General features: G+C 38.9%; 5 protein-coding genes across 5 annotated transcripts in view; 4 read left to right on the top strand and 1 right to left on the bottom strand.

The window, feature by feature from the left end:
• The first annotated feature begins 3,868 nt into the window (after positions 1-3,868).
• LOC140235258 (uncharacterized) lies at positions 3,869-5,805 on the top strand. The gene is made up of 2 exons (XM_072315291.1): positions 3,869-4,233; positions 5,154-5,805. The coding sequence occupies exons 1-2, from the start codon at positions 3,887-3,889 to the stop codon at positions 5,803-5,805; spliced, it is 999 nt and encodes a 332-aa protein (XP_072171392.1). The 5' UTR covers positions 3,869-3,886.
• A 3,322-nt stretch (positions 5,806-9,127) lies between these two features.
• Positions 9,128-10,723, top strand: LOC140235215 (uncharacterized). Its single transcript, XM_072315247.1, has 2 exons — positions 9,128-9,492; positions 10,072-10,723. The coding sequence occupies exons 1-2, from the start codon at positions 9,143-9,145 to the stop codon at positions 10,721-10,723; spliced, it is 1,002 nt and encodes a 333-aa protein (XP_072171348.1). The 5' UTR covers positions 9,128-9,142.
• Positions 10,724-21,418: 10,695 nt separating this feature from the next.
• Positions 21,419-45,259, top strand: LOC140235514 (phosphoribosylformylglycinamidine synthase-like). Its single transcript, XM_072315538.1, has 24 exons — positions 21,419-21,498; positions 22,270-22,430; positions 22,990-23,122; positions 24,102-24,397; positions 24,790-24,898; positions 25,462-25,602; positions 26,334-26,461; positions 27,108-27,236; positions 28,008-28,268; positions 28,810-29,040; positions 29,617-29,840; positions 30,467-30,604; positions 31,243-31,374; positions 32,138-32,368; positions 32,879-33,059; positions 33,904-33,987; positions 34,699-34,854; positions 35,451-35,561; positions 36,626-36,777; positions 37,673-37,883; positions 38,346-38,546; positions 39,735-39,896; positions 42,412-42,561; positions 44,100-45,259. Exons 2-24 carry the CDS (start codon positions 22,283-22,285, stop codon positions 44,405-44,407), a joined length of 4,017 nt encoding a protein of 1,338 aa, XP_072171639.1. The 5' UTR covers positions 21,419-21,498; positions 22,270-22,282; the 3' UTR covers positions 44,408-45,259.
• On the bottom strand, positions 44,101-54,840 carry LOC140235358 (uncharacterized). Its single transcript, XM_072315385.1, has 8 exons — positions 53,431-54,840; positions 51,655-52,400; positions 50,865-51,036; positions 50,210-50,373; positions 49,485-49,568; positions 48,743-48,857; positions 45,039-45,164; positions 44,101-44,395 (listed from the first exon to the last, which is right to left on the bottom strand). Exons 1-7 carry the CDS (start codon positions 54,838-54,840, stop codon positions 45,051-45,053), a joined length of 2,805 nt encoding a protein of 934 aa, XP_072171486.1. The 3' UTR covers positions 44,101-44,395; positions 45,039-45,050.
• Positions 54,841-64,674: 9,834 nt separating this feature from the next.
• LOC140235357 (neuronal acetylcholine receptor subunit alpha-7-like) overlaps positions 64,675-72,089 on the top strand; it is a 7,931-nt gene continuing 516 nt past the window's right edge. Inside the window, exons 1-7 of the mRNA XM_072315384.1 lie at positions 64,675-64,732; positions 65,377-65,528; positions 67,416-67,525; positions 67,969-68,149; positions 69,340-69,498; positions 71,308-71,506; positions 72,088-72,089. The exon at positions 72,088-72,089 is cut by the window's right edge and continues 516 nt beyond it. Coding sequence (XP_072171485.1) covers positions 64,675-64,732; positions 65,377-65,528; positions 67,416-67,525; positions 67,969-68,149; positions 69,340-69,498; positions 71,308-71,506; positions 72,088-72,089 — 861 coding nt within the window. The remainder of the gene's footprint in view (positions 64,733-65,376; positions 65,529-67,415; positions 67,526-67,968; positions 68,150-69,339; positions 69,499-71,307; positions 71,507-72,087) is intronic.

The following is a 72,089-nucleotide window of genomic DNA, read 5'->3' as shown; positions in this document are numbered from 1 at the left end:
GTGTGTGTGTGTGTGTGTGTGTGTGTGTATGTGAATGTTTACTGCAGTGCATGGTACACGAACAAATTAAAGCAAGAGTGACTTGCTGGAAGCAATATTACGAGTACTGTTGACTAGATATCTCCCTCTATCGACAAGGTGTCGACCGTAGTGAATGTTGAAGCATGTTATTTATAGGCTATACACCTAATGTAAAGGGGACGAGTACGAAATTAGTATTCGAGATTAGATTAGATTTTGCTCTCTTATGCACGTTTATGCCCAGTATTGTATATAGCTATATCTGTTGTAAGTTCATACAAGGTGCGATAGCCATTACACATATGATGGTACTTTTCCAAAGTTATCTATGGCAGTTATACGGTTATTAAGTAACCAAACTTCTGACTCTTATTGTGATTTATGTGATATGTTTTACATACATTTAATTATGGAGGCCAAACTGTATGACGAAACCATTTAAGCGTATCATGATAAGAGGGTACATTGTATTAGATAAGAGTTGTCGCATCATTGTGATCGTAGCTGAGCACAGCAACCAGTGTGAACCGCAAGATGTGTGAACGATTGTTGATGTAGGCCTGGGGTATACTTTATTTCTTGTTCTGTAATAAATAATGTTCTCTATCGTAGTATTGTATCTACGACACAAATTGTTGCTATCGTTGCTATGTCTATTTGTAGGCATGATTTGTATGTCAATTTTGGAGACTGTCGAAATGAATTTGGACGTATATCATGATAAAGATAAACATAAGCAGGTCCTAATACTGCAGCATAATATTATCGTGTAAACGTGTATGCACTGTAATCATTATTGGTGAGGAATTTGAAAAAAAAAATATACACTGTAATCGTATTATGGTCACTCGCTCTTCTGGTTGAAATGTATGAATTATGCAAGGATATAATTTTCTCAATCACCCTGTCGGTTTTTTTTTCCTTCATCGTTTCAAACCAACGTTAATCTGATAAGGATTGAATGTAAAAAGAAATGCAGACACCATAATCAACGATGTAGGGCACTTAAGTCATGATCAAGGCACATCATGGAAGAACAGACGCATTGACTAATCAGGGATGGTATATTATTTTGGTTGAGATGGGATTCATGTTTAAAAAAAAATATTTCAAAAACAAAGCAAAACAAAGTGGTCCGAATCAAAGGTGGATCGCACATTCTATTAAAACCACTTTGTTTTCGGATATCTCAGCCATTTCAAAACCGATTTTCATCAAATAAATTTTTAATTCCTTTTAGAATTGTATGCTTCTTAATTATTTCATATACTAGTAAATGGTTTCTAGTTATCTCGCATAAAGTTGAGATCTAAATCCTCACCTCAACCAAAACTATACCATCCCTTTTGAGGGCTACATGTAATTTGGAGAACCCCCTGAGAGGGAAAACGATAAAGAGAAACCTGCTTGGGCATTTCATGAAGCGTTTTGTCAGATTTTTTTCCGACAAACTGTTATAAGCTACTGAAATCCTTGCATCTGATTGGCTGAGAGCAAATTCGTCCGACAAAGTTGCAGGACAAAACACTTTATGAAATGCCCCCTGGTGATGCTCATGTATTTAGGCCGAAATCTCAGTCATCAAAACTAATGATCAAATCCTACAATCTATGGTTGAGTGAATGATTATCGTTTGGGAAAATTAATGGCATACCCACGCATGGCCACACCAACACATTATAGCTTTATATTTTTTCGGTTTGTTTTGTGTTGTTTTGTTTTTATCCGACAGACAACATTGGCTGCCTTCACACTAGTATACTACATTATTACTATGTCGTATCCATCGTACGATATTCTCATACATACAACGTATATTGATGCGTATAATTCTCATAATTATGCCAATGTTTTGTTATTGTTTTATTTTCTAGTGCTGTATTGACAATGGAATTCAGAAATAAAAGTGAACTGAACTGAAGCGAACCGAACTGAACGATGTATCACGAAGCTTACTTTCGTTGTCAAGCTGTATCTCTCATACCGTAGCTATTCAGACATTGTTGTGTATTGTATTTCCTCTTTTTGATCAGATCCTATAGTTACTGTTGGTTTTGTGTCTTCCTCTTTGTCCTCCGAGCCAGACGCCTTTCAAAGTTCGAAAAATACTGAACAGTGTGTCACGTGACAGGAAGCCCCGTTCCAGCGCAGGGCCGGCGCACTGTTTTCAAAAAAAAAAAGGTCCTCAGCTCATCTCTCCCCGTCCACGTCCACTTCCGGGTTTCTTCAGCTAACAAGCAAAAAAAAACAAACAAAAAAACAAGGTCCTCAGCTCATCTCTACCCGTCCACTTCCGGGTTTCTTCAGCTGACAAGCAAAAAAAAAAAAAAAAAAAAAAGGTCCTCAGCTCATTCTCTCCCCTCCCATTGTAGTGCCTCTTACGTACTTCCGGGTTGAAAAGTGTGGGGGCCCAAAGTGATGACACCTTATCTATTCCTTTGTATGGTGCACAAAAAGTGTGGGGGCCCGAGCCCCCACGGCTTCCACGGCTGCGCCGCCCCTGCAGCGAACTATGCTGATAACCACATACTGGTTCCCGTGTACAATCTGATGACAACGTCTTGTCATTGTTGGCTCTGTTGCAAATGTATCGATTTAAAAGAAAGTTTAATATCAAACCTGCACCTAAATATCAAAGGTTAAAGTATAATATTTACACTATTATAGAACAAACTAGCACAGGCATTTGCTATGAGTATTTGAATTGTCATTGAAAGTTTAAAAAGCATGCAGTTGTATTGTCATTTGGCTTTGGCAGGATCTGATGTGACAAAATGTTAATAGCAGCTTAGCGACTTGAAAGGAAATGTCCTGATTGGTCATGCATGCATGCATACATGTGATTAAATATACTGACGAACGTCTCAATGCTTGGATTCACATCTCTCCAGTCCTTGCCTAAGCCAATTATGATTCGTGCAATTACAACGTGTTATTAATTTAGTTGGTGGGGGGGGGGGGGGAAGATATTTCATACAGTTAAACTTCGTCTCACCGCGAAGAAGCACACACACACACACACACACACACACACATCACAAATTCCATAATATGCAGTATCATAATTAGCAAATAAAAAAATACATAACCGATGTAAGAACAAGGGCAAAGACAGAGACAGAGATACATGTATACTGTAGATAGTCAAAAACAGAAATAAAGACAGGGGCATACATATTACGGACACTGACATTGACGGGGACATCAACTTTGACTTACATTAAACTAATAATAGGGACATGGGACCCAAAAAACGTGTAATACCGGGGGATTGTCGAGGGTACAATAGAGAATGGGAAATGGGGCGCAACCGATATTTTTTTTTTTCAAAACAGCAAAACAAAAAAAACAAAAAAAAACGAAAAAAAACCCGACTACAACAACAACAAAACAAAACAAAACAAACCGGTCTACCAACACTCAAAGCGACTGATCACGCTTATACTGTTAAAAGTGTAAACAATATTAAATTTGTGCTAGAACACCCCTTTAAGTATAGAAGTAGGGGCAGTGATCGCTTATATTGACTTAACTGTCTATCATAACCATAATGCTTAAGATGTGGAATTGTTATAAGCGGTGGTAAAGTTCACTATGAGGTGCACTTATCAAATAGACCTCCGCCATTGACAAGTGCAAATATGATTTCATGAAGACGGGCTCGTCTATATAGGGCCTAATAACTCGGGGACCTCTGTCATGATTCGGTCCTCTTGGCGAGTATAATTAATGTCGCAATAACTCTTAGTGATTACGTTGTGTCTTGTGATCACACGCATTCACAATATACAGGGTTTTTTTTTCGTTTTTTTTTTTCAGAGATAGAGCATTGAGAGTTCATTTAAGAGATATTCTACATTTCAATATGGAGTCCTCTGACAAAAGAGTGTCGCCATCACATGTGGCTACACCAACTGCTGGTATGGCGTCTGACCCCAGTGGAACTCTTCCCGAGGCACGGAGCCGTACCATCATGTGGTGCGTTCCGCGCACCATCTCCAGTGCGGTGACGAAGTGTCTTTCGGCCATTGACGGCGTCGAGGTGTGGTTCGAACCTTACTTCTACTGCCTGGCTACGGAGACCGTGATGGCCAGCGACCTCAACGTAACGATCCCGAAGGAATACGAAGGGAACGAAAACATCTTCCAGCAGGCAGCGGACTATCTTCAGGGTCTCTGGAGATGCAACGCCCTCAAGCCTCAACACTTGTCGTAAGTGTGTTGTTGTTGTTATTTTAAAGATCGAAAGAAGAGAGAGAGAGAGAAATGGGGCCCTATACAAATAATTTGCCCCAGACAGCACTTAAAATATAAAACAAACATTATAGATCTTAAATCTATAAGTGTGCCTCATAAGAATGATACACCCAATACACAGACTCCATTCTCACTGCTATACCCCGTCTTCCTTTATGGTGACATGAAAAAAACAATCAATTGATTAGATGGTATCATAATAATGACCTTGACAAGTGGTGGTCTTAATGATGATTGCAAGATGATGCACAAAATTCATAAAGGGATGAATAAATTTCAAACGATCTATTGCAATTTATGTATCTACAAAGATATTCATTTTCTTCGTAGTTTTATAATTTGAACGTCTCCCGATATTACAATAATAATAATAATAATAATGATAACAATAATAATGATAGTAATAATAATAAATGGAGTACAAAATAAAAAGAATAAAAAAGAAGACACCCCAAACAAAAGCAAATCAAACTGATGCATTTGTCACTTCGCAACGTCGATTGACCATACCTACTATCTAGGTCTCAGCTCCTTTACATCTGTTCGAGAGGAATGAGGACTTTCCTCTGTAGGGTAAAATTAACTGTCATTAACAGAATAAAAATCAGATGAGCAGAATGGTCGCAGTTTCAGTAAAATTGAACTTAAGGTAAGAAAACTGGTGCACTTCACGAGACTGACACCCACGAGTCACACAGCCCATTGATATCCATCTATTAAGCTTGTTACTTTGTTTATCTTTCTTGAACGTCTTCTCGAGAGACGAAATTTAGATTATTCACACAATTTCCATGTTACTGTTATAAGCGCTTGAAAAAAACTTCATTATTTCTTGACGTATAATCATGTTGTTTTACCTAAAATTTTCTTCGCAGATACGCGTCCATCAAGAGTTTCCTAGAGCGTTCTACGGGCAAGCATGTTTTTGTCAAGGATATGGGGACCGGTATGAAAATCTGTAATTTTGAATTTCTGCCAAAAGGATACAAGCACACATTTCTGATAAGACATCCTCTTCGAGTGTTCACCTCGCTCCGCAAGGCGACCTACACAACGTTTAGTGAGATGGGAATGCTCCGCGGTGAATCTTCAGAAGAGAAAACTTTTGATGTAGGGCGGGACTATATCTTCATGGATCCCTCCCAGTTGGCTTTCGGTGAGCTCTACGAACTCTGGAAGTACGTTCGCGAGAATCTCGACAGTGACCCGATCGTGATCGATGCCGACGACCTGTTGTCGAATCCGGCCGAACTGTTGCCGAAGTACTGCGAAGCTATCGGACTACCTTACGACGAATCCTTGTTAAAGTGGGATGCGTCCATGGCGTTAACCGAGAAATGGAATGTGGCCGGAGAGGATTTGCTGGGGAGCATCAAGGATTTCTACGGAAGGGCATTAACGACCGGGATATTTGCATCTCCGGGTCCCATGCCCTCTCGGGACCATGTGACTCCTGACGTCATCAGATGCACGGATTCAGTTATGAAATACTATGACGAACTTTATCAATCAAGACTAAAAGTGTAATATATACTATATTTGCTTCTGTTTGCACATTTTTTTTTTCTCTAAGCTATAGAGTAATAAGTATCCCGTAAATGCAAAAAAAAAAAAAAAAAAAAAAAAGATAGAACTCGCTTGTCAATTCCGTAAAATCAGTTACCACAGAATACATTAATGTTAAAAAACTAACATAATATTGCATGGACTATGTAATAATGAGTACAGTTATTCGCACTTTACGCAGTATTAGCTTGATCAGTCACTTTGATAACTTTTTTGTTTTGTGTCTGTCTTGACTATTTTCTGTTTGGAACCAAGAAAAACACGCTGATTGCGTCTGATATGACTATTGGGTTAAAACACTCATACTATATTCGAGTCTATAACTTTCTAACGTCATGTCCGATTTTAATCAAACTTGTTCCATTTTATTTGTCTGATTTACTCGATCTCTTTGAGTTGAATATAACGCCATTTTGAAGTTGACTTTAATGAATAAAGTATCGGTAGACGAACACAATGAAAGAAGTTTTATCCAATTCAGCACTAACGCAATGAAACTATGAGATTTCAAAGTTTCACACGTTTTCATCGAACAGTAGTGGCATTGATCGCATGCAAAAGCACACACACTATATAATTAGAAGAAACAGTAATGTCATCCGTGCATAGACAATTTCTAAATCCTGTTTTTAAGTCACAATTCATTGACTGCAACCCCTTTACGCCTAAAGAAGCCACCACTGTTGGGTTAGTCCAAAACTACGACACATTTGACGCGACAACAGAAGTCATTTTAATTGATTTCATGTCAAAAAGGGAAATCTTGTGAAATTGATGTGCTGGTCAACAGAAGACTTGAAATTACGTGATTGAAAGTTCCTTTTGATGTTATGTACTCATGTAAGCGTTATGTATATCACGTTGTATTACTTTATATTGAAATAAAATCATTTGACTTGAATTGAATTGAAAGACTAACACGTGAGGTTATGACATCATCAACTATTCCATTTTTTCCATGTGTGTTTGCAACCAATGCCACTCTTATGTGGAAGCTTGTGAATTTATAAAATTCTGTGATTTTTTTTCTTTATACCCCGCATACACGAAGTGTATAGGAATCAGCGGGCGGTGGGGCGGTCGGTCGGTCGGTTGGGGGGGGGGTGGTCGGGCTGTCCGTTGCAAATCTTGCAAATCTTGCAAATCTTCTACAGTTTTGAAGCAATTTAAATGAAAATTAGGGACTTGATGAAATTTAGGTGTAGATGTGCAAGACATGTTTTGTGTGTGTGTGTTTGTCGGAGAAAGCGTTGCCATGGTAACCACAATTTGTCTTAAACCTTAATTGTGGAACGTACTACTTCCACAGTATTTAAGCAATTTATTTCAAATTTGGTATGTACAATGATCTATAGGTATAGTCATACACGACTCTCTTTGTGTTTGTACCCGACAAAGTGCTTCCATGATAATTGCACACAATCTACAAGCAATGCTTTTTAGTGGACAGTCTCAGTTCTCATTTTTTACCCTCTTAACATAATTTTGTAATTCCAGAATGTGTGCATATCTATTCTTTATTAGTTTGTTGATTACCGTTGATTTGTCATACTTTGTAATGTATATGCTTATGATTGAATTTTTGATCTACTTTGTGTTATGTTTTGTTGGAAGAAAAATGAGAATGAAATAAATGAAATGAAATGAAATGAAATGAAATGCATATTTTCTTGAAAATCTTGTGGAGTGAACTCTACTTCCACAATTTTGAAGCAACTGAAATAAAATTTGGGGAACATTATGGCATTGAGGTAATATATATATATATATATATATATATATATATATACACATATATATATATATATATATATATATATATATATATTCATATAATATATATACATACAACATATAATATATATACATACAATATATAATATATAATATATATATGTGTGTGTATATATGTATATATGTATATATGTAATAAATATATGAAAGAAAATATGAAAAGCAGTAAATTACTAAAATATCAATTAAAGTGGACTACAGTCGACTTTGACAAACATGTCGGCTCCGTAACCGTTAACTTTCTTGATATTCAATCTGATGCAAGTTCGACGAATTGCTCTCAAATTTGATATTTTCACGAATAATCAGTTCACTATATACTATGTTAGATGTTAAAAGAAAGTTGGCACATGAAAAACTATAGAGCCGCATGCATAAAGGTTGTTTATTCTGCCCTGAAACAGAGACGATATCTATCTGTTGTCAGTCTAATGATGTTAAAGACGGTGGATCATTTTCATTTCATTTCGGTTATTTTTCTTTTTTAATTTCCGCATTTTACATTCGTAACATGCATCTCCTGATCAACAACAGTAGAAAAAAGAGGAAATCTCGTGCATACAGAAACCTTAATATAATATGTTTAAGTCGCAGAATGCACTTAAATCAGTCTACAATATGTCATATATCTCCTTGAAATATAATGTAACAAACTGTCAATTTTTCTTGAAGATAAAGTTTCAGCAGTCGTTTGTTTGTTTGTTTGTTCATTTTCCATCTGTGAAGATGGCTGGATAGCCCATATTCAGCTATGTTAAGCTGGTCTTCCATGGGGTCCAGTTGGATGTGAGGTGGGACCACTTCACCGGGTTTACGAACACTCTGCTCTTTGCGATGAATGAATGAAGCGGGTTCTTTTACGTGCATGAGGTGTTACTCTCTCATACACGGGACCTCCATTTTATGTCCTATCCGAGGGACAGAGTGTTTTGCCTCTTGCTAGAGGGGACGGTATGCTTACACACAACATTGCTCAGTCCAGACTCGGGTTCGAACCCGGGCCGCGTGATCGTGAGGCAGACGCGCTACCGACTGAGCCAACTCACCGCCCTTTCTAAGGTGGATAATCATAAAATGTAAAAGATTCAACCCATGTACGTAGCTACTCCATAATTCTATTTAGCAGGTCTTTAAAGTAGAGGCAGCGACAACTTTTTTCCCCTCTTAATTGACTTTACTGTTTATCAGAACCCAAATGTTCATGGTGTGGAAATTGCTCTTTAATCGCTATGAGCGGTGCTAAGGTTCACTCTAAGGTACACTTGACAAAGACTTCTCTCATTGATAATGTCTTTGCTGATATGATTTCAATGTAACACGCAATCGTATATACAGTCAGCCCGGGCAAGCAATACTAATCGAGTAACTTCTGCAACGATTCCTCAGCGTGATGCGTAAAAACGCATGTATAGTCTCATGACAATAACGCTGTGTCTTGTGACCGCAGACGCATTCGCGATATTTTCAAGCTTTTTCGAAATACAAAGATAATCTAAATTTCAATATGGAGTCCTCTAATAAACGAGTATCAGCGTCATGTGTGGCTCCATTAACTGCGGATACGGGGTCCGACCACAGCGGTGGAACTCCTCCCGAGGCACAGAACCGTACCATCATGTGGTGCGTTCCGCGCACCATCTCTAGTGCCGTGACGAAGTGTTTTTCCGCCATTGAAGGTATCGAGGTGTGGTTCGAACCTTACTTTTACTGCCTGGTCACGGAGACCACGATGGCCAGGGACCGCAACCTAACGATCCCGAAGGAATACGAAGGGAACGAAGACCTCTATCAGCAAGCAGCGGACCATGTACAGGCGGTCAGGCGATACGACGTCCTCAAGCCTCAACACTTGTCGTAAGTATCTACACCCAATCAACATCCTCCAATCCTTGCTAGGACGGGGTCATTCGAAACCGAAATCCACTAGTCATAGTACAGTCCACGAATTCGACATTGAAGAAAAAGGTCCATGAGTAATACAACCCACGAGGCAAATATGACCCATGAGTCCGACGTTACATCGCGGGGGCTTTATGTCGCGGTCTCGTGGGCCTTGTGTTTGCAGAGTGTCGAACTTGTGGGCCTTGTTTGCTTAATGTCGAAGTCATGGGCTGTATGACTCGTGGACTGTTACTTTCAATTAATATACTATATATATTAATACACTGGCATACAGGGGCCGCGGAACGGGGGGGGGGGAGGGGTATTTGGAAGGCTGCAGACCCCCCCCCCCCCCACACACACACACACACTTTTGGCCCTTCGAAAAATACCCAAAACATTAACGACTTCTCGATAGACAAATTTTTAGTGATTATACACAATTTCTGTATTATTTCAACCTTCATAAACACTTTTAAAATGTACCTTAATTCTTAAAAGTTTGAGGGCGCCACATTGTAATTAATGTGTGAACTGAAATTTTCTTCGCAGATACGCGTCCATCCAGCGATTTCTTGAGCGTTCTACAGGCAAGCATGTTTTCGTCAAGGATATGGGGACCGCGATGAAAAGCTGTAACTTTGAATTTCTACCAAAAGGATACAAGCACACATTTCTGATACGACATCCTCTCCGAGTGTTCAACTCACTACGCAAGGCGACATACACACGGTTAACTGAGCTGGACATGATCAGCGGAGAATCGTCGCACGAGAAAACTTTAGATGTAGGACGGGACTACCCATTCATGGATCCTTCCCAGTTGGCCTTCGGTGAGCTCTACGAACTCTGGAAGTACGTTCGCGAGAATCTCGACAGTGACCCGATCGTGATCGATGCCGACGACCTGTTGTCGAATCCGGCCGAATTGTTGCCGAAATACTGCGAAGCGATCGGGCTACCTTACGACGAATCCTTGTTAAGGTGGGACGCGTCCATGGCGTTGACCGGTAAATGGAATGTGGCCGGAGAGGGTTTGATCGAAAGCATCAAAGGTTTTTACGGCAGGGCATTAACGACCGGGATATTTGCGCCTCCGGGTCCCATGCCTTCTCGGAACCATTTGACTCCTGACGTCATCAGATGCACGGATGCAGTTATGAAATACTATGACGAACTTTATGAATCTAGACTGAGAGTGTAATACTATTTGTAGTTTGTGTATGGTTTGGTTTTATTTTATTTCCTATTGTGGCTGCTTTTCTAGGTAGAATGCACCTAACAAATAGATACAAAATATACGATGCAAAGAAACGGGAATATAAAAATTAATGTAAGAATGACTTACTTCCTAAAAACCGTAACACTGTTCGTCATAACATAAAGCATAATAGCGATATTGCCTGAACTATAAATAGAAGGGGACAAAACAATTTCGTGAAGATCAAAAGCAGAGCTTGACTCTGATTGGAGTCTGGGACCCAGGGTAGAGCTGGTATTCATTTACATGGAATACCTTAATATGTCAAAAATGTAAGGGGAGAAAATGTGTATTGGTACTTTCTTGGGTGTTTATTGTGCGGGTAAATTACATGTTGGTCTGTGTGGTTTAGCATTGATGGAATCAAACAATTTCATTGATAAGGGAATGACATTATCGATAAATGTTTTCAATTACACACTGAAATGGGCTTCCGCTGAGAATGCTGTTGTTTATCATAATTTGAACAATAATCCTATATGATGTTACAGTTTATATTGATTAATTCATGGCACTGTATCGGAAGTACAGCTTATTGAGACAACAAGGGCAGGGAGGAAATGCAACCGAATCCTAATTGTAGAAAAAGTAATTCCTTAAAAAATAGTCAGTGGCAAACAAGCTGAGAGCATTCACATTTAAATGAAAACATGCAGCAATGAATATACATGAAATGTTTGATGTTATAATCATAAGGTTCTGTAGGCCTAGTAAGAAGTCGATATTGTTTTTCTTATCGATATCATTCCCCTGAAGTCACATGTTGTTTATCATTATCATTCTTCAACTGCAAATTAAGACATACAGTTACACGCCGTAATGAACATTCTTTCTATCATGTATATGGGTGTTGTGCTGTATACCGCTCTGTTGTTACCATGCGAAATTGAAAATGAAATTGAAATCATTATCGTTCCTATAAGCCAGTTCGGAGTTAGCTCATGGGCACATTGGTCCGAATGACCTTTCTTTTTTCTCAGTCGGTTAAGGGGCTCTTCACTCGTTTTCAGAGCGACGTAATGCATAAGCTTTACGCAACGATTTATGGTATTCATCAATCCTGCTGAAACACAGAATGAACTCGCATAGACCAGATGGCCAGAATGATCCGTCAATTAACACTTGGGATAACATCCATTTCATTATCTTACATTGAATGTAAGAACAACCTCTTTCTATCGATATTGCCAAATACCACTTTTGCTGTCAGGTGGATGTGCTGGCAAGCAGCATTTATAAGGATTACATGAATAATCATTATACATAATAATACATCACAGACGCTTATCCCAGTGACTTTAAAAACCAACGTGCCTGTTGGTCCGAATGACCTTTTTTCTGCTCATGCGCAGAGTGGAACTCCGAACTGGCTTATTATGTCTCCCGTCTTAAAAATCGTTATACCAGCAGTAGCTAGATTATCATCTTTGTTTCAGAGCAGATAATACCCTTAGTGTACGTGACTCTGATTCTGATATGCGCCAACTTTCCATCTACCATCTATCATACAATGAACAGTTTGAAATTGATTTTGAGCAATTTGAAAGATATTTGTTGAATTTTCTCGTATATAACAGATACTTACATAACCAAGTCATCAAAACATTTGCGCATTCGCTGTAATATTGTGCTTTACGACGTTGGACAAGATGTTTTTACCCACTATGTCCCTCTCGACCCAGGTGTATAAATGGGTACCTGGCAATGCTAGGGTATAATGATAGCAGGGCCCTCTGGTAGAACAGTGGCAACACTGAAGAGGCTACCCTGGGTAAATAAGACCTCATTGTTATTATCATGGCAAATGGTTAAGAATTCCCATTGTTAGTCGATGTCGACCCTCACCCACTTCTGTTGCTTTACTTTATGTCTATATGGTAACTGGCCTCTTCAGTGTGTGGGTCATATTCTGAAGTGTCGTCATACTTTTCTATCGTCATTTGTCTGTCTGTCTGTCTCAACGGCGTAGCCAGGATTTCATCTTAGGGGGGCGGGTAGTCTGCGAGGGAGCGAGCGAGGGGGGGGGGGGGGAGGGTGTGGGAGGGGGGTGTCCCCCCTCCCACGGTAAGAAATTTGTGCATTTTGATGTTGTAAATGGTGCAATTTGATGCATGTTTTTGCGCGTTTTATCGACGTGAAACAGTCCCACTTGTTAAAGGTAGCAGTATATTTCTATGTAGATTATTATTGAACAATTTGCCTATAAAATGGTATCATTTAAATAATCTTCTTGTATTAATTCTTTTCACTGAATATCATGAACGCGACTGAACCCGAGCGAGCGGAGCGAGCGACTGTTGAGGGGAGGGTGTGTCCCCCCTCCCACCGTGAGAACTATTTGCATTTTGATGTTGTAAATGGTGCAATTTGATGCATGTTTTTGCGCGTTTTATCGACGTGAATCAGTCCCACTTGTTTAAGGTAGCAGTATATTTTTATGTAGATTATTATTGAACAATTTGCCTATAAAATGGTATCATTTAAATAATCTTCTTGTATTAATTCTTTTCACTGAATATCATGAACGCGACTGAACCCGAGCGAGCGGAGCGAGCGAGGGGGGAGGGGAGGGTGTGGGAGGGGGGTGTCCCCCCTCCCACAGTAAGAACTTTTTGCATTTTGATGTTGCAAATGGTGCAATTTGATGCATGTTTTTGCGCGTTTTATCGACGTGAAACAGTCCCACTTGTTTAAGGTATAGCAGTATATTTGAGTGTAGATTATTATTGAACAATTTGCCTATAAAATGGTATAATTCAAATACACTTCTTGTATTAATTCTTTTCACTGAATATCATGAACGCGACTGAACCCGAGCGAGCGGAGCGAGCGACGGGGGAGGGGAGGGTGTGGGAGGGGGGTGTCCCCCCTCCCACGATGAGAACTATTTGCATTTTGATGTTGTAAATAGTGCAATTTGATGCATGTTTTTGCGCGTTTTATCGACGTGAAACAGTCCCACTTGTTTAAGGTAGCAGCAGAGAATACACTGGTGGGAGGATAGTGTACTATCCAAATAGTACATGTACTTTCCGTATAGAGCTAGTGCAACATGGCGACATTCATCCAAATCCTGGCCCTGCACTGGAAGAAAATGCAGAGAACAGCACTCGGAGGTTACTACCGGCTAAAGTGTATACCAGTACAGAACTGCATGCCCTTAATTCGATCACCAGAATTAATGCAAAAGCCTGGCATACAATCAACTCTCTGGGGATATCATCTAAACGACGAACCCATCGAGGAGTTAAAGGTGGACGTCGAGTCCAAAAACGACGGGAACTGGTTTCAGCGCAGTCTTCCAAAGCTCAGCAGGATGAACCCGACCTAAAGGAGCATTCTTTTTCATCATTTGCACTATGGAATGCAAGATCAGTAAAAAATAAGACCCACATGATATCTGAGCTTGTCAATACTAGACGCATCGACATACTAGCTCTAACGGAAACCTGGCTGAATGGGGATGCTAGGGATAACCGTTGTCTAGCGGACCTGAGCTCATCTGTACCAAGTCACCAGTTCATCCACTCACCTCGGAAGGATAGAGCTGGTGGCGGCATCGCCGTTTGTCTTCACAAGAACTTACCCATATCACAACGAAAACAGTGTGAACCTGACTCTTTTGAGTATATGGACATCCTTATTTCAAGCAAGGATCAGAATCCTCTCGGGTTGATTGTTATATATCGGCCTCAAAGGAAAAGAGATCATACATCAACAACCCGAAAATTCTTTGAAGAGTTTGCCACTCTCCTTGAGAAACTAATGATAGAGCCCAATAGGCTTGTTATTACAGGAGACTTCAATTTTCATGTCAATGACCCTAATGACCGTGATGCGGCTGCCTTTTCTGACCTGGTATCATCAGTCAATTTGTTTCAGCACATTGATTTTGCAACTCATATCAAAGGACACACACTGGATTTGGTAATAACTCGAGCTTCAGATAACATCATCTCCCAGATCTCACACACTAGTTACTTGCCCTCGGATCATGCAGCAGTTTTGTGTAACCTCTCCGTCAGCAAACCTGATCCTGTGAGGACAAAGATCAGGTTTAGGAAGGTAAAGGATATCAATCCTGACACTTTTAAGCTGGATATTATTAGGTAAAATCTATACACATGTTACACAGAACTTGACTGCAATGACCTGATTGAACAGTATGAGTCAACCCTGCAGGGTTTACTGGATCATCACGCTCCTCTTACCATCAGGACAATTACTGCCAGACCTAGCTCACCTTGGTTCACTGATGACTGTCGGGATGCAAAAAGAAGACTCCGAAGGCTTGAGAGACGTTGGCGGAAATCCAAGCTAGAAATTGATCACCAGATATTTCTTAAGGAGGCATCATTCTATAATGCAGTCTTAATCCGGGCGAGAAGAGTTTTTTATTCAGCGCAATTAGAAGGCTGTGGTCCAAGAGACTTCTTTCGCAGAGTCAGTAACATGTGGGAGAGATCAGATAAAACACTACCGAAGGATAATGTTGATGGCCTATCTCTGGCAGACCGGTTTTGTATCTTCTTTGCTGACAAAACGGATAAGATCGTTTCCTCCCTCGATCCTGCATTTTGTCCTGAAGTTTGTGATGTTATATTCCATACAACTAACCTGAAGTTTGATGAATTTCAAGCTGTGTCTCCACTGCAGGTGAAAACAGTTGTTTCTCGTTCAAAATCTACCACGTGTGAATTGGATCCAATCCCAACCGACTTGCTTAAGAGGTGCATTGATGAGCTAGCTCCTATAATCACAAGGATAGTTAATTTGGTTCTGGTAAGCGGCCGTTTCCCGGATGCATTAAAGAAGGCTCATATCTCACCTATCATCAAGAGGGAGCTGGACTGGATCCGGAGGACTTGAAAAACTACAGGCCGATTGCTCATCTAAAATTCCTTGGCAAGACGATTGAAAGAATCATGGTCCATCAATTGAATGTTTATCTTGAGAAAAACAATTTGTATGTTATGACTCAATCTGCGTATAGACAGTACCATAGTTGTGAAACTGCATTAATTAGAGTTGTTAATGATATCCTTCAGTGCCTCGACAAAGGTGAAGAGGCAATCTTACTCTTACTTGATTATAAGGCAGCATTTGACACGATTGTACATGAAACGTTGTTATCTCGTCTGCATGATAGATATGGTATCGGTGGTATGGCTCTTGAACTCATAACGTCATATTTTGAGAACAGGACACATAGAGTGGTTATAACTGACAATTGTAAATCAGATGCTAAGTTCTCCTCTGTCGGGGTTCCGCAAGGATCAGTTTTTGGCCCAGTTGCCTTCAGCCTTTATATTGCCCCACTATATGACATTATCTGTGCACACAAGCTAAATAGTATGATTTACGCTGATGATACACAAGTATATATTCTGGTAAAGAGGGGTAATCAGTCAGAAGCAATTTTGCAACTCCAAGCCTGTATGGTCGACATAAAACATTGGTCGGTTCACACACTGCAAAAAGTCCGGTGTTAAATAGTGAACACCGAGCTGGTGTTAAATTTTCGGTGCTCATTTGTGGTGTTAAACTAACACCTACGGGTGTCATTTCCAAATTTTAAACTGTTTTTTGAAGAGTTTCTTAGTAACTGCACTTCTTGTTGATTTTTAATTTAAACAAGACGATCAAGAATTTTACATGAAAATACCAGAGTTTTGAAAAAATGTGAAAATAAATTTACACCAAAGTAACACCAGCTGGTGTGGTCCCTTATTGAAGCTGGACGGGTGTTAAACCATTGATATTAACACCAGCAAATATCAAATCAACACCATGTGGTGTCATTTTTGAATTAACACCAGTACAGTGTCAAAATAACACCAGGTACAGTGTCAAATTAACACCACGAAGTGTCAGGTGAACACTTTTCAACACCATCACAGTGCATTTTTAACACCTGTGGGTGTGGTCCTTTATTGAAGTTTGATCGGTGTTAGATTTAACACCCGTGGTGTTAGATTTAACACCCGTGGTGTTAAATCTAACACCGATGTTTTTACAGTGCAATGGTCTTAAACTCAATGAAGATAAGACTGAAATTTTGCATTTTACAAGCAAATTCAGGCAATACGGTAGGATTGAAAGCATTTCATTTGATAGCAATTGTATACAGACAGTTGACTCCGCCAGGAACCTTGGTGTAAGACTGGATAAACATATGACATTGTCAGCCCATGTGAATCAGAATACAGCCTCGTTTGCTTTGCGCAAGATTGGAACAATTCGTCCTTTCCTTTCCAAAAAGTCGACAGAGAAACTTGTTCACGCTCACATAATGTCTCGTCTTGATTTCTGTAACGGCATTTTGTATGGTTTACCAAACAATGAAATCCAAAAGTTGCAGAGAATACAAAACTCTGCTGCTAGGTTGGTTACACGTACTCGACTCAATGAACATATAAGTCCAATCCTAAGACAACTGCATTGGCTGCCAGTAAAGCAACGGATTGACTTCAAGATCTTAATCATGGTATTTATGTGTTTGCAAGAATTAGGTCCTACTTACCTCCAACAGCTCATAACAAAATATCGTCCAGCAAGGAATCTTCGCTCTCAGTCCAAACTTCTGTTGCACATCCCCACAATATCAACACAATTTTATGGCGCAAGATCTTTTCAACTGGCAGCAGCAGAGTTATGGAACAAATTACCCACGTATCTTAAGCAAATTAATACAGTAGATGATTTTAAGCGTTTGTTGAAAACATATCTCTTTAACATGTCCGTGGACCAGGTTTAAAACTAAGCAATGTTTGTCACAGCTCTGTCACTTTTCATCTTGTTATGCCTCCTCTCTCTCTCTCACATGTCTATTTTCCTTATTTCTATTTATTAGTTCCTTTTTCCTTCAATGCGCATAGAGACATTAATCTATTTTTGTGATATGCGCCATATAAATATGGTTTATTATTATTATTATTATTTTGATGTAGATTATTATTGAACAATTTGCCTATAAAATGGTATCATTTAAATAATCTTCTTGTATTGATTCTTTTCACTGAATATCATGAACGCGACTGAACCCGAGCGAGCCGAGCGAGCGAATTGGGGGGAGGGGAGGGTGAGAACTTTTTGCATTTTGATGTCGCAAATGGTGCAATTTGATGCATGTTTTTGCGTGTTTTAACGAGTTGAAACAGTCCCACTTGTTTAAGGTTGCAGTATATTTTAGTGTAGATTATTATTGAACAATTTGCCTATAATGGTATCATTTAAATAATCTTGTATTAATTCTTACACTGAATATCATGAACGCTGTCTGCAGTTCAGCAATCAAACAGAAAAAGCATGCACACGAGGGTGTAGATAGGGGCATATCCCCTCCCACACGAAGGTGATTTTGCGTTTTCAGACCTGAAATTCAGCGATCTGGTCCAAATTTTGTTGCAATACTTTTTCATAAGTGTTAAAATCACGGAATTTAGCTTTTATTCCGAATGTGCACCGTCTGTGTGTATGTATAAAGTTTAGTGAGGTAGAGCTTAGGGGAAGGGGGATTCCCCCTCCCGCTCGCGGAGCTTTTGCGTTTTTAGAATTGAAATAAAGCGATCTGGGTATAGCCACAGTCTACTTCTATGCATGGCGGAAGGGGGGGGGGGGGGAGGGAGGGGCGGGCGAGAAGGGAGAAGGCGTGGGCGAGTGTTATCTCCACCCTTCCCTTCCGATGGAGCTTTTGCCTTTTTAAGGTTGAAATTGAGATATCTCGTTTACGCATATTTGATGGAATCAACATTATTGGGAAATCACCAAAGAAAAAAAAAAACGGATGGGGGGGGGGGGGGACTGCGGGAGGAAAGGGTCGATTAAAAGGGGAAATTCCCCTTATACATGAGGGAACCTTGAGTTTTCGGAATATAAGTGATAAGTCTTGTGCACTCAGAATTATTCATATTTTTTGTTGTGTGTGTAAATCTAAAAAGTGTATTAAGCTAGGGAAAGAGGCACAGAGGGGGAGGGTTTGGGAGGGGGATACCCCCTCCCAAGCACGAGAGATTTTGCATATTTTGAATTGAAATTCAACGATCTGGTGCACACTTTGAGTGAAATATTCAAAAAAATATCTTATTTGATGAAAGGTTGCAAAGGAGACCCGCTTCATGTGCATGCATACGGTATACACGCATTTTTTTTTTTCGCCTCCCAAATCCCCGGTCCAAATCTTAGGGGGGGGGGGGGGGGGGGGCGACCGCCCCCATCGCCCCCCCCCCCCCCCCTGGCTACGCCAGTGGTCTGTCTGTCTGTCTGTCTGTCTGTCTGACTGTCTGTGTATCTTGTATATTTTGTGTCGTTTCACAGACCGTCCTATACGTGGATCATCTTACTGATGTTTATGCAAATAAAGCTACTTGACGTAGTATCATTCAAAGTAGACAGTCTACAAGTTAATGGTTAACAACGGGAAATAAAAAAAAAAAAAGAAGAAATGCATGTAATTGACAAAATGAATGCGTGATGCGTAACGTGGTAGGCTTATTCGGAAAAATGACCACTCGAATTACGTGGGGACCAACGGATAGTTGCGTCGATATTCTTGGGCTAAACCTTCGTTTGTATAGTTTTGACTCTAGAGGTATGTATAAATTATGATTATTACAGATCGTTTCATTGGTTGAAATCTATCGATAGCACAAAACATGATTTTTCAGTAGAAAATGAATAGAATTTATAAAAAATCATTATGATCCACACATGTAATCATACGTGCATTCCTATCTGAATAATACTCGCACACAAGCTAGTAATACATTACCTTAAAAAAGGTTTATTCTTCAATTCCAATTGTTTGCACGATTTCTTTCTTTTTTTTTTTGGGGGGGGGGGCGATTTGAGGTGGAACCTCCCCCACCCCCACCCCACCCCCCTCCCTCATTTATTTCGCTCCAATGATGCGGACTCTTGGTACCCGGTGATCCCCATGATGACGAAATCAACATGAACTTTCCTCTGTTTTCTTTGAAGATAAAAACAATCATCGTGATCCAATGAATCATGTACACACACACACACACACACACACACACACACACACACACACACTCACACACGCACACATACTGTTCATGCATATTCAACCCGTCAATCCCATGAATATCATTTGCCTTTGACTATAGGGCGGTTTTTGCAAAATCTGTATTCTCCTTTTCTGGACCAAAATTCTGGAATTCTCTTGATAATAGTGATATAACAGAAGCCTTAAATTTTAATCCTTTTTGCTTAAAGTTAAAGAATTATTTAAAAACTTCTTATCGCAACACAGTAAGTTACTCTCTCTCTCTTTTTTTTTTTTTTACTTTTGATTTTCAAAATTGTTGTTGCTCCGGTTTGATTTAACTAACTTGTGCCACTTCCGGTGGCAAGCAAACCTTAAGCAAGAATCTTAACTTTTTCCTTTTGTATTATATGCAGTGGAAGTGCACTTCTTTGCTTGCTGGAAATTGAGCTGGAACACAGAGGGGTCGTATGTTATATTTTTTTCCGGCATAATGTGCCCCAAACGAAAATGTCTACACAATGTCTTTGTGTCTCTCCAATGTGACATTTGCCCCGTCAGGGTCGAGGAGAGTAATATTGATAACAACATCATCATAGATACAAGTAAAAAGAAAACACTCTTTTTTTTGAGGGGGGGGGGGGTGGGGAGGAACAGAAGAAAGACAAGCCCACATAAATTTCCATAACTGTACGTCAATACTTACATGTATATGTCGTATATTCCATATGTTATTTCACCTGCTTGTGCCTCCGCCAGCAGGTGAAACCTACGGCTGACTGAGATTATTTTTTTCGGTTCCGTATGTTCGTGTGTTTTTCTTGTCTGTCTGTCTGTTTGTAAATATGATAACTCGAGAACGGAGGAAAAATTTTCACAAAATTTGCAGGATGCGTTCATAATGAAGTAGGAAAGAAACTATCAAGTTTTGGGGTCTTGAGGTCAAAGGTAAAAAGTCATAGCGGGTCACTCAGGACATAAAATAAGCTTAATACCCCAATAATTCAAGAACGAATGATCGGATTGTCACCAAACTTGCAGGGTGTTTTTCTAAGTAAGAAAGTAAAATGATGATGATGATGATAATAATAATAATAATAATAATAATAATAATAATAATAATAATAAAGAATAATAATAAAAGTGTTAATAAAAATTGGAACAGATGATCGCATTTTCACCAAACTTGCAGGATGTGTTCATGATAAAGCAAGAAAGATACAAGTGAATTTGGGAACATGGGGTCAAAAAGGTCACAGGGATTGAAAAGAACAAAAATAATCATAGGCCCTATCTCTCAATAATTCAACATTTTTAAAATCAGATTTTCACCAAATGTATTGTGTTTGTTATGCAATGTTATGTATAAAACATTTGCCAGAGTGTACTAATAAGTTGTATACATGTATTGATCATCGCTATACAGTTCAAAGCACTGTCCCCCAGAGTTTCGCGAATCCACAGATGAGACGCAGAGAAACGTCCAGGGCAAAGACTACCTGTAAAATATTCCCGGGGTTTCTTGCCGGTATTTACGAACAATGAATGAATGAATGGTCGGTCGCGCTCGCTTTCGCTCGCTAAGATTAAACATGCATGCATATGCGATGTGGTTCCACTGGAAGCGGGGTCAGTCTGGGTCATATCAAGGGTTGCTGTTTGGTAGAAAAGTGCAGACAGAGGTTGCTCCCGTTAGTGCCGGACATTGGTAAGAGCGGAAACTGTGTTTGCATCGATGTGTTGGAGTTGTCATTTTTCTTGAGATAACTATCCAGTTAGGTAACAATGACTATATATTATACACGTCCACAGTTTGGAATTTGGAAGTGCACATTGTTGCCGTGTAGTCCCGTACCTTAAAATATGTGTGACTGAGATTTCACTTTGTCAGCTTACTCAGCTCAGCTCATCTAAATTCTAACTCAACAATAAATTTACAGTAGGTCTCCTACATCAGTCTCAAGTAACGTTAGTGCTTTCTGTTAAATGCCCTACTCCAGACATATTCTTTTCTCTAGTCTATTATATCTGAGCTTTGATTTGCAAGTAATGCAACCTCATCGTGAAACTTTCATGGTTTCATTTATATTGTCTTCTAGGGCCTAGGGCCTACATCTAAAATTAGTGTAATTTTTTTTTTCTTTCTTTCTTTTTTTTTTTTGTATTTCGTTCAGCCAAATGCTTTTGCCTATGGTATATAAATGTTTTGTTGTGTTGCACATTTAAGTAAAATAAAGCTTTCAGGCAGCCTACCTAGTTAGCTTCTTCTGAGTCTGAGTCAGAATTTTGATGTAAATTATTAAAGCCCAGCCTATAAAATACAATCTATTATTTCAGTGTTTGTTTGTTTTTTCTCGGTTACATACACATATAATATCAAATGATTAGAGTACATGATAATTATTATATACAAAGTGCATACAGCTGTAAGAAAGTAATTCCAGGATATCAAGCAGCTGCTGTTGAATTCTTTTGGCAGATACCTTTCCGGAATGGCTGTCCTGCACTACTTTACCACCCCAGCTTTGAGTGAAGGGGCTCATCAGACAACACTAGCCAAGGTGAAGAGCATTGTGGGACAGGATGCTGATGTGACCCTTCAAACAGAGGCCTGCTACAACATCCAAGTAGATGATGGTGGTGAGTGTATAATCATTCAATATTGTCTGTGTGATTTCTGCACTTCTTCATCCTACTAAACAGGTAGATAATTCCTCCATCTCTTTTTTTTATTCTTCCTTTTCCTTCTTTTCCCCCTTGAATCTCTTTCATGTTCTCTTTTTTCTTTTGTATTCCTTTTCTTCCTTTCTTGTGAATTCAGTAACTCCTCAAAGTATGACAGTAAGTTTAAAGCCCTTCAGTTTGTCATGTAAACATTACATGATTATCAGTCCTTAAAACCAACAACAAAGTAGCAAATTTGTAAAGGAGGCAAGTTTGATTAGTCTTGATCATTCATGGTACAAAGGTACTTTAGTGTCTAACAAAAAATTACCAGATTCCATTATACATGCAGGTGAACAATTTCAGTTTGACCTAGAAGAATATGTTACTGTCACAAAGGAAAATGATGAATTGATATCATGATAGGTGTTCTTATAAAAAATGTAGTCATATGAGAGGATGGAATGTAATTTTGATTTTCAGAGGCAATTCAATGTGTTTAGTTTGTTTTGTTTTTTGTCTGCTTTTCAAAAAGATCTGTCAGCTGAAGATGTCAAGAAGCTGCTCTTCATCATCGGGATTCCCTTTCAGGAAGATAAGATCTCATCTACGTCTGTGCTTGATGCAGGAAGGACGGATGGATCCCTTCTTATCGAGATAGGACCTAGGTGAGGTGCCATGCTTTCCTGTCTTAGTTGTGGCAGTTAGGAGGAAAGTGTCTGCCAGTGCACTTGAAACATGAAGTGCCTTTGTTTCACAAGAATGTGAAAGTATGTATGGTATAAGTATTTTGTTTTATTTTATCTGTGTATTATGTATTTATCTATTTACCTATTTATTCATTGGCTTTAGGGCTGTTCTTGCCTGTTAGAAAGGAAACTGCAGTTGGCATGTTTGACTTTGAATGATATGAATATGTGTACATAGCTTACAAGTAAAAAGGTTCTTTCTGTGGAGAGTTCTTTTGGAAATTTTTGTTTGTGGGGTGTATGAAGGCAAGTAATGCAGAGCTCTCACATAAACCATTCATGTGAAATTTGATGTCTCACTTCAACCAGTCATACAATTGCATCCTATGATCTGTCCACATGTATACTCAGAGGACTGTTCAGTTGTGTTGGCTTTTAGTTCTGAAGTTAAATTCAACTTGCAATTAAAGCTGTGCATCAAGCTGTGCATTAAGAGATTTGCAGTATTTTTCAAATTTGTTTTTAACTGAATACAGTACATGATCATACTTACCTCTATCATCACAGTGATTATTATTACCTAGGTAGAAAATTCAGTCCTCGCTGTTTTTAATTATGTAGTGTATAGCCAATTGCTTTCTGAGATTGGATCCATTTCAACTGATATCTTCAGAGACACACAATTGAAAGAATAGAAGCCATAACATAATACACTGTGCCATTCTTCAGACATATTTGTGTGTGATTCTCGTATTTGTCCAGGCAAATGTGTGACTTGTGTAATCTTGTGACATCTTTGTCAAACAGCTGTTCTTTTGCATTCACATTATGAGATATATATTGAACTTCACTTGTACTCAACTGAAAAAAAAAAGCTCATCTCTCTGTGATACGCTTTGACAAAGGAAACTTTGAATTCATCTAAGCAAGCCTGACTTCTGTTCTGTTCATTGTGCAGGTTAAACTTCTCCACAGCCTGGTCAACTAATGCAGTCTCCATCTGCCAGTCAGCTGGGCTTGGGAACATTTCGCGCATTGAGCGCTCGCGACGCTTCCTCATCGCAGCGAATGGCTCTGCCACGTTGGCTGACGCTGAGCGTGCCATTTTAGCTGCCCTTCACGATCGCATGACAGAATGCCGTTACTTGGAGCCACTCAAGAGCTTTGCCATCAACGTAAACCCAGAGGAGGTCTACGATGTGGATATCATGGAGCAGGGACAAGCAGCTCTGAGGAAAGCAAACAAAGATCTTGGTGAGTTAAAAACCTCTTGAAAGGCAGCATGATCAGATCCCTGAACACGTAATTCAGCATTCTGTGCAAATCATTGATCATCTTAGCTCATTGTAGCTTCAAATTACACTTCGTAATCCACTCAACCCATTTTTGTTATTTAATTGTTTGTTTTCCATAGGTAAGTGATTACTATTAAGCACCATTCAATAATATTCAAGTTACATTTCCGCTTGTGAAAAGTTTTCATTGCATAATTATCGGAAGTTGCTGTAGCTTTCCAAGGATGAGTGCAAAAATCAATAACATTTTGTGACTTGTGCCAGTAGCCATATGTTTGCAGAGTCATTTGTTTTGAAGTAAAGAGTGCAGAACGTTATTGATGTTTTGTATTGTTTTTTTTTTCCATGCAGGCCTTGCTTTCGATGAGTGGGATCTTGAATACTACACCGACATGTTTGTCAATAAGGTCAAGAGAAATCCAACCAGCGTTGAGTGCTTTGACCTTGCTCAATCAAACAGGTATCATAAACACAGTCTCATACACAACTGTGATACTTGATCACACCAACAGCAAAAATATGACTGAATTTTGCCTGTTTCAAACATTTAACCCTTCTCTTGCAAGTAAGAAATGTTTTCAAGTAGGGAATTGTGATTTGCACTGCAAAGACAAAAACAAGAGTTTCAAAAATCACAGAGAAGGAAAAACATCATACTGGTTATTGAAGGAATATCCAATGTAACAGGCAGAAGGTTATAGTAGGAAAATGTCATCAGCATTAATATACTAAAGAAATTCCGCACAATTTTTGCAAGCGTCTTACTTTGGCAACTGTACATTTGTCATGTGAGAGCAAATATCAGAAAGCTGGACTTAAACAGAAACTCATCTCCCTGCATTTAATACAAAAAACGAGAAAGAGTGCAACATGTTGGTACTGGCACCTTGTGATGTAAAGATGATAGTGTTGATATTGTTGGCACCTTATGACGATAAGTTTATAATTATGATGCTCTCTTTCTTTTTTTTTTTTTTGTCATTACGTTGTATTTAAGAGTTTTGTTTTGATTTTGATTTTCAGCGAGCACAGCCGTCACTGGTTCTTTAAGGGTCGGATGGTGGTGGACGGGGAGGAGAAGGAGGACTCACTCTTCAAGATGGTGATGAAGACCCAAGAGACAAGCAACCCAAACAACATCATCAAATTTTCTGACAACAGCAGGTACCATTTTTGTCACCTTCCCCCCAAAAACACACACACACACACACACACACACACACACACACACACACACACACACATTGTTGCAGTACGAAGAGAGTGAATCTCCCTTTTGGTCCATTGAAAAAGTCCATTTAAAAAGCATTTTCCATACTCGCTGGCCTGAGAATGCTTGGGACTAGTCTTCAAAGGGTTAAGTTTCTATCATGTCAAAGTTCTAGAAATCCTGCAGAGATTGTCACGTTGATCCAATTGCCCATCATTTGCTGTAGCGCCACCTGCCACAGGGAATATACTGTGCAAATGGCACTTTGCATTACAGTAAAGTGGGTTGAAACATTGCACACTACAAGGATTTTTTTTTTTTCAAAAGAAGTGTTTCATCTGTTCAAGTTAAAGTCATGTGCAAATTCAAAATCAAATTTATTCAGCATCTTCTGCATTGATTTAATCACAAATGGAATACAATCATTTTAGAAAACAAAACTTACTATTGGTACATTCAAACATAACTATATTTACGTGTACACTAGACTGATAACAAAATGATAAGATTATGTTGATTTAGAGCTATTCAGGATAGAGGAATAAACGGTGATCCGACTGTTGCATCTATTCAAGGTACAGTCAAGTGCTACTGTAGATAATAGCTGAAAGAAAAGATTTGACGAAACACTCCTTTGAAGATACTGAGAAGGACCTTGATATTTTTTATGTGACTGTCATTGCAGTGCCATCAAGGGATTTACCCTGAGGGCGCTCTATCCAGCCAGCCCCGGTTCTGCGGCCACGCCCATGACGGAGAAGAGTCTTGACCGACATATCATCTTTACCGCTGAGACACATAACTTCCCCACAGGTAAAAATCTTAATTAGAAAAAAAAAAAAACCCACATGGCACTGTTGCAGATGAAATTTTCCCCATTGATGTTGTCTTTGTGATGATGTGCAGCTCTTGTGAGGTGTTTCACATGATTATTAAAGCTAAGATGATTTTTTATACTACATCGTATGCTTATCATGCTTTAGGGATGATTTTGAGATTTTGCTACCCCTGTGAATTCCTGCTGTTAAGTGACTGTGGGATCTTGTGTTGCTGTGGACAAATTTAGATCCTGTTGAGGTTGTCAGTGTCAAGGTGGTTCATTTTTCCCTTATAGCTTCATGATTATATGAATTTGTTCTATTAGTGTTATCAAACATTATGTGCAGACACTTTTTTCTCTCACTTCTTTTTCATCGCCTTCCTCCTTTTCTCCTTTTGATTAGATTTTTCTTCTTGTGGTCTGTTTTCTCCTTCTCCTCTCCCTTTTCTCTTTGTCTTGATCATTTACTTCTACTTCTCCTTTTTTTTCTTCCCTATGTTTTTGTTGTTCTCCTTCTTTGTCTTCTTCTTTTCCCTTTCCTCCTCCTTTCTTCATCTCTCTGCTTCTATCTTTGTCGTGATTACCATTTTAATTTTAAATTGCATGGTGGTGGGTCTTTTTGTACCATTTTGCTGCCAGGTGTTGCGCCCTTCAGTGGAGCCACAACAGGGACTGGTGGGCGAATCAGAGACGTGCAGTCTGCTGGACGAGGCTCTCACGTTGTGGCTGGGACAGCAGGCTACTGCTTTGGCAATCTGCATATACCAGGTCAGAGGTCATGAGCTGTGTTATTTGAGAGCTTGCAGAAAGTTAGTGTAATGCCAGTTTTGTAGGAGTTTAGTAGTTCAGCTAGTTGTTCTAAATAATTCAAGACAGGTTACAGAGAGGTACAGTTTTTTGGTTTTGAATTTGCTCAAACAGATAGTGAAATGCTGTGTTTGTATTATGTGTGTCTATCAAAATTTATTAACATAGTAGTTGACAACAGTCATGAATGAACATATCATTGCAAGAAATGCAAGCAGATTGATTTTAAAGCTAAAATTTGGTGACAGTTATTAGTGAGTTTCAAAGGCAAATGTTCTCCTTCATATAGATCTGCTCATGTAAATGAATGGTAGGCAAGTCCTGGACTACTTTTGATAGTCCAACAAAATGTCTCTGTTTATTAGCTGTATTTGGAATTCTTTAACTGCTTCAGATTTTCTGTTTATGCACAAATACTGTGAAATTCTGATTCTGGCTGATGCTGTCTGTAAAATGATGGACACAACTGAATTGATTAGCAGTGCATGTAGGATCAACATGTCAACGGGCATGTTGTGTGAGTTTAAAAAAGAAAAGAAAAAAAAAAGATAGTGCCCCAGCCCAATGCACTATTCTAGAGTCTGTCCACTGTGATTTTTGTCAGTAATCTGTATGTTGAGCTTAGTTTGGTCTTGTTGAAAGTGGCTTACCTCTGCCATGTATTTTCACATTGAAAGTAGTCAAAAAAAAATTCCTCGTACCTTGTTTTGTGGCATTGCATTCTGATCACAGGCTATGAGCTGCCATGGGAGGACCCCTCATTCGTATATCCCAGCAACATGGCCCGCCCACTGGAAGTTGCCGTCGAAGCGAGCAACGGTGCCTCAGACTACGGCAACAAGTTCGGGGAGCCAGTCCTGACCGGCTTTGCCCGGTCCTTTGGGATGCTCGTCAGTGGAGACGAGAGGAGGGAGTGGGTGAAGCCCATTATGTTCTCGGGGGGTATAGGGTCTCTGGAAGAGGGACACATCAAGAAAGACCAACCAGTGACAGGTGAGTGTTGTGTGCTGACTTCAAGAAAGTACTGTTCTTCATATTGTTTATGAGTATGCCGTATCTGTTTCAGTGCCAATACTTGCCCTGTATGCACAGTATGATTAAGTTTCCGTAATTATGGTCTAGTCAACAACACTCCCATTAGATATCTATTGAATGCCAAATTAAAATTGCCTAGTAAGTCTTCATACAGTCTCAATTGTTCTTCCCAACCTTGTGTAGGGGACTTGGATAAAAATGAACAAGCAGTGTAACCATTTGTTGCAGGAATTAAGATCATAATCAGATGTCTTTGACCAAAGACACAGGGTGCAATATTACATTAAGCTATATGCATGCTGTGAGGAGATTACATGCTAGGTTTCTTTTAGCTTAAGCTAAGAAATTGATTATGTTTATGCTCACAAAATTTTGCAACGTTTGACTAATTTTGAAAAAGAATTAATTTGCAAAGAGCGAATGTTGTATCACATGTCAAAATGTTCTCTTGTTGTCTTCCCCTCTTTGCCCCTCTGCAACTCACGTCACACACCCCTAGGAATGAAGGTGGTGAAACTCGGTGGTCCCGTGTACCGCATTGGAGTTGGAGGGGGAGCAGCCTCTTCCATTCAGGTGCAGGGGGACAACACGGAGGATCTGGACTTTGGGGCTGTGCAGCGGGGGGATGCCGAGATGGAGCAGAAACTGAACCGTGTGGTGAGAGCCTGCATTGAGATGGGGGAGAAGAACCCTATCTGTAGCATCCATGACCAGGGAGCAGGCGGGAATGGTTAGTAAAACTCATCTATTTGGCCCTATTTGTCTGCTACGTTGCATCATATTTGTTCTGCTATCCTGACACTGCAATTTCTCACTTTTCTAGACGGCCCATTTCCTTCCTTCCATGCTGCAGTATTTTGATTTGCTATTATTCACAATGTTTATCACAGATTCCATGCTCATCCCTTCTTAATGCACATCGTCTTAGTTTGATGAAGATTCCTTTGCAAAAAAAGAAAAGAAAAAAAAAATGGATTTAATGTGCTGTATTAAATGCTGTGAGAAGTACATGCATTACTTGTTTGATGTCATTTGAACTTGAAAGATGTACCTTTGTCGTCCTATGTTCCTTGGAATACTTTGGTTCCATAAACAGGATAATATTGTGTTCAAACCGTACCCAGTGCCTACATCTGTGGACTAAAACCCATACCCACAATTTTCCTCTTGGCAGTAGACATAGGTATGTGTAAGTTGTTATCTAGTTGTTTTTGAGAGAATAGTGTGTATACCAAGGAGAATACCTCAAGTAGACACAAATATATATGCCAGTAATGGTGTCGGGATCGCCTTTCTTGTTTCCCAGGCAATGTCCTGAAGGAGATATGTGAGCCAGCGGGAGCCGTGATCAGAACCAAAGCCTTTCAGCTGGGGGACCCCACCCTCACAACCTTGGAGATCTGGGGGGCCGAGTACCAGGAGAGCAACGCCATCCTGGTGAAAGAACAAGATGATGGGTTGCTAAGCGACCTGTGCCAGAGGGAGAGATGCCCTGTCAGCTTTGTGGGAGAGATCACTGGTGATGGAAAGGTGGGTTCTTTTCAATCAATCTCTTTAAAGGGAGACACCCAGAATTTGATTTTAAAAATGATAATGTGACATTGATTCCATATTGCATTAACATTGCCTGTCGCTTCCTCATTAGACATTGTTCAATCTGTCAACATTTGCACGCTAAAGTAGACGTTAAGTAATAAAAGTTGCATTGGGACTGCCATTTTGGTTCATACCTGACATTTTAAGGTGTTGCAGTATGAAGTATCAATAATGCTACTGCTTCAGAGAGTTTCTATCTGGTTATGATTTTTTTTTTTTTTCAGTCATAAGATTCATAAATAAAGATCTATCCTCTCAGTTTCTAGACAAAAGATCTCTGTTTAAAGTGATACAAATGAAAGAATCAGAATATGTGCATCTCTCTTACTGATAATGCAACATCACGTAAGTGTTTTTGCCTTGAAGCAAATCTGTAATGTCTGCATTAAGTGGCTTTACAATGTACCATGTGTATGCCCTGAGACAAGATCATACATCCTCTTGATTTTCACATTGAACTTGTGAGATAGATATGGGAATATTGCAGCTTACAGAACATAACATGTTAAACTGAGCGTGCTTACGATCGACATGTTACCCTCATCTCTCATGCTGCTTAGATCCGTTTGGAGGATGAGAAAAGAGAGCTGATGAATGGATCTGGCGATGGCAGTCAGTCACCCACGAAGAAGAGCAGAGTGGTTCGGTACCCTGTGGACCTGGACTTGGAGTGGGTGCTAGGTTCAATGCCCAGGAAGGTTTGTTTCTGATTCAGTACTTCACACTTGCTGTCATGCAGATTGGTCATAGAGAAATACCCCATTTTCATTGGCAATTTCGAACAGTACCTTCTTAAGATATCCTTCGGTCATCGATATTTATCCATGCATTGTGAAGACGAGCAAAGTGCCCATTTAGCTGATTTACATGAAGACACAAATTTTATCAAAATTTAAAAATCTTTCAGTCTTAAAGCTCTCATACTTGTCATGCAATCAGGATTGATGTCTTCTTTAGCAGATTATATTTCATATTTGCAAGCCAGAGTCCAGCTGAAGATTAGTACACAGAGCTTTTGACTTCTGTTGGAAGTTAGCAGAGTGATAACTTGATGACCTTCGCTGTTGCTGCAAATGCTTCAGGACTCAGTCAGAGAAGGCTATCCAAATTTTACCCTGTTGAGGATGCACTGATTTTGCTATAACATGCATTTCACATAGAAACCTGCCTGAGTATTCTTGGGTCTCGTTTTCAACGCATTAACTTCCTTTGGGGCCAACAGCAAAATTGTTACATATCGTGCTTGTCAGTAGTGTGATCTTGAGATTGGCAACTGTGAGAGTTGGACCTGGACTGTGCAGATGTTGAATATATCGGTCATTGTATGATACAACAGGTTTTCAAGCTGGACCGGATCAAGCCAACGATGGCTGCCCTCAATCTACCCAGCGGACTTACGGTCAGCGATGCCCTGGACCGCGTCCTCAGACTACCCTCAGTGGCAAGCAAGCGATATCTGACCAACAAGGTATTCCATGCAGTAGAAGGACTCTACTAATTTAATATTTGGCTATGTCCATAGTGGTTTTGGATACATGTATTGTCAGCTAAGGTGCTCATTCCCAAAATGAGATGTCTGACGTTCCTCTCTTCAGGACAGCTTTCTTATTTGTGTCATGGAATTTCTTTCTTTTCTTTTTTTTGCCGAAAGTTCCATAAATATATGTATATTTTTTTTAATTTGATGCTTGCCTTGATATCTTTTAAGATAATGTCCTTTCTGAAGTTACATGTGAAAGTTGAGTTAACATATTGTGTGTTGATGTGGACATGTTGATGATAAATAGAGTTGTGAGGCTTTCAGAAAAGAGAAAAAATACTTTCTAGACACATGAGCACTCTATGATAGCTATCAATCCTGTCGTGTTTGTGAAAAATTATCATTGTGATTGCAGTCAAGCAACAAGCAAATCCTTGATGGTTTTACTTGAGTAGATACAACTATCATAACTTGCACTAAGTGCTTGGAAGCTCTGTAACAAAGCGGAACTATGTGGATGCCCAAAGCACTCGATATTTTGATGATAAGAAAGTTCAACAAGCATTCTCCCTCCATGTCCGGCGAAGGAGAAAGTTCATCTCACATGTTGAAGTACTGTTCTGTCACCAATCAATCAAAGATTACAAAATTCTGTGGTAATGAGAAGATAAGATTTTTTGTTTCAATTTTGATTGACATCATCTCTCGATGATGTATTTTATAATTTCCTTTTGGACTGATGGATTTGCAGGTTGATCGCTCTGTGACAGGCCTGGTTGCCCAGCAACAGTGTGTGGGACCGCTCCACACCCCACTGGCTGATGTCGCTGTCACCGCCCTCTCTCACTTTGAGACGGTTGGCTCGGCAACGGCCATAGGTGAGCAGCCCATCAAGGGATTGGTGGACGCAGCGGCGGGCGCCCGTATGGCAGTGGCCGAGTCCCTGACTAATTTGGTCTTTGCTAGAGTCACAGCACTAAAGGTAAGGCCCAGTGGTCAAGCGTTTCATCATCATTACTTTTTTTTTTGTGGTCAATTCATCATTGCAAAGGCAATTCAAATATTGTACATATTGACCCATGGATTATGAGAACCAGAGCTTCATTTCATAAAAGATGTCAGGATGGCAACTCTTGCTGGAATGGCAACTTCCAATAGCAACAGCCAGTCAGGAAGCTGGATTCTTGTTGTTACTATGACAATTGCCATTCCAGCAAGAGTTGCTATTATATCAACTTTTTATGAAATGGGGCCCAGATGTGACATGTATTTATTTATCTATCTATTTATTTTTTTGTGGTATTATTACATGTAGGTACCCTTGCTTGTTCACTTTATCTATATTCCATTAGGCCAGAGGCTGAATGGAACATGACACCAGACCATAACTATTTCCTGTATTTCGTGAGAACAAGCAGGGGGTAGCAATTTTGTCTTTTAGTGTATACAAGCACCAACTTTGACACAATCACTACACTGTCTGTCTGCATAGGATGTAAAGTGCAGTGGGAACTGGATGTGGCCAGCAAAGCTACCAGGCGAGGGCGCTGCCCTCTACGATGCCTGCCAGGCCATGTGTGAGCTGATGGCCAAGCTGGGCATCGCTGTGGACGGAGGCAAGGACTCCCTGAGCATGGCAGCCAGGGTGGAGGGCAAGACTGTGAAGGCCCCAGGTGAGAAAGGGGAAGGGAGGGGAGTGGTAGGGGTGAGGGGTTGGGGCTAGGCTGTTAGGAGGGAGTCGCCTTTTTATGATTAGTAGTCAGAGACCTATCTTGAAATGCACGTCACAGTAGTTGCAACTTCTTATATATGCAGTTAGGCAACAACTGGTCAGATTCAAGCAATTTGAGACATTGCAGTGCAGCAGTAACTGGAATTTTGATATATGCCATTAGGCAGCAGTCAGTCAGGCTCAAGAAATTTGGGTAAATGCAGCAATTTAGTGTAATGTGAGATGATGTTTTCTAAAATGAAATGGGCCTTTGGATGCAGTACCCCATGTGTTTAAGGGATGACCATCTTTTGCATATTAGTAGTGGAAAACTGTGTAGGTCTCATGAAAACTTTACTGGAACAAAGGTTTGAAAAATTGGTTTAATGTTGCTCAAGAGATATCAAATAAATCAAATCTCTAGGAGTCAAAAAATCATATCAATGATCAAACTTTGAAAGTGGTCCGGTCACTTTGATATGTACATCAAAATCCTATCTTTTTTTGTGTGAATGAGAATGTGTGTATGTTGCCTTATCTTTGACCTTTCATAAGGTCACCGTTACTTGAAATGTCAAAGGCCGTACACTTTTGATTGATGATAAACGTTTTATACAGTGGTCAGTGTGAATGTCCCAGGATGTTGACTTTTTTTGTATCTTTGATGCAATAGAAAACTGTATTGTGACAAGACTAGTGGATTAAATGACTGCCTCTTAAATACGATGTTAACCGGAAATGTGGAGTCATCTGTCATACCGTTACCTTTCTTTAATCATTGTGTTTGTTCCTTTCCACTGATACAGGAGCCCTGGTTATATCGACGTATGTTGGCTGCCCTGACATCACTGCCACTGTGACACCAGATCTGAAGTGCCCAGCAGGAAAAGGTGGATTCTTGTTCAGATTAATAGTTTGTAATGAAGGAATGTGTTTAGGAGGTCAAGATTAATACTTCTATATGATATTGATAAAGTTTAGTTGTTAATAGTGATAAAGCTTTGCTGACTGCCCTCATATTTCTCAAATACAACAACAATAACAACAACAACAACAACAACAACAAAAGGTGGGGGAATTCTGAACATTTCCCAAAAGTTGAAACACTGTCATGAAAGAAATTGAACCTTAATCACCTTGAACTCACTTTGTATATAAGTTACTGTGTATGCCATACATTTAGACAGTCTTATTTTTTTTTTTTTTTTGTGAATCAGGACTTACGAACAATTTCGCAAGTGGTTAAATTCACGATCACAGAGTACAATTATGAATTGACAAATTTATGTGTGCATATCACATTCATGATGGGATGAAAGTTAACATTTTTGCATGTTGTTAAATTCATGAGTAGCACCCGACTCGCGAACATAAAAATCTACAAAATGTATGGCATATAGAGTAGTTACCAATCCTCTTTTGAAGCACAAAAAGGTCTACATTGTACATTTTGTTTTGTCAACTAACCTGTGATTCCTTTGTAAGATTTTGTTGATACTCTGTAGTCCAGAAGGATGTAGCAATGTTTCATGGATGTTTGCCATTGCAACATGAAATAGACTGGGAGGGACTGAGAGGATGTCTTCTTGTCCTCTATGCAGGCACTCTGCTGTATGTTGACCTGAGCTGTGGTCACAGGCGACTGGGAGGGTCAGCCTTGGGCCAGTGCTACAGCCAGCTTGGTGATGTCGTCCCCGATGTTGACGATGCTGCCCTGCTGGTCAATGCCTTCAATGTGACCCAGGACCTGATTGCAGGTTTGTTCGAAACCTCTGTCCTAGATAGCTTGTCATATGTTGCATTCTAATACCTAGATACTTTTCAAGCCTTTGTAACAGTACTGCACATGTAAAAATTGTATTCATGTTTGCTAGTTGAGGTCTGTTTTAATGTTTGCAAAAACCACCAAATACAGTATTATTCTTGTTGTCACGCACATGAAAACCATGGGACGTAAGCTGGGAAATTTCAGAAAACGACATTACTGTGAGACTAAATTTTGTTGATATAATTTGAAGTAACATTTTTTTTTTTCAGTGCTAGAAAGTTAAAAAAGAATAGTTGCCCTTGGTCTACCTATCTATGTCTTAGTTATTGGATTTTTGTGTATAATTTTGCAGAAGTCAAAGACATTTTCTTTTTTGCACAAAAAGTAAAAGAATGGAAGAGATTTTTCTTTACTCTTGTTCCACTTATCCATGTCCGTGTTAGTAGATTTTTGTGCATATGTATCTGATTGAGCTAAAAAAGTTTTTGGCAAGTCTCTGTCACTGATTACACCACTGAAACCATTCATTGAAGAGTCTAAGTTTGTTATAATCCTCTTCCTTCTCCCCCCCCCCCCACCACTCAGATGGCCTTCTGTGTGCTGGCCATGACATCAGCGATGGTGGACTCATCACCTGTATCCTGGAAATGGCATTTGCTGGAAACTGTGGAATAGATGTCAATCTCTCCTCGGAATGTAAGTTTGCTGTCACTCTCTAGTGGTGTACTAGTGGACAGTGCATAGGAAATGTGAGGATTTCTGAATAATTTAGCCTGCTGAATTTTGCTGGGATTTTTGTTTCACTGAAGTAAAAGCATGCAGAATATATTAAGATACCATGTGGTTGTGCTGTGAAGATAATGTCTGGAACAAACTCCATAGTCCACAAGCAAAAGTGTGCACATACAACTCATGTATATTGAGGCCTGTACAATGTGTTTTGCTTATTAAAAGAGAGAGATCAAGTTCTGTTCTGTTCATGATTTAGTTTTTTCCTTGTGCACACTCAGAAACAGACACAAACTTGTGTAGAACATGTGTTAAAGTCTCAACTGGAGGAGTGCTCTAGCATGTGGAAGTGCCTGGATGGGGTGAATGGGGCAAAGGAAAAAAATTGCATACTTTATGTACGCTTATTTTCTCCTGCAATATTTCTTTTTTTTTTTTTGTATTAAATGTATATATTTTATGTATGTATGGTATAAAACTCATGTTAAGTTATTTCATGATTTATATTCTTCATTGATGCACCTCTATCTTTATGTATGTCCAAAAACAAATTTTATGTATATTTTATACATGACAATAAATTATCTTGAATCTTGAATCTTGAATCTTGAAACTTCACTTTTTAAGTGCCTAGTTGTTTTGAAAACCCTGATGAATATTTTGATTATGAATGTGCTACTGATGTTTGTTTGCTTGTTTGTTTTTTAATAATGGTAAAGATATTGATAAGAAGAAATATTATTGATTGACTGATGATAGTCCTAATATTGGTAACCAATGATCAATGCCAATGATAATGCAGATGACTGCAATGGTGACCATTAAGAAATGGTATTAAATGATATGTAAGTTGGTGATGGCGTCATCAATGCAAAGTGGTAGAGATGTTGAAGAAGATGATGTCGTGTCATAAGGAGAAGTGAGATTGAAAGTGGAGGTAATCACACCGCTAAAAGTCGGTGAAGTCTGTGATTGATATTCTGACAGTGATTTGGAGACGAGTGCTGTACTCAATCTGATTTCATTTTCAGCGTCAGCGCTGGAACACCTCTTCGCAGAGGAGCTGGGATTGGTGCTGGAGGTGGTGCCCGAAAATGCAGCGGTGGTCTGTCAGAAATACTCGGACATGAATGTACCCTGTACCGCCATTGGCTACTCCATGGCAGAAGCATCCTCACCAAAGGTACTTTGTCATCCCTATGAGAGCTTGTATACACCATATATTCAGCGAGATTAATTTGTTTTTTTTTTTAGCAAATCGGGGCTTCCTGAAAATTTTTGTGAGTGGTCAAACTCGCTATCGAGGAGTACAGTAATGAACGAAGAAATGTGCGCATGCTGGTCACATTCATGTCGGGATCAGATTTACTATTTTTGTGTGATACTATTAGGGAAATGTGCTAGTAGCACCCGACTCGCAAAATTTGTGAGAAGTAAACCCTGCGAAATATAAATTACATATGCAGTACAGGGAAACCCTGTTATAACGAGCTCGGATATAGTGAGATACCCCTTATAACGAGGAGATTCTACTGGTCCCATTTTCATGTGCATATATTTATGAAAATAGTAGAAACGTGCATACGTTTATAACGAGGAACCGGTTATAACGAGGAAAAAATGGTGGTCCCACCAACCTCATTATAACGGGGTTTCCCTGTATTTCAGGTATGTTCTTATTTAGTTATTATGCAAGTGCATTGCACAAGAAAGTGTGATGGAGCATTTTGAATGATAAAGGCAGTATTCATATGTATATATCCCATTATAGCATAGAGTTATATATATATATATATATATATATATGTTTTATGTCTGGCTGTAGGTGTCAAAACTATGAAAACTAGTTGGAAATCATGCCCATGAAAACACAGATGTTGTGTAACCAAGGAGCTTATTTTGAAACTGTATAGGACATCATCAAAGGTGATGTACTGACACTTTGTGATACTTATGACAGGAAAATCAACGTTAGCACTGCTCTAAAATATGGTGTATGATTGAAAAAGGATATGCCTTCATCATTACAGATTTTTTGTTTCATGAACTATTACCTGATTACTCCGTATGTTTTTTAGATTGTGATCACAGTCAATGGCGAGTCAGTGGTGGATACAGCTATGACTGGTCTCAGGGATGTGTGGGAAGCCACAAGTTTCCAGTTGGAGAGACTCCAGACCAACCCAGCGTGTGTCGAGGAGGAGGAGGCCCAGCTGAAGCACAGGAAGGCACCCCCGTACAAACTGACTTTTGACCCCCAGCCATCAATACCTCAAGATCAGGACACAAGTGAGTTATAGTGCCATTGATACCAAAGACATTGATCAGTTGGGGAAACAGCAACTCGTAACTTCATTTAAGCTATGAGAACTACGATATTTGAATGGCTAGCATTTGTTCTCTTGTTTGGAATTTGTGAAACTAATTGATTCTTTCACCGTAGTTAAGAAAGTCATGGGACTTGTCTACAGGTAGCCAGCGAGATATGAAAGATGTTTGAGATGGTTAAAGGCTCTAAAAGCAACCAATTATAGAAGAGCATTGATTCTGAAGGGAAGATTGCTGTGTTGATATGAAAATCACAATTGACTTGTAACTGTATTGAAATTACATTATGTTAGGTGTGCTCCATTCTAAAGTAAGGTTGATGACTATGTGAAGCCTCAAAACTTGATGATGGTTTAAATCACATGGGGTGTTGTGTAAATGAGGCTAACTTCATCAAACGTTTGTACCTCTCCTTTGATGCAGGTCGGCCCAAGGTTGCCGTGATTCGCGAGGAGGGTAGCAACGGGGACCGTGAGATGCTGGCCTCCTTCCACATGGCGGGATTCCAGGCCTGGGACGTCAACATGCAAGACCTGGCCAGCGGGAGCGTCTCCCTGCGGGACTTCCGAGGCGTGGCGTTCGTCGGCGGCTTCAGCTTCGCGGACGTTTGTGGATCGGCCAAAGGTCAGTCACGCCCTTGATTGATGTGATATACTTTCTGTGGTGTGTGGACAAGTATTTGTGACAAATAAGGTCTGTTGACCATTCATTTATATCTTGGCCCCCACAAATCTTGCAAGGTACGTGCAATCCACTGCATGACAGAGGAAAAGGGCAAGTTAATGGCAGAACGAGAGCTGTTTGTGCTTTGCCACCAGTGCACCTGTCGGATGTATAGAGCCCTCAGAAACACATGGAGGGGTGTAAGGAGTTCACTGCACTGATGTGTGGGTGTTTGGAAGAGTACCACCTATGCCACTTACACTATAAAACCATGGGTGTTGTGCCTGCACACTCAAAAGTGATACATATTTCATAATCTCCCAATCATGGAGTACCTTCCAGATGGTATTTGACAAAGTATTACACAAAGATATGATTTTGACTTTTGACTCCATTTTACTCCATTGGCTCGCCTTTATTGGATAAGCAGTTTTCAGCAGCTTTTTTTGCTACACAAAGATTTGAGTTAGCAGTTCATTTATCTACTAGCTCTTAAACAGTGGAACCTCATTATATAGTGATGGGGGGGGGGGGGGGAAACATTAGATATTCTTATATGATGCGATTCTGCAGGTCCCAACTCTTTATATTTCTTTGTTTTCGTATCTTGATATCACTAGTAAGAAGCAAGGTAATCGTTGAGGTTTTTAGGTCCTTGTTGTGATGAGATTTGTCAGTATTCCTTGTACAAGTTGGGAAATTACCTGTGTACTTAAGTTGACCCACAAGGAAGTGTGGGCAATATATGTTAAATCAAAAATGGTGAATATGAAAAAAAAAAGCAATGGTATTCATGTATTGATAATGATGATGATGATGATAATGATAATGATAATGATAATGATAATGATAATGATAATGATAATGAAAATGATAATGATAATGATGATAATAATGATAGCATCATCCGGATGCAAAACCTTCACAAGTGCTATAATACACGCTTGCCGCAGCACTTGCACCATGTTGCCAAATGAAGATTAGCAGAATTATCTTGTAGCCAAGACATCATACTTAGTAATCTTCTTGTTTGCCTGCATTGTGAGACAACTAATTAAACTTGACTTGTCTTTATCCACTCATCACAGTGCATAATATCTTCAGTACTGATAATAACATCATGCTTTATTATATGCCTTCTGATGATAGGCTGGGCAGCGGCCATCTTGTACAACCCAGTGGTGCGTGCAGAGTTTGATGCGTTCCGTGCCAGGCCAGACACATTCTCCCTTGGAGTGTGCAACGGCTGCCAGCTGATGGGACTGCTAGGATGGGTGGCACCGGACGGCGCCGATTCAGCGGGCAACAAAGGTGAGGAATAGTTTGCACGAACAGACTGTATGTGTGTGGTATGACAATGCAGTTAGTACGTTATCATGCAGACTCATTTCTCAGTACAGTGCACTCCCGTTATAACGAACAAGGTTATAACGAAATTCCGGTTACAACGAAATAAAATTTAGGGCCGCAACATTATCAACTCTATGTATTTTTATTGTTTATTCATTCGGTTATAACGAAATTTCGTTATAACGAAAGAAAACTGCCGGTCCCGAGGACTTCGTTATAACGGGAGTCCACTGTATCTGATCACATTTCAGCAAAACTGCTGCTTTCTTTTCACTGTTTTTTTTTATCAAAAAATATTGTCTCCTTAGGTACATTTGTAAGTGTAATTTTAAACTGATGTAGATTTTACCCTTTTATTCAAAGCTTGTGACTTCTGTATGTTCACAGGACATGTATTAATTACTATTAAAAATGATGTAAGACTTTCTCTGAAAATTTACAAAAATGTTAAGTTTGCACAAGAAGATAGTAAATATGGTCATGAAGGATGAGGTGGTGAAAATGGAAATAGTGTAGATATAAATAGTGTAAATATTTCCACAAATTAAAGTACTGTTTCCTTCTTTTTTTTTTTGTATGAGAAATAAACTCTGAAATAAAAAAAGTAAACTTTTTAAGCAAAGTTAGAGAAAATTTCAATCTATAACTGTTTAACTCAATTGTGCTCACCCTTTGCCCTTTTTGTCCCCGCCGAACGAGTTCGAGCAGGGGACTATGAAACGGGCTCCGTACGTGTGTATGTCTGTGCGTCCGTCTGTCTGTCCGTCCGTCTGTGTGTGCGTCCGTGTGTGATCAAAATGTACAATTTGCTACTTCTCTGTCATTTATGAGCCAATTTTGATTTTGTTTGCTTTATATGATAGCACTACATGGGAGCTTTGAAACTTCTACACAGAATTTCAGTTGTGACCTTTGACCTTGACCTTTGACCTATATTGTACATTTTGCTACAAAATGCTACTCCTTCACCATTTCTAACCCGATTTCAATTCCGTTTGCTTTATGTGATGACACTAGGTGAGGGCTTCAAAACTTCTACACAGAATTTTGACCTTTGACTTCTTTGACCTTGATTTTTGACCTATATTGTACATTAGCTACAGAATGCTACTCCTTCGCCATTTCTACCCCGATTTCGATTCCGTTTGCTTTATGTGATGACACTAGGTGAGGGCTTCAAAACTTCTACACAGAATTTTGACCTTTGACTTCTTTGACCTTGATTTTTGACCTATATTGTACATTGGCTACAAAATGCTACTTCCGGCGGGGACATATATTACGCACCGCGTAATTTCTACTTTTCCTCGTTACTTTAGTGTTTGGTCATACTTATTCTCTTTTGCCACATTGATAAAGTGATATATTTGTAATAGCAATCATGACTCAAAGACATCTCATTTCACATGAAAATCACAATGGGAAATGCTAATAACTTGTAGATAAGACAGTAGAAAGTGTATGACTTGTTTCTACTTTATTATGCAAAATAAAATTGAAAGACAAAATGACACATATAATTCAAACAATTTATCACAATGCAGCGGTAAGCTTACATAATTCTGCACATACCAGTAATCACTTATAGCATGCATTACTATGGATCAATAGATCATTCAGGAAAGCGCTGTTGTACTTAAAACAGTCAAACATTGTTGTATACACTTAATAAATGGGTACATTCTCATCATACTAGTTAAATATGTGTACATATTACAGTGTCACACAAGCCATTCATGATGGAAATAATAAAATGCCCTAACATGAAGATAACACCTTGAATCATGAAGCGGCAAGACTGTTTTCAAGGGCATCCTGACAAAATCTTGAGACTTATAATGCCGCAAATGTTCAGAATTCACATCGATACTGCAACAAGTGCTCGCAGTTCCAACCGGTATCCTTCTAGCTGCTTGGCTCTTACTGTAAATACATAAAGTACTGTACTAATGTTTATGCAATTGGAAGCAAGCCGTGTTCATGGATCACAATGGTAAATTAACAATGCAAGATAGACAATTAATAACATCATTTAGTATTTATGTTCACAAAGAGCTGGGTAACTTCTAGTTAGCTAACTTTGATGGAAGCAGTGCCCCAAGGACCTCTAATTTCAAGTGAGGGACAATGTGAACAAAACTTGTAATAAAGTTAGAGCGACACTCCCAACCACAAGAAATCTTGTGTCTGTAGTACACACATGTATTGATATGAAGTAAACCCACTTCGAAGTGTTATTAGTGGGCCCATGTGAATGCAGTTGAATAAAGAATGAGCTCATGGTTAGCGTTAACTTTTGTGAAGGCTGAAGATTGCGTGTGGCACACTGACTGCACTTCCAGATCTTATCAGAGTGTAGCTCCCATTATCAAAGATGAGCACCATGTGAACATAACTCACAGTTTGAAGTTAATTTGCCTATCTTCGACGATAACATGACCCTGTGAACGTGTTTTGTTTTGTTTTCTCCTCCTAGCTGCCTGCAAGCAGGGCGTCTTTTTGGACCACAACACCTCCGAGAGGTACGAGTCTCGCTTTGTCACTGTCAAGCTGGAAAAGAGTCCCGCCCTCATGCTACGGGGAATGGAGGACTCGGTTCTAGGTATCTGGGTGGCTCACGGGGAAGGTGAGTACTGGGGAATATTAAGGCGGAGAGGGACCAAGTCCTTTAGAGCAGGCCTACTTTTAGTACAGTCGACTTCCCTTATAACAAAGTTCTCTTGACCGGCAGTTTTGTTTTATTGAAATTTCGTTATAACCGAACAGATAGACAAAATACATAGAGCGGGTGATGTTAAGGCCTGAATTTTTACCTTCTTGTAACCGGAATTTTGTTACAACCGTGTTCGTTATAATGGGAGTGCAGTGTATTCGATTTTGATGCAGTGGAACCTTGTTATCAAGAGATTGGATATAGCAAGATACCGTCTTTTTTTTGTGTCCCTGACTATAGCAAGTAACCTGATATAACAAGAAAAATCCCAAGCAGCCCATTATAATGAGGTTTCCCTATACATGCTTACTTACGAGTGGTACAGTGCTCTCCCGTTATAACAAACACGATTATAACAAAATTCCTGTTACAACATAAGTAAAAAATAGGCCCAACATTATCCCCTCTATGTATTTGTATTGTTCATTTATTTGGTTATAATGAAATTTTGATATTAACGAAAGAAAACTGCCGGTCCCGAGGACTTCATTATAATGGAAGTCCACTGTAATAACCTTCCTAACCTGAATCAGGAACCAGGTAGCAAACCTGCAGCCTGAGGTCACCCTAATGTAATGGGTAATAGAAACTTCTTTGAAATGCCAGAAATAGACCCTGGTTTCTACAGCAATATACTACGCATAATATTCAACTCAATAAACATGGAAAACGCTGAATCATCATCTTTACTCTTCCATACATTATTCTGTAATTCCAGGTTGTTTTGTGTGGCCTAATAAATGTAAGAAAAAAAAAATTGACCTTTTTTCTTATGCAGTTGCCTGTAGAAACATAAGCTACAAAACATACAAACATTACTAACTAAGAATATAAACAAGACTAAGTATATTGATTTGATATTGTTAACTAGTTAGTATAAAGGAAAATTTCAGCCTGGCATGAGGTTTGGACGGACTATTCAAAAAACAAATCACACACATATGTATATAGAGTCTATTACCATTTATATACAAATATATGAAAAGACAAGTTAATTTCTTCCTTTGTTGCAAACTTTTGATACCTATGCAAAATGTCTCTTTTAGCAAACTCTACAAACAAGAACACATAATAATGTACCCCATTACAACTGAAAATGCCCAAAGAGTTGATGTTTTAACCATATGTGTAATACTGTGAACAGTACAAAATCCACAGACCATGCAGCTTCCTATTCACCTTCGTGTTTGTGAGGAGATTATGTATTTGCAGAGTTAACAAGTCTCACAAGAGGCCGTGTTGGAGAGATCAATGTCAGGTAACAGACTTTGCCTGTAATCTCCACGGTCAAACTGCATGTTTGTGAGTTGGATGGCAGATGCTGCCACTTTTTCTGGGAAAGGAGATGACAAGATATCTCAGATGTACGCTACAGTTCAGGGGAAGATTTAACAGAGAAATGTATATGTGGAAGCTGCAAAGCGTGTCATCCACTCTCTTTCACATGGCAGGCAAGATGAAGTTTGCATCGGATGCGATCCAGTCCCAGGTTATTGCGAACCACCTCGCTCCCATGCGCTACGTGGACGACGAGGGCGCCATGACGATGCAGTACCCGTTGAACCCCAACGGTTCTCCGCAGGGCATCGCGGCACTCTGCTCCCCAGACGGCAGGCACCTGGCGATGATGCCCCACCCGGAGCGGTGCACGCTAACTTGGCAGTGGCCATGGATGCCTAAGGGCTGGAGGCGGGACCTCAAGGCATCGCCATGGCTACGCATCTTCCAGAATGCTTACACGTGGTGCCTAGACAATTGAAGCATTACATGTATATCACAGAAATGGCTGAGTTTGAAATAGTTATCTGTATGTGCTACTATATGGAGGAACCTGATGCAATCACTAGCATGTCATACTGAAATCCACTCTAACCTACTTGTCCCTCTTAATATTGTTGATCTATAGAACACTTAGTTTTACATTGACTTCTTGTAACTTGTTTGTGTCTAAAATGTTAAACATGCTTCAAAGGACATCTGAAGCATTTTTTTTTTCTTCATATTTTTGTTAATGTGTTGAGCAAACTAAGTTATCGTGAACATCATTAACCGCGAATATGCGGACTCAACCTGTAACATTCCCAGATCTAACACCAAGACAAAGTAAGACTGGAAATCAATGGCTTTATGCCAAATTCAGGACGCAGATAGTTTTAAAGTGTTCTCAAAATTATTAAGGTTGCTGATACAGAGAGTATCACATGTCATCCTGAAGTGTATTAGGCATTTGCATGAGACATAGACTGAATTTTCACTTATGACATTCCTTCTTTATTTATTGATAACTAGTTATATTTGCAAAATACCGTAAAAATACAAATGAAGATTGAGAGGCAGACCAGAAATTTTATGTAGTGTAGAAGGGGACAATGGTAATGTAATGTTCATACCTCATATCTTCCTCAAAGGACCAGGGTGCTGGGGATGTTGTCGTGCGTCACTTCTTCGCCATAATAGTTCACTATCATCAGGTCTGGCTTGTCATGTACCATCTTCACCAGCATTGTATCTGTTATCTGGAAGGGCAAAGAAAAAAATGTATTAATGATTATAATGAAAATAATGATACAATGATAATAATAAAAATAATGACAATAATAACAGACTTTTCATGTCAGCATAATTATATGCTTGGACATCTCGGGGGGGGGGGGGGGGGGAGGGGGAATAGAAAAAGACTTGAAGTAAATTTGAAGCCATACATGTGAATACTGCCACAGAATGAATGTACATGTATTGACTATTGATGATGTGGGGCTGAATATTCCATCCATTCGCTCACATGTACACTGTAGTTGAATGTAAGACATTCATCATCGACAGGGTTTGAATAAAGAAATTCATTAATAGGTAATACTGAAGATGCTATATTTTTGATGATTGTATAAATTATCATTTCCAGAATAGATCAGTTGTTTTGAGAATTCTCTGAAATCTTCATACAGAACCATTTCTATCTGTATGTCTGTGTGTGTGTGTTTGTCTTACTTGTGCATGGCTCTTTATCAGCACTATGTACAGGTATTTCATGGTTAAAAATTTTCAATATCTCAGACTTTGGTATTAAGCTCTGTATTTATGAATCACTTGATATATGAGGTGCTGTTTCAATGTTTAACAATAAAGTGACATTGAATCTCATCAAATTTGAACCCAGATTTATTTGATGCATTTCTACAGTTTTTTTTTTTCTTCAAAAGTTTGGATGGAATTTCTTCTTCTTCTTTTTTCAATCTGAGACTGAGTTTGTCTTTATGTGTGAATTTTCTTTTTTGTGAGATAAACTCCAAGAACACTCAAGAATATGAAATATAAAATCTGATATGAATTTAAAGTTTTGGTTTATACATACCCTCTGAAAGTACTAGAGCAATTGCCTAATGAGATTACAGCAATAATTTGGTGGCAAAGAGAGTCTGCATTCTTGTTTTTTGTTTCGAGTTGTCTTTTATGTATGTGTAGCTGTAATTTGTCATGATGAAGATAAAGCACAGTTACATTATTGTGAGTTACTGCACTGTTATACAGTCACATAACACAAGTATCCAATCATGATACTTCCTCCTAATTAATGATGTTACAATGCACAACTGGAATAATTACAAACACAAAATCTGGTAAATGGTAGCATTGCACTTGTATTGTGGTGACAATATTCATTTCATACAGAGAGCTGTGAGCTGACTTGAAAAGTTTCAAACTACAGCATTAATAAAAAAAAAAAAAAAAAAATCCTGGCAAATTCATTGAGGAATTTGTTTTCTTTAGAGTTCATGTTGTGAATTACAGGAGTACTCTTGTTTCAACATAAAGAAATAAAAACTTTGTAACAGAAAACTTGATTGTACAGTGTATTATTGGTTTCAGTTTGTACATGTACTCCCTATGCAAATTGTTTCACTAAGCACATACACTAAAGACAGGTCATGAAGTTCCTGAAGCAGTAACTTTGTGTGTTTGTTTGTTTGTTTTTTCTACCCTAAGACTAATATCCTTTGAATGATAAAGAAACTTCTGAGTGAATGCTTTCCTTTGAATTGCACAGAAAACATAAGAGGGATATTTATTGGCAAGTGGCAATGAGTGTCATGAAAAAATTAAACTTCTCTCGTCATTGCTATTTATAGTGATTTTTTATACATCTATTTTGACCAACTTCAAGTTTTTCTGCAATATTCACAGTTGTTATGAACTAAGTATTCAAATCACCCGATATTAGAAGCAAAGATACATCAAGCTGAACAAGAGAAATCTGACTGCACTTATAAGATATACAAATTGTACACTCTGACAAAAAGCATAAAAGCTGCTTGGGCTGTATCTCGTATGCTGGTGATTCAGCAGGAGTTGACCCATGAAAATACGGGGGAAGATTAAAGGCATAATTTACCATTTGCAGATGAAACAAAAACCCAGCATTAGTGCTTTAAAATAGTTGTAAAATGCGAGTCAGGGAACGAAACAACCACTGTAAAATTTTAATCCGTATAATCGATGTTAAGTGTTGTTAAATACACAAAATGTGAACAATAGTTATAATAAGAATGGTTCCACACTAAACCGTATACAGTTACGGTTTATTGAGAAAAACACTGATATCTCCTTATATTTTAGGCTTTATTGCGAAAATTTCATATGGCAGGATGTTTTGTGACACAACAGATCTACACATATGCATCAAATGTGATATCTTGAACACTTTTGAAATCACTGCTCCCAAAGGTAAACAGGACCTTTAACCTTTTCTTCTTTTAATTCTGATGTGACCTCCTGCTAGCAAAGTACCTGTAAAAAGGGCACACAAATGTTATGTGCTTTGTTAAATTTCCCCCTTTGACCCCTTGCGGTCTCTTTATGAAACAATCATTTTGTTACCAGGAATGAAAGTCTGACCTTGATATATGAATGCAAGAATGGGAGTAACTTGCAGTGGGAAATGATTGTTAAAAAATTCACTCGGTGTGGTCAATGTACATTTTATGTTTTTCTTTGCATGTAGTTTTGAGCTTTTAGTGCACATATTGTATTAACAAACTGCCCCCCTACAGAGATAGTCAATGGATCGCAATTGCCATCATTTAGAATTCTTCTTGACTAACATTTCACAAGCTCTTTAGATGCCTGTTAGGCTTAGGAATTGCACCACCCCACCCCCCACACACTTTTTTCTTCTTTTTTTTTAAGGAAACATAGGTACAAAAGGAAAAGGTTCAATGAGCATACACCAAATTGTGAATGACAAAACAGCACTTCAAAAGACACCTCTTTTTAAAGAAATACATGTGTATTTTCTTCACGATGATTGCATGCATGGTTGAATAGGAAGAAGGGAGCCAACTCCATTTGTAGCTGACACACTTTTGGCACAATCACATCATTGTTAAGTCTTTGCAGTGTTGTGGTGAAAACAACCTCTCAGATACGCCTTTGAATGCAAAAACACAGACCTCCATTTAACAGTCCTTCATAAATGCAATTAAAATAGACTCGTTCATTTTGTTTTTTCCTTGTTCCAAGCTCTAAACAACAACATATTAGGTGCACTATATGTGCTGTCTGATACCTATAACTACCGGTATCTCTCTAGATTGTGAGAAAAAAAATGCCTGCTTGCCTTCATGGTTAGAAGAATCATGTTGACAACAGATGGTAGACGTGATACACAAAAAGCACAATATAAAGCTCTAGTCATGGAAATTCATTTTTCTATACATGTATTTCAGTGTTTGCATTATAAAGCACTCTTCTTCTTTTTCCTAGAAACAAGATTTGATATTTTAGTCCAAACTGTTTCATCACAAAGAATTGGTAATTTCCTATGATATGATCAAGTATTCATTTGGTACAAGATCTGATGATAGAAAGATTAAAGAAGGTTATTTTCTACTTATGGGGTTGCCCAGAATATCACTTGAATAAATCATTGAAAATTAAAGAAGTTAATAAAGGTGCTATTATGCATAAAGTCACGCTCTCCAATTATCAACCACTTCTGTGATAGGGAATTTGGAAATTGTGTGCGATGCTCCGCTGTATGGGGTTTTCTGTACCAATCGGCGCTCAAACACACGAAGGGTCATAAAGCCAAGCTTACCCTATTGCACTGTCTGAGATCCAGGTAGGTCAGCTGCGGGAGTTTGGTGGGAATGTCAGCAAGGCAGTGTCCCAGGATAGCATGGAGGCCAAGCAGATCCAGGTGTTCCATGTACCTATGGGGACACAGACCCAAATTTCTCTTCATTCAAAAGAAATATTCTATCCTGATATCATGTTACTTTGTATCAAAACAAACAAACAAAATTAGAGAAACATATCAGCGAAAATTTAGCATGAAAAAAATCAGACACACACAGAAATCATGAACTGCAGAAAGTTTACAGAGTACTGTACGAGCTGAAATTTTCGCGGTGGTTTTATTTTCGCGAATTTCGCGAATCGCCTTTGAACGCCGAAAATAACAACGTGCAAATAGATAAGTACAGTTAGACCTCGCAACCGCGAAATTAATAACACATGAAAATGTCCTCCTAGTAGCAACTCGCGAAAATATCTGTACGCGAAAATTTCAGCTCGTACAGTATCATATTATGACAAATTGACAATTTGTGTGATGTAGGTGTGGAGCAGTTCTTCATTTGTTTGAACAAAAAGTTACCAAATTTGGATTTTTCTCCCTAGAAAAGTTTTCTTCGGGTCTGTTCTTGGTACGTTATAAGATGATAATAGATAATCCATTTTTGCATGTCCTCCCCCAGGGATATGTTCTGTCTGTGCGTAAAGATATGAGAAAGATGAAAATTAAAGGCCAATGCCTGGCTGGCATTACATAGACTTACTTGCAGTTGTCCAAAACTTGTACTAATCCCACGTCGGTGATGAACCAGCACCATTCCACAGCGAGATGTTTCAGATACGGACACCTGTGAAAAATGGAGTCAGCCAACCACTGGTAATACAGAGTTCACACCAAGGGAGAAATACATCCCAAAGCTGTTCCCTTCGACCCTCCCCCCCCCCTCCCCACACACACACACACACACACCTGCCACATTCACAAACACACACACACCATCACAAGAAGATGCATCCTATTGCATTTTTTTTTTTTTTTTTTTGATGATAAGATTTTGCAGAAGACAAATCTATATGACACAGATAATTACCCAAAGATCACATCTTTTGAGACCAGGGAATATATGCTGATATGACACTTTTCAAAAACTTATCTAAGGCTTGTGGACAAACTGGACTTTATAAGAGCATTGCTCCAGGAGAGCCTTTAAATTAAAGGAAACCAAGCCCTTAGTTTGAACCTGCTTCATGGTACATCTGAGAGGAATAAACAAATTAAGAATAAGTTGTGGACTACACTCCACTGATTTTGTACATAAAAATGTCATTAAATTTGATTTTCTTCCAGATCAACTAGTGTTTCACTGTTAAATTTCATTTCAATTTCATTTCCTTTAAACAATTTAGTTTCATGTCCATATTGTAAATGCCCAGTACGGATGAAGAAAGTATCAATCAATGCATCAGGGTAAAGAAGACACACCCTCACCTGTGGGCGATGTTTATGAGCCCCTGATCCTTGAGCTCCGAACACTCGGACAGGTCCAGGAATGTCAGGCTGGACAGGTGGGGGGACAGGAAGAGGCTGGCCAGGGCAGACTCTGTGAACTCCTTACCCTTGTGGAGCCGAAGGTGGACAGGGTTGCCCCAGTCCTGGATGCATTCAGCAAAGGACAAGACAAAAAGGACCAGACATTTGTAACGAGATAGATGGGATACCATTTGATGTGTGTTGCATTGGTACACACGTGTATATTTCTAAATTTGTATGCAAAAAAAAAAAAAAAAAAATGCTAACAAACTAAAAAGAGCAAGATTGACAAGAATGGTTTCAATATAAATGATAGAGGAGGGGGAAAAAAATCATGTTTCTGGGAAGTCCTGTTCCTCTATAATATGTACATACAGTGCATCCCCATTATGGCAAACACAGAGGTAACAAAAATCTTGTTGCAACAAAGTAGAAATTCCTGTCATCAAATTATTGTCTCCAATCTTTGTCTACTTTATTGTTCGGCTGGAGCAAAATTTCGATACAGCAAGAGAAAACTGCCGGCTCCCAGAACTTCGCATTGACAGGAGTCCCCTGTACATGTGTACATGTATTACTGGTTATTCATCAAAGGATGGGTGGATAAACTTACCCGTAAGCTTTGCAGTGTGTCATCGGTCAGCTGTTCGCAAAAGAAGACTTCAAACTCGCTGAGGTTGGGGCACTGCATGGCTTGGTGGACAGACACATCGGTCAACTCGGCACCGTCCAGCCGCAGGCAGCGCAAAGTGGCTTGTCGCTCTTGAGTGAGCATTATCACCGCCCTGAGATGTGTCGAAATGTGGATTTCGAGGACATTGCACCCGAGGCATTTATTTCCTTGACTTAGAGTAAATCATCATGCAGTGAATCAGGATACAAGCAGAATATCAATGAAAATTTGAATGAAATCAGAAATATGCATAAAGCAGTGTAACTATTTTGGAGATTTGTAAGTCATGTCATATGGCATTCCAGTGCTACTTCACATGGCTCTCTAGCTGACTTGATTTTATGGATATGTGATTGGAAGAAATTCCTTCCTACAAAATTACAGAAAATTAAATAGGTCAAAAGGACCAAAGACACAGCATTTCAGAGACTACTAAGAAAAAGAGAAACCAGCATAAAAAGGAATAGGCAGGCTATAATACCTCCTTACAATGAAAAAGGAGCAAAACAGAGGACAAATATAAAAGTTATTGGATATAAGAGGCTATGGACTATATCTTTCAAAAACCCTGCTTAAATAATTCAAGTCTGTGAACACAAAAATCTTCACCATTACATTTCTATCACATTCAAACCATCGTATTACTAGAGGCGACCTGCTTTTACACATTGTCAATGTCATTTTGAGAAGTTAGGCCTGAAAAGGTTAACTCTAAGTAGTTTTCACTCACCTATCACTTATCCATGGAATTCCATTGATGTCCAGCTCCTCCAAATGATTAAAAAATCTGGCAATCTCAAACACAGCTTCGTCCGACAGCTTCGTGCAGTGAGACAGGTTCAGTGTCTTGAGCCTGGGCAGCAGGATGAGCCTTGAGATGAGACTATCGGTGATTTGGTCACAGCCCTCGACGTTGATCGATGTGAGCATGGGACAGCCACTGATAAGGGTGCTGAACATGGCGTCGTGGACGCTGCTGACAAAGCCAAGGTCGATTTCACGGACGCTGGGGCAGTATTCGACGAGCGCCTGTATCTCCGAGGCGCTCACCTCGTCGCGGCCGTGGAAAGTCACGCTCTGCAGGAGCGTGCACCTCCGGAGAACCGCCCGCATCACCTCCGGGTGGATGCTGGTCCTGCTGGAGAAGTCCAGGTGTTGCCACAGCAGCGGGTCCAGGGCCAGGTGGTGCCACGCCTTGCAAACGGGCGCCACCGACGTGCATAGTTCAGTTCGGGACAAGTACTTGAAGATGTGAAGAACAATCTCCTCAGGGATTCGGCTGAAGCAGCAGGCGCTCTCATCTGACTCGCTGTCCTGATCGTCATGCAAAATGTCAGTGAAACCATCCCTGACACACTCCTGATCCTTGAGGAATTGCATACCATCAAAGTCAGCGCATCGATCGGGAAACTCGTGTTTCAGATTCTGAAAATCGCGAATCGCATCATCCAGGTCTACCCGTATCAGATCTATTTCCTGCAAGATTGAAGGGGTCTATGTCTTATTCTTTCTTTCTTTTAATTTCTATCTTAAAGTATTATTTCATTATATAAGATAACATATATTTAGCATAGTTTGATGTAAAAATATTTTATCTAATCTTTACAATGACTGCATGCACAGCTTTACCATGTATGATATTACTGCATCTTAAAACTCTGGCTTCATCTCTAACTATTCCAGTTAATTTCAATGCATACAAATGCTAGGAGCACTCATCATTTATTACTAGCACACCTGACATCATAATGGTATACCATCAGTCTTTATACGTGAACAGTGTACAAGGTAATTAAGAAATATCACATAGACCTTTGAACATGATGTTCACCAGATCTGCCATATTGTGTGCCTACACACCTACGTATCCACTTTGCCCAAAGCAAATCTGTAAATTGTGAAATATGTGCATCATTTATGCACCAAGTTGATGAAAGTTCAGTGTGTACAGATTGGAAAATTAAAATGCTCGCTAAACTTGTGAAAGACAAAAGTCCTTGAAGAATTTCAACAACTGTAACTGGAAATTTGTCGTCATACTTCATTTTAAAACCAAGATTATTAAAATTGTGTGTGTGTTTTTGTCCTGGTTTTTGAGTGATTGAATCGATAATAAATGGGCAGGTGACTCTACCCTATGATGCTTATTGTACTCCTTGTTAAGAAATGGGAATATTACCATCATAGACAAGAATGATAAACTATACTTTTCAAGCAAATGTAATCCGAAAAATTAATGTGAAAAACATAACCCATCCCAATGTAGACATGTGCATGTAAAGGCACTAAGTTGGATGAAGAAGATATGATGGTGCACTATTTTCTACAACAAGTTATATGCTTGCCAAATTTGTCACAAAATAATTTCTTGTGAGCATCCTTTCAAGATCGTTTTAAGTCAGGCGGTCCATTCTTCTTCAGGGTAAAGTCAATAGAAGCTCCACATTGCATTAAAAAAGCGCTTGTACATTTTCGTGACTGATTAGTGGGAAACTTTGCTATTCACCTGCAGAGTGCTTGCAGCCTGGTCGGATATGATAGAAGCAGTGGTCACTTTGGCTAAGTCACTGGACGGTAAGCATTCCCAAGCCTCTTCCTCCTCCTCCTCATCGCAACTGTCAACTTCTCCTTTGTAGATGAATCGTTCTTCCAACTCCTCCTCTAGCCCCCCATCATCATCATCAGTCCTAAGGAGGGGCGTCTCCACTATATCTACCAAGAATGGGCATCTTTTTTGGGCATCCTCACCATCTTTCTCCATCTTCTCCTGCTCCTGGTTGAGGTCCATCATGACGATGTGATCCAGCAGGAGGTTGGTGGACTCCTCAATCGATTCCTGGCTCACCTTCCTAAGGAGCGGGGGTTTCTTCCTGACTGCGGGAGGATACTTCTTTTTCACATCAGCCGGGTCGTCGATTACGGTCTGCTCACTTCTGCCCAGGAGACCAAGATCCTGGGGAATCTCCTTAGGCATGTCAGCGATGATGTGGTCTAGGTGACTTTGGTATACACCTGAAATAGTCTCCTCCTGTAGGCTTTCCTCAGCTGATTGCATAGAATTCGGTGAGTCAAATGTAGCCCTTTTGCTGCTTAAGTCTTCAGTTTCTGCATCAATTTTGGTTGCACTGTGACTCTGCTGATCCTTGCTTGTCCATGCTTCTAGAGGTGGTGATTTTACAATACTAGTGTTTTCTGTTGTCTTTGCATCTTGAAGCTCTTCCCGCTTGGCTAAAGCTATACTACAAACTGTATCTATGCTTTGTTCTATGGCTTTACAAGAATTTTCTTCTGTTGCACCATATTCTGAACTCTGGGAATGACTTAAATGTGGATCTGTCTCTTTACTATTTTGGAGAATATGACGTTGACTACTGTCTGTGCCCTGAGTCCTAGCTTCTGCACCATGCTTGACTTCATCAGTAGCATTATTTCCATTGTCATCTGTGACTTCTGACCTTGCTTCCATTACTGGCTTGAACACAGCAGCATGAATCTCCTCCTCCTCCTCTTCCTCCCTGATGCAATCATCACCTTCCAGTGGTAGAGATGACAGAATCAAGTGTGGTTGCACTGCCTGTGCCTTTGGCAGGTCCGGGAGCATGACAACGTGATCAATGAGGAGGTTAGTGGACTCATCCAGAGATTCCTGACTGATCTGCCTCAGGAGTTTCCTCTCTCTCTGCACAGGAGCTGACTTGGGCTGCAAGGATGCAGCGGACGCCCTCGGCCAAGACTGGTTCAGCCCGAAGGGCATCAATCTGTCCCTCTCCTCCTCTTCATCTTCCAGGGACAGTGTGGAGTCCCGCATCCAGGCATCCTCATCCTCCTCCTCCTCTTCAAACGACTTGGTGAGTCTCACGTTAGGATCAGCTGACACTTGGGACAAGCCTTCAGTCTTGTCACCAGAGGTCTCCATAATTTTTATCCTCTTAACGCTTTGCCATGGTGAAAGAAACCTTGTGCTGGTGTTACAGAGTCACTAAATGCAAGATGAGATGATTTATATCACCACATTCCATTTCCATCATGTGAAGTCCTCATTTTGCATCATTTCAGTTTCTGAAACTGAAATTAGGACATAAGAATATAATTGTTATTAAAAGAATAGAGAGAGGCATACTTTCAAGCTTATACAATGCACATGAAATATAAGCATAGTAAGGACCCAAACCAATTTCCTACAGTAAGCTTTTCACACATTAATGATGCCAATGCACAATGGTAAGTGTACTTTGAAAAATCTGTGTTCAGCTGACTGATTCTGCATAGACACAGAAATGGGGAAAAGATGCTACAGTGTGTATTTGTTCTAATTCCTTTAGGATGCACATCAAACAAAAATGAGGCATGCAGAGTGCAAACTACAACAAGGAACATAAACTTATGGAAAGAACAACAACAAAACAAAAAAAAACCCCAAAAAACTCCATAGCTGAGAACATAAACAGAAAAGGCTAAACAAATGAGATGAACAAACATACAATGTACAGTGTACAGAACCTGCATTGTATTTACTGGTGAGTTAACAAGACTGGTATATTAACTCCACGCCAAAGCTGGTCTGTTATAATAAAACTGTAAGTGATAATTACATTTCTTTTGATATCAAATCATTTGTTGGATACCCTATATTCCAAAATCATGAGAGAAGGTCTTATTACGTGGACAAAGCATTTAATACAAAACTTCACTTTCCCTCATAAGCCTTGTAGGTCATCTAATATTGTGTATCATACTTATTTTACAAATGCAACATTACAACAACAAAATCACTACATGCAAATAATGTACGCTGTACATGCATATGGTTGTATCTTGGATATATCACACCTTTAATCAAATCAATATTCACAATGTGTAAGAATGGAGTCAATAGCTCAAAGCTATACTATCAACACATGGGGGTAAAAAAGAATTAATAGTGTCAAACATGTACATGAAGCAGTGGAAAATTGTACTTACTTGTGAAGTGAAGGAGGTTCTTGAATACATGTACATATGTACTACCCTATGAGAAATGGTAGCACAACTCATGAAATCATAAATCAACGATGAGCCAATTACAAGTGTGCCATGTCACAGACCACTCTGGAACTATAACTACCTGACCATAACTGATTCCCAAGAAAGAATACCTGGTAAACACTTCTTGGTATTTCCTAGGTTTGTGTGACAGAGGAAAGCCTCTTTACCACAACAGTGTTACGCCCAATCTGAGAGAACAGAATGACCTATAAATTTGCATGTGCGCTGTTTATGCTTCAGTGGCAGAGCCGTGAAGGCCTTTTCATTAACAGAGCTGGTCTAACTACTGTCTGGTATTCATCCCGGATCACGCTTGGTGCCCATGAATAGAAGAGCTCCCGCTCCGCTGAATCCACTGCGTAAATCCCTCCTCAATAGGGTAGAGGAGAATCAATGCCCTTTGTGGATTCCAAGGAGCTCTGTTCTTGAGCAGTGACGCTCCATGCCCCTCTACCTCTTGTGTCATCTTAAGAGGAGAAGGGTGTTTTGTGTTTTTTGTTGTATTTTTAAGAAGATAGTGTTTAATGTGTTTGTGGGGAAAAGGAATCTGATAAACAAAAGATCCACTTGATGTTGCAGCTAGATGGTAGGATAATTGGACATGCCTCATAACTATTACATGGAGACGTTGTGGAGTTGGGAGAATATCCACAGCAGGGGTTTGGAGAAGGTCATGCAATTGTGAAGCATTGCATGAAATGAAAGCAGGCTTCGGATATTCAATGGGCGCACTTCTTGTGGTAGTGCCTGTTTCCACAATTTGTTCAGCGGAAACTTTAAATGTCAATGCAGACGAATTGACCATGAAGTCAAATCATTGTAAATGTGTTGAACACAATGTATTATTTCTCACAGTTTACACTGCTTACAGTTATTGTGACCTCAGACTAAGGATTGCCAATGATGCAAAAACTGGTTCAATTTATAAACACATTGTATTTAAATCATGGTACTGATTGTCAACACATTATGCAAGATTTCAGTTAGATGTGTCACAAGCAAAATACAAAAATTAGATTAAAAATTAATAACCTAAATACAAGTAACTTGTGACTCACAATCACCAGTTATAAGAATAAAATCTACGATTATACCTTCTACAATTAGTGGGTACATGGTAACTTTTAATTGAGTATAATCTATCAGTCTTAATTTCCAACTTCTCAGATGACAGCACATGAAATTAAGCTTGCCATTTTAAACCTGCCATGTAAGTTTGTACTAGTAATTTGAAAACTTCACAAACCTGATGAAATATTTACTGTCAACATGGCGTAGATGCACATTAGCACCTGCCTACTACAAGCAGTTTCTCCTTTCTTAGGACTGCAAAATCATGAGTTGTGATAACATGGATGTAATGTAAATTGTCTACAAAGCTGGGATCATGGACTTAGGAATGGCCCATTGTCAGCCTCTACGATCTCATCGTTACAATGCAAGCCAGTGAAGTGATGTGCAACATTTCCTCTCAATCAGGAGTGCCTAGCCTGCTTCACAAAATGCCCCGCCTATCAATAAAATGTCATGCATGCAAGCTGCCACTGCAGATAGCTTCGAGCATGCTTGATTGGGGCAGCTAAATCAGTCCAGAATTACATTTCTGTTATCACTAATCACATCATTCCATCTTTTTTTAAATAATTTTTTAAATCAAAAAACTGTAATTAAAGCTTGCCTGAGTTTCATGCATGCATTGGGGTGGTTTCAAACTACCGTACCCTTATTTGTGGCAAAGGAAGACCAGAGGTCTATTGTTATATAATAGAATCATTAGGCAATCGATTTAATTTCAAAATATTGTAAAGAACCATTCATAATTAACTATGAGAATATAATGTGGATACTATTTAAGTAGGATAACTGTTTTCATGTCTTCACAGTGATTACAAAAAAAAGTCATAAAAACCATCACTCATCAGCTTTTATTTTACACTAATACAGTTGGACTCATCTGGTTTAACACAAATGTAATGGGTAGTCTTTCAATGTAAGTACAGTGCACTCCCGTTATAACGAACACGGTTATAACGAAATTCCGGTTACAACGAAATGAAATTTAGGGCCGCAACATTATCAACTCTATGTATTTTTATTGTTTATTCATTCGGTTATAACGAAATTTCGTTATAACGAAAGAAAACTGCCGGTCCCGAGGACTTCGTTATAACGGGAGTCCACTGTAATAGGACAGCTTTTGTTTTAATGTTTCTTTTGTCTTGCTCTTCAGCTTGTTTCATAATTTCATACAATTTTTTAGTCGGTCTCAGGCATAATTTCATCTCTGGCATTGGTCACACTGACCATGCACGGCGCACACACCTTATGTTCATGAGATCTTCTCTGGATAATAGCCAGAAAAACTGGATGATTTGCGTGCTTGCCACTCCATTCTGCGTTTTACAGTTTCTGTCGTGTCTGTTTCTTCTCTACCATTTGCACAGCCGCTACACTATCTTGACGATGTCAGCTTCAAGTACCAGCACCGTTCATGTTTACTTTGTATACTCCCGTTATAAGAAGTCCTCAGGACCAGCAGTTTTCATTCATTAGAAAAAAAAAATTGTTACAAACCAAACAGTATCGTGTATAAAGATACAAGTATATACAATGTAGGTGATAATTTAAGGACCTGAATTCTGATTTCGTTGTAATGAGAATTTCCTTATAACTCTGTTCATCATCACGGGAGTGCATTGTAGATCCTGCTAGTTTTCAACAAGATCTTGAGTTATACACTGATGTAAATATTAGATCATGTTTCTAAAAAAGAAAAGACAAAATAAATCTCCAAACGTGATAACACGATCAAAAGTGAATGCTACTGTGAGTGTGAGCCCTGTAGAGTAGATCCATCATGTGTGAACTCTATAAAGGCCACAAGAGTGTGTCTTGTACATGCCACAAACTTGGGTATTTCTGGGCACTGGTGCTAGTGGTAGTGGTAGCGGTAGCAGTCCCTGATCCCAAGACTCATTTCCATGCTAATTAGTGAAAGTAAATAACCGCATGGCATTGCCTTGAAGATCAAGATTTGGTTTTATAGAATATGCAGTGCTGATTTTTCATGTGAAATTTATTACCGACGTTAAAGAACATGAACTAAACTGTTGATAATATTGGCAGTATATTTGTGTTGGTTGACTCAGATTAATCTACACCCACCTTAGCCCGACCAGACGCTGTGAGAAGCACAGCTACAGTTGAACCTCTAATTATCCGGCCTCCCTTTATCCGGATCTCTCTATTATCCGGACGCAATCTCGCCGTGATTTTGTTTTAATAATTACGGGAAGAAAGGGGGATTCCCAACTCCTTGAGAATTCCTACCCAAACACACATGAATTACATATTACTTCCAATATGATTAACATACATTGCATCAAATTTCCTTCCAAATTGCTTACCTTCAGACATTTCAACATCCCGAAACATCCCCAAATGTAACAATGAAAAGGTTGCAGTATACACATTACTACATGTGGTACTACAATGGGCTACATCAGTACATGTGTATGTATATGTACATGTATAAAAAGCATTGAGTCTCCCGTATCCGGCCAAATCCCTTATCCGGATGAGCCCCGGTCCCGACTTGTCCGGATACGAAAGGTTCAACTGTGTTTATACAGCGACTGGGCTGTGTATAGTTACACCCACATCTTTATGATGCATGATGATAACTAACCCCGGCGCGGGGCGCTGTACACACCGTCAGTAACTTGGGGTCGCTGCTGCGGTTAGATGATAACAATATAATGTTAGGCTCCTGCATTTACTCATGATCATGCATGACCTAGTAGCTATAGAACCAACCACAAATACTAGTATAGTAGGTGTCTAAATAAACAGAAATAATCCATCTTTCCGGAAGAGTTAGTCTCCACGGAACATATCCCCGACGGCCGGCCGACGACCAGCGGTCAAGTGTCTATAAAGACACGTTTGTACACACAAAATCTAAACAATACACAGATACTAATAGTATGGGACTACGAAGAATTTTTAAATTTATATTTTAAAAATGGGGAAAAAAATCAGGAGTCCACTGACTGTTCTCAACTAATCATTCCACTCAAAAGGTCTCTGAGACTTCACTAACAATTTACTTGTCAAAGCATCATGTCTTTGCGGATGTTTGCAATCTACTCACGTATTCATACGACGTCCTTACAGCTTACAACGCCGCTCATAATGGTAGTTCGCCGTGTTTTTTTTTTTTTGTTTGTTTGTTTGTTTGTCAACACATCAAAATTACGCAATGCACACACAACAGCGCGAGAGCCAATTTTGATATACCTTGGATATACGCAGTATTATAGCTGTGTGTGTGTCACGTCTTCAATGTTTTGATATTCTTTTTTTTTTTTTAAATGGGAACTTCTTCAAGCAGCAATTGATACACAAAACAAAACAAATGAAAAAAAAAGGGTTTTTCTTTTTAATTTTGATAATAACATGAAGTGGATTCTGAGAATAGATAAAAATGAACAGTGGAACCAATGACACATATACCATAATTACAACTATAATCATGCACTCTAATTACATGGCCAAAATAATAAATATATGCCACATAATTTGATAATTTATCATCATTTTTCTTCAGATTATTTGCATAGGCTCACAGAAGAACCTTCCAAACAGAGAGTCTGTCGGTGACATCGATCATTTGTCAATCACTGGTAAAGTACCGTACTGATATGATAAACAAGAGACATTGGAACGCACCTTCACTGATGGACTGAGCGTAAATTGCATATTTCTCTGTAATGATATCTTTTGGTAATCGTACGTCCCCGAGTAGCCTACAATGCTCAGTCCACTATAGGTAAAGGTGCATTCCAATGTTTAATGTTAATCATATTAGTAGGCTTACCATTTAGCAGAGATTGAAAGATGATTCCAATGACAGAATCTTATTATTATTTTTTTTTTAATGGGCGTATTCCCTATCCGAGTCATCTGAAGAAAAAATAATTGAAAATATTATAAAACATAATGTATTAAGTAAATATTCATTTGGTCACACGTTGAGGGTATTATGGATCAACAAAAATTATGCATATATTGCATCGCACATTGGCAGGCCGGTATACCCTACACATTCAGAGGGAGACCCTCTGAACTATACATACACATTTCATTGCATTGTGCTAGGGATTGGGCCTGATGAAATACTAGTAGCCGACATGCAAACTCAGATGATGGGCAGAGATATTTGGCATAACATCGTGGATGTCATTATTTACTGAATATTCGATCTGGGATGCGTCCGTCAAGTAGGCCTACTGAGTACATTGTATAGTGCTATATACATGTAGTTCCTTCAAATTCTTTGTGAAACGGTTCCATGATATTTGCTACTGCGACAAAATTGCTCCCACAAAATATCTACACGCTAAGATAAAACGTATTTTATAATCACAAACATAACCCAAATCCTAATCCTAATCCTCACATAAAGCTAACCCTATTATCACTACCCTAACCCTAAGTCCTTGTGGAGCAATAAGATAAGATAAGATTGGAGCACTTGTCACAGGAGCAACTGTCGTGTCACATTGTGGGTTACACCCAGTGGTACACCCAGTGGTATAGTAGCCTACAGTGTGACAGAACATCAAAATGCAGGAGAGATATACCATTTTGCGTCTGTTCTTCAATATATATTGTGAATATTCACGTCACGTGCTTTGTTTCTACGTATAGAAACTTCTTTTTCTAACTTCATTTTCGCTTTCTGCTGCCACTGTTTTTGCAATTTTTAAAACTCATGTGCATCCACAATTAATAGAGAAAATCCGAACAGCTATGTATATCGATGCATTCTTTTTTTCTGAAAATGCAAAAACTCCCGGTCAGTGGCGTACCGTGGGTCAATTTGTTTTTTTTTTTTAAACGGGCCCAAGGAATCACGCTGAATCACAATCTTTTGTCGGCTCCGGGCTTTTTGAACAATGTTTCATTCTATATACCTCTTTAATTATGGTTAAAAGAAATCTTAGAAAAATATCTTATTTCTTGATCACCCTTTCATGTCGATTTCAGAAGCAGTTTACTAACCATTGAATTACCATCTTTTTTTTTTACCAGCGTGAGTGAGTACATGCACACCATGCAGCAAAACAAGAGGTGAAAAATTCCACGATTGATAGCCATTCACATTGTCCCTGAAAGTCTGTCTTTTCTTATTTTTTTTTTTTTACAAAATTTTCAAAACAGTTTTCCACCAAAATTTTGCACCAGATGGTTGAATTTCGACTACAAAGCTATAAAAGCTCCCTGTTTTGGGAGGGAATTAGGCCCACCTCCTCCTACAGTGCAGCACCATCCATCGCTTACCCCTCCTTTCCGATGATAATGTTCCCAGATATATTATTTCCCCAACCCCCCCCCAAAAAAAAAAAAAAAAAACAGAAAAAAAAACCTGCGTGTGGTATATAGGTATGTATATATACATATACATATACATATACATATACATATACATATACATATACATATACATATACATATACATATACATATACATATACATATACATATACATATACATATACTTATACATAATAATACATATATGATTAACAGCAAAAGGTTTCTGCTCGGAGTCCAATAAAATATTTTTGTTCACAACAGTAGTAATTAATACAACTCTGTGATGAAAGACATTGTTTTAACGAATTTTCGCCCATACATACAACTTGTATGGCTTTGTCAAGTCAATGGCGAGCTTTACTTTGATTTTTGATTTTTGATTTTCATCTTTTGATTATCATCTTCAAAATGTCCACGCATATGATGTTAAAAATCTGATACGTCGTGGTTCTTCTTGACATCAAGAAGTATTGGCCCTATACCCTAGCTGCATCTTTCGTAGATATGGAATGATCGGCCGACCAAAAGACGGAGAAAACTCATTATCTACCATTCCTATAATTTGTTCTCATTGAAACCGCTGCATATAAAATATTTAATTAGTTTGTTCAGCAAGATTCAATCTAAAGTGAACTTATTATTATTACGTTGACCAATAACGTGTTTTAGATGGGATATTATGAATATGTTCGTGCGTGATGAGTTGTTGACAAGACTAATACCAGCCCCATTCATGCTGGGGAAAAAAAAAGAGATAATGTACTGTAGATTACCGTGATTGACTTGCAGTGAAAGAAATGTCCGTATAATCGTGGCGTATCACTGGTATCGTACAACAAACGTAATTCATATGATAAGATTACGGTACCGAAAAGTAACAAAAGGGAATAATGGATAAAAAACAGGTGAAATTGATGGATAAGCTAAGAAGATTATCGAGAGACAGTGTGGAAAGTGACGTTAATTACACTCATATGGAGTAATGACATCCATATCAGGATGTGTTTTGTCAAAGAGAGACAGAGAAACGCTGGGGGAGAGGTTAACTTCGCAATGATGTTTGTTCCACGTCATTTTCGAAGCTTCGCCAATTTGTTCGCGTGTATGTGGCGTTTCGCAAACAGAGCCCAAACAAAACGCTCCCCTCTCTAAATAGTCCAATATTAACAGACAATTAAAAAAGAGTTGGATGCTCAGTTAATGATATTTTGAGCGCTTAGGGTGATAGGAAATCGTCAAAAATAGAAACGACGTATAATCATTTTGACGACGTTACTTTTTCTTTTGTCACGCAGAGTTGAATCATGAATATGATTATGAGATATCATATCAGATCTGTTTGAAGACAATTTTAATCATACATTGAGTCATAAAAAAAAAAAGGAGGGGGGGGGGACACGACAACGTGTTACAGCCAAGGAGATATTTGGTTAGCGAACGGCAAATCTATATCACGAACGTTTATGAAAGCCATTGAACCTGCCAATCTCATCAATAGCGCTCGCCTTTTGACGCTCTATTTGGGAAATGGTCCCTCCCGATAATGCATTTATGATCGAGTGTGCTGCCTATCAAGTTGATGATGAAGAGGGGGATAGACAGAAGAGACGGGAGATGGAGACATGGGAAAGAAAGATAAAGCTATCTTATTCCAAAATTCGAAAATCTGATTATTCATTTGGTAAACTTGTAATGTGTCTAATTTGATAGATGGTGCAGGCTGCAGGGCAGCTATTTTCCCCCACATAATTAGAGCGGTTTTCAATATCATCAGAAATTGGTTCGCGAAAGCAACCTCTATAAGAAAGGATAAAAGTCACAACTTTGCTTTTTGTTTGGAGAGTGAGCAAGAGAAAGGGGAAGAGAGATGTATAGATTATATTGGTAGAAAAATACAGGAGAGAGGGAGAGAAAGGGAGAGAGTGAGAGATTGTCGGTTAGGATGGACACATCAGGATAGACATGAGACCGGATATTGGGAACTCACAGATTGCAAGAAAATAATGATAAAAAAAACGTCTACATTAGTGTACAAGATGTCAAGCAGACCTTGAATAGACTGTGCTGGGTTTTTTTTTTTTCTTTATCCAAAAAGTATGTGTGCACTGCCAATCATGAATTCATCTCGATAATTATATCGCCCGATGGTGCTAATCTTCGTTATTAAACCATGCCAATACTTCAGCGGGAAACTTGAAGGGAGAAAATAATGAACTGTCATTATCTGGTCGCGGAATAGACACGGCCAAGGGCATGTAAGAAACACAGTGAGATGAGCCATTAGAGGAGATATTCGCAGAAAAAAGTTGATGCACAGGACTACTAGCTATTGAACGATTTCACCATGCTGTTGCTGAGCATTGTTTTATTCGAGTTCTCTACCCTGGGCATATTCGTAGATGGTAAGTCATATAATTATGAAAAACGCCTCTGGATATAGACGATATTAATGTAAGAAGTTTCTCATTAATAACAGCTGGCGAAGATTGAATTCGCATCGACAAGGACGGCGGAAAATACATCCATCAACTTTTCCCGTCTTTGTATATTTTGTCGTTTACATGGTTTATGTGGGTAAAAAAATAATCATTTCTAAGTAAATATTTGATAAAAACGCAAAAAAAAAACCCCACCCACGTTCAACTTTGAACCTTTAAAGGCGCAGACCATTGTTACAGTGGGAGCAGTACTCAGACCCCTAAGGTGCATGCAAAGTTGCACCCGTAAGGGTGCTCCCCGTATGGCATTGGTAAAGGCGCAAAGTTTAACTCATTTTTCTCATAATAGAGTGTACGTTTTTATACGTTCACTTTTTAAGTGTATAAAAATGTATGTTATTATTAGGACTTTTAACATAACAGATTATTAACTTTGTTCATCATTGGATTTAGGCGAAGTGAGCAAGTCAGTTTTTCGTTTTATACTTTCCCGTGTTACACAGAAACCATCAGTAATCATATTTCACGCAAATAGATATTAGCCGTATTGATGTAAATGGTCACTGATAGTCATTGTTTCTTATTTTTGATCATAATATCTTGCTTAGGAACGGCCGACAATCCCATGGAAACGTCCGAGCTGCTCCTTGCTCGCAACCTATTGAAAAGGTGTGAGGTGCACACACTTCGACCCGTCCTGAACCAGTCCATGCCACTTGATGTCGACTTTGGCTTCAGGCTCAGGAGGATTGTCTCTTTTGTAAGCGAATCCATCCAGGCTTCATTTCTTGCATAATATGATTACTTGAACTTTATTCAGGATACGAAATTCATTTGTGTTTTGCATGATTTCGATTCAAAGATGTCCACAGTTTGAAATTGCATAACAAAATCACGAACAAACAAACGAGCAAAAAACACTCCCTCCAAAAACGAACCAAGAAAACAAACCAACCAGCCTGCATTTTGGCTTAGATGGCGATGATAGGAAACGCCGCCAAACACTCAGAATTTACAATATAATGAAAGGCATAGATATAAAATCCTTGTCCTCACATTATTTCATAAAATAATATCAGAACATTTGGACTTTATACATTTAACTTGGAAAGAATTAAACAGTTAAGTTTTAAGATATGTTCCTGACCATCGTAATCATTGATTATGTCATATATAATAATCACAATTATTCACATCTAACTGGTGAGGCATTAAAAAGGAAAGTGAAGATTATTCAGGTTTCTTCTTTATTGATGATTATGTATTTTTACTGATATTTTGTCCTACATTAAAAGAAAAATCCCAAAGCCGACCAAAATCATACATTGTCAAAGAGTATGTTTTGATACTTGACATTAATGATTGCCAACTTTATGCAGTACCTAAGATTAAGGGTATGAATAGCTTCCGATGATCTAGTTAATAAACAATCCTGGTATATCTTGATCTAATCAATAAACAGCCATGGCTGCGTTTTGTGCCACTATTTCCTTTATCTTATTGTCTTATTGCTGACTTTAACGTCTCATGTTTAAGTGATTGCTAATTTCACTCTTTAAATCGTCGATTCTGGACCATTTACCTACAGGCAAGGCAAGACCAGCAACTTTCAGGCATATGCAGTCTCACAGTGGTAAGCACACCAGAAATTGGCCTGTAGATCACGAACGTACATGTAGTATCGTACACACGGATATCCGAGTGGTGTCACATTTGTCTCGAAGTAGACACAAAATGGTCAAACGAATGTGACATTTTCAGTTTCTCCTGACGTTGTCGTCGAACCTGGTTGCAAGCCAGTCAAGAGCCGAAGCAAATAACCTACAGAACGTTACATTATGGCACCAGAACCACACCAGAATGCTACACGAAGATGTGAATCTTTATTATGAATGAACCCTTTCACAAGGTCTTCGGGCTGTTTTTCTTTTTTCTTCTTCTTCTTCTTTCTTTCTTTCTTTTTTGGCTCGCCAAAGATTTTGCCGCCGCTCATCACGAAGTTGATGTCGGAGCCCGAGACGCTCCATCGGGGGACACACACGAATGACAGGAAGTTTAAGCTGTCAGAGACGAATTTCAAAATTTCCATTATCGTTTTTGCATCTTTGCTCAGTTGTAGGACAATGTGACACCAGCTGCTAATGAAAGCTCTGTTATTTCAAGAGAACATCACGCAATTGATAATAATCAACTTTGCATATATAGATATTTAGTAGACTTTTCCCTTGCGAGAAATATCTACGCACGGATTGAGAATGCGTGTTATTACTATATGTGATGTAACCGTGCTATATACGAGTAGTAGACCTCGTTTGATTCTCCCTGTATGTTTTTGTGTGAGTGACTCTAATTATTGATTACTGATGGTAACATGGTTACCTAATCATGGGTATACGCGTATGTGTGAGACAGTTTGTGTGCGCGTATGGGAACTTGACTACGTCAATAATTACCTTTTCACAATATTGACAATTTCGAACACACACACGCGTTCTAAACACACAAGCATACACAAACGCACAGACACACTGGCACACAGACAGACGGACACAAAGACAGACAGACACAGACACAGACACACACACACACACACAATACATGCCATGCATATATCAGTCATCATATTCTCGTCATTCCATCACCACAGCGTTGGACCAATGAATATCTCACCTGGAACCCAGCCGACTATGCAGGCGTCCAAGTTGTCGACCTCCCTCTACAAGAGCAGTGGTACCTGGACCTAACCTTGTATTCATCGTAAGTGCTCTTCAAGAATGGGAACTAGCCCATTGACATGATAAAATGCTTATCGTTTTGTTGTATATGATTTAGATAAGAATCATGAATCGGACATGTATATGAAACGCACGTCTCTAGATGGGAAGATATAACTTTGATGGTTATCATCACCGTGTGAAGTAACTTAGAGCCTATAGCTTCGTATTTATCAATGAATTAATATGTATATATATATATATATATATATATATATATATATATTATATATAATTCCATTGTTAAACATTGTATGTAAAAAAAGTGTCAACATGCAACGTCCACAAGACACAAAGTACAAAATAGACAAACAGATAATCATTGCATATAATATCTACAGTATATCATATTTATGTAGTGTGTACGTATGCGTGTGTAAGTTTCTTTGCTTTTATTCCCAATTATTCTTATACCTGCTATACAAGAGTTGGTCAGTCCTACGTCGAAATGGATCACAAGATCACACGCGTGGAGTGGAACGGACGCGTATCTCTCTATGCACGAGCGAAGTTCACCTCTTCGTGTCTGCTCCAAATCCTCTACTTTCCATTTGAGAACCAGTACTGTCGGCTTGTCTTCGGCTCGTGGTTATACGACAGCACAGAAGTAAATGTAGAAAACAATTAATGTTAACAACCCATGCACTGAAATGTTCTTGGTGCTTGCTCATTAATGACAAAACAATAGAAATGAGAAAATGACGCTGTATTAATATTGATAACCATCAATATAATAGGCCTATGCTGTTGTCCCTAGGATTCTCTTATAGATCGTTTTCTTGAGCGTCATACGGATAGCTTTACGTGATCATTGCGAGGTATACGCATTCATACACTTAGATCGAAATTATGTGCGTGGCAATAGCCAAGATCTAGGATTAAGAATTGATCAAATACAAATCGCAATTCAATACCATATTTAAGTTGGCTCTTATGATAAACAGAGTAGTATCAGATGAATGGCATAGGTTAAAAAAAAATCAAACCACAAATAAGGATGTTTTGGATTCTTACGCGTACCATTATTCCCTTTGCATCGTATTTTCTGATTTCGAAAAAATGTATTTGTGATTGAAAGCTGAATAAATAATAATAATAATAATAATAATAATAATTGTTTTTGACTTGCTAAAGCCTGGGAACATTTCTTTTTTTCGGATTGGAAGGGGATGTGTAGTTGTTTACTTAACAAACACAAATATGATATTAATCAAGTTAATTTTTGTAAACAGATAAAATAAAAGAGTTGGGAGAGGTGAGGATTATAATCGTCTCTTCCAGTTTGCGTCTATTCGGTAACATCCGGTACGAAGTGTCCAACAGACTGCTATATTTTGAAATACTTCAACGCGCTTGGAGACTACTGGAAATGTATATAATAGTCAAAGTGTTTCTTATATACAATGTAGTTTTGTTTATTGACTATTGATGCATAAGCCGTGAGCCCATGCGTTTACAAATCTAAAAAAAAAAATAAAGAAAATGAATTAGTTGGTGTATAAAACTCAGATGAATATAGACCACAAAGTACAACTAAGCGTACTCAGCAATATAGTTACATCAAGAACATAATATACTTGCATCCAAAAGGGCCATACTTAAGTGATTATCCTAAAGTATGCGCCCGTTATTACGTAATCGGGTTAAAGTTTATTGCGTCAGTCACAATTTATAGATTCTTGCAAAAAAACGAGCATCTTCGTTTAACTACTTGCGCACACATTTTATTTTAAGCATGTTGTCGCTATGTAATTTTTCTTTCCATTACAATTCTCTTCCGTTTCTTCCTTTTCTCAGGTGAGGCTAAACAATAATATTATGGAAAAAAGCATGGAGGGTTACTTTGTCAACAACGGAGAATGGTCGCTCAGTGAATTTCAAGTAGAGAAGCATGCGCAAGAATGGGAGAACTTTCCCAATCCCTTTGATGAGATTCACATCCTCTTAACGTTCACGGTGAGTTATTGTTTGCCTAAAAGAAGAATCCCACCCCAAAAATGAATAAACTTCAAAAGAAAAAGAAGTTTATTCTCTACAGAACGATACAAAAAAATGACAAAAATCGGTTAAAAATAAGGAAGATATGACACTTATTTTTTTTTCTCGAAAAATGTTTCGAGGCCATCAGTCCTTATGAATATTCAAATCAGCAAGTTGACAATGTTATGCTCTCACAATTTCTCATTCATTTCATATACAGAAATGACACAAAAACTCTTATATTTCAACTGTATAAATGTAAACTTAATAACAACTGTATACATAAGAACAAATGTTAACTCTGATCTTGGTATTGTAACATGTTTATATCAGCATAAAAAAACAATTTACATAAACTTCATGTAGAACATACATGAAAAATTGTGACAGTATGACATCACCAACTTGCTGATTTTAACATTCATAAAGACTGGTCAAGAAATGTCTGAAAAAATTGAAATTTCAAAATGTCATATCTCCCTTATTTCTCATCTATTTTTGTCATTTTTATATCATTCTGTAGGGATTATTTTTCTCTTTCTTTTGAAGTTTATTCATTCAAACTTTCTGTAAATTATCGATTTTTTTTTTCAAATTTATGAAATTCTTCCGTCGAGATGTTTTCATTGCAACTGATTGACAAATTGCCCTACATCGACGTAAATAAGCACTGAATTGATCAGTGTTTCAGTAGTAGCCATGATAAAAAATCATGGGCGTACATACTCGAGCAGGATTCGAACCTACGACCTCCTGATCACCGGACAGGCGTCATCTCCACTAGACCACCGAGCTTTCGCCCGACAGCAAGTGTTGGTTCTAATCCTTATAGCATGCAGCGGGTACTGCTTTGTTATTCAAATTCATGAAATTCTTCCGTCGATGTTTTCATTGCAACGGATTGCCAAATTACCCTACATCGACGTTTATGTCGATGTAGGGTACCCGCTGCATGCTATGACGATTAGAACCAACACTTGCTGTCGGGCGGAAGCTCGGTGGTCTATAGTGGAGATGACGCCTGTCCGGTAATCAGGAGGTCGTAGGTTCGAATCCTGCTCGGGTATGTACGCCCATGATTTACTATCGAAAATTTGCTTGAAATTCTGTACTTTACATGTCTGGATACGATGATGAACTTTCATGATGTACGTACATTTTTTCATTGAGTTTTTATTGATCAAATTAACAGGATTACTATACATCACATCAAAGGAGGAAATTTAATTTTTTTATTCTTTAAACGTACTTTTGACAAACATTACATATTATTATAAATATTCATAATTACTTTGTCAGAACAATGTCCATGACGTTTGTATTGAAAGTATTGCAAAGTTTACATGTCTGAACATACAATTGAGCAGAAATTTTTGGGCTGGATCAGTGCTGAGATCAGCAAGATAATAATTAGGCATGTATTATAGGACAATCAGTAAGTAGGTTATTTTATCAAATTGATCACTTTTTGCAATAAAGAGTGGCATAAAAGTTAACATGTCATAAGTCATAACAAGACCCAGAATACAATGTTGAACTATATACATTATCACTCGAGCAGGGGCGGATCCAAGAATTCCGTAAGTGGGGGGGGGGGGGGGGGGCCGCCCCCCCCCACACACACACTCTTTTCTTTTTATTTCTTTGTTTTAACAAAAAATACGGCAAATACGCCACTGCTCGAGTGTGTGTGTGTGTGTGTGTGTGTGTATGTGTACTACATCGTACCGGGCATGCACAACATAATATTGTAATAGTTCATATTTCTTTTCCTATCCGTCACAGAGACAGTCTCGGTATTACGTCATTACTGTCATAGTGCCAAGTGCAGCACTTGCCCTCGTGTCGGGTGTGGTCTTTTTCATGTCTCCCCAATCCGAGGAGAAGGTGGCACTGGCGTCTAGCAATCTACTGGCAATGCTCCTTTTCCAGGAGTTGGTCTCGAGCGCCATGCCCCCAATTGGAGACGAGTTTTCTCTCATCGGTTAGAAACAAAACTAACAACCTCACTTTCAGATGTGACGTCGTATCAAGCGAAGTGTTAAATTCGTCAACACGAGACGTAATCGAGAGATAATATATATATAAATTATATATATATATATATATATATATATATATATATATATATATATATGGAGAGAGAGAGAGAGAGAGAGAGAGAGAGGAAACATTAACAATACAGAGATGATCGTGCTAAAAACTTGAACTCATCACAACAGCGGTCAATATTATGCGGTATGAGAGGTTCAGGCAAATTTATATGTTGCTGCAACATGCTGAAATAGTATACCCATGGTAAAAATGAACAGTTAAAATGTTCTACAAGCAAGAAGAGATACAAAATTCAAAACAATAAGACAGGAAAATTAAGAAGGTCTTTCATGTTAATTTTTTATTGGTTGGATATTATTTAATCAAACAGGACCTATCATTTGAATTACCATCTTGATCAACATGATAATAATAAATTCTGAATTTAATACGCGATAGAATAAAACTAAACACACATACACTGAAAAGCACGAAATACAGACATGATTTTTTTTTCTTTCTTTTTCACAGGA

Source organism: Diadema setosum, chromosome 11 (genome assembly GCF_964275005.1).
Source record: "Diadema setosum chromosome 11, eeDiaSeto1, whole genome shotgun sequence".
Taxonomy (NCBI): Eukaryota; Metazoa; Echinodermata; class Echinoidea; order Diadematoida; family Diadematidae; genus Diadema; species Diadema setosum.
This window is presented reverse-complemented; position numbering and strand designations above follow the sequence as displayed.

What these genes read in the sequence shown, in the direction of transcription:
- LOC140235215 (XM_072315247.1), top strand. Translation starts at nt 9,143, where the DNA reads ATGGAGTCCTCTAATAAACGAGTATCAGCGTCATGTGTGGCTCCATTA. An exon ending in CTCAAGCCTCAACACTTGTC is followed by an intron (nt 9,493 to 10,071) that starts GTAAGTATCTAC and finishes TTTTCTTCGCAG; the next exon opens with ATACGCGTCCATCCAGCGAT.
- LOC140235258 (XM_072315291.1), top strand. Translation starts at nt 3,887, where the DNA reads ATGGAGTCCTCTGACAAAAGAGTGTCGCCATCACATGTGGCTACACCA. An exon ending in CTCAAGCCTCAACACTTGTC is followed by an intron (nt 4,234 to 5,153) that starts GTAAGTGTGTTG and finishes TTTTCTTCGCAG; the next exon opens with ATACGCGTCCATCAAGAGTT.
- LOC140235358 (XM_072315385.1), bottom strand. Translation starts at nt 54,840, where the DNA reads ATGGAGACCTCTGGTGACAAGACTGAAGGCTTGTCCCAAGTGTCAGCT. An exon ending in ATTCCATGGATAAGTGATAG is followed by an intron (nt 51,037 to 51,654) that starts GTGAGTGAAAAC and finishes GACACATCTCAG; the next exon opens with GGCGGTGATAATGCTCACTC. An exon ending in ATCTCAGACAGTGCAATAGG is followed by an intron (nt 45,165 to 48,742) that starts GTAAGCTTGGCT and finishes TTGCCCTTCCAG; the next exon opens with ATAACAGATACAATGCTGGT.
- LOC140235514 (XM_072315538.1), top strand. Translation starts at nt 22,283, where the DNA reads ATGGCTGTCCTGCACTACTTTACCACCCCAGCTTTGAGTGAAGGGGCT. An exon ending in AGCGATATCTGACCAACAAG is followed by an intron (nt 31,375 to 32,137) that starts GTATTCCATGCA and finishes ATGGATTTGCAG; the next exon opens with GTTGATCGCTCTGTGACAGG. An exon ending in ACCTCAAGATCAGGACACAA is followed by an intron (nt 37,884 to 38,345) that starts GTGAGTTATAGT and finishes CCTTTGATGCAG; the next exon opens with GTCGGCCCAAGGTTGCCGTG.